At 36.4% G+C, this 72,089-nt stretch overlaps 1 protein-coding gene across 1 annotated transcript; it reads left to right on the top strand.

Annotated features, from left to right (window-relative positions):
* The first annotated feature begins 25,952 nt into the window (after nucleotides 1-25,952).
* LOC149246416 (cysteine-rich receptor-like protein kinase 43) lies at nucleotides 25,953-41,362 on the top strand. Its single transcript, XM_089457907.1, has 9 exons — nucleotides 25,953-26,452; nucleotides 26,580-26,655; nucleotides 26,773-27,303; nucleotides 29,477-29,613; nucleotides 29,728-29,935; nucleotides 30,031-30,265; nucleotides 32,149-32,284; nucleotides 32,480-32,692; nucleotides 41,057-41,362. The coding sequence occupies exons 1-9, from the start codon at nucleotides 26,342-26,344 to the stop codon at nucleotides 41,135-41,137; spliced, it is 1,728 nt and encodes a 575-aa protein (XP_089314033.1). The 5' UTR covers nucleotides 25,953-26,341; the 3' UTR covers nucleotides 41,138-41,362.
* Nucleotides 41,363-72,089: the final 30,727 nt, after the last annotated feature.

A 72,089-nucleotide genomic window follows, 5' to 3' on the forward strand; every position in this document is an offset into this window, starting at 1 on the left:
ATGTCTCTCATCAGTAGGTTCATTTTTTAGGGAGCTTGCCCCATGCGAAACTTTGCTTTGGAGCCTTTTGTATGCAGGCTAGGAACGACCAACTACTGTCCTAAGGGTTAATGAACTACCGAGGTTAGGTAGGATAGTTTCGTACAAAACGTTTCCTTTGCTTTGTTGTCGCCGCTGGTCCTGGCAAAGATGAATGGTGGATCAGACCAATCACCTAACTTAAGCAGTTGAAGTTAGTAAAAATTACGGGGTTAGAGTTACGCTGGTCACTTTTCACTTGCGTACAAAAGGTTTGCATGCCCCCAGGTATAAAGAAAAATAAAGTTTCCAGGTTACCATATGGAAGTTCTTGCATTAAAGCAAGGTTGTTTTGTCCACGTTGCAGACAAAACACTTCTTTGGCTCTGTCCATCGAAATAGACAAAGGTGAAAGGTGTGGATCCACTGCCAATCACATAACCTTCGACGAGGAAGTCCTATTCCAGACTGATCCCATATCCTAAACGGACGGGTGTGTCAGACTAGTCATATATCCTATGAGGAAACCTACCTTATATCTGGGGTTTTCCTGCCGGAGCAGACCAGGGCGCATGCCCCCTGGGTTCGTCACATTCACCGAATCACTCGCGATCATCAGGTGGACAAACTGGAGGTTGATGAGACATTCCTTGTGCAAAAAGACCATTTAGGGATGGCATTTGACTAGTAGCCGTGTTTGAACCGGGGAATGAAAGTTGGTCAATGAGCTGGACCATTCTGCCTTCATACGGGAAACACATCACCCGAAAGAGTGAGGAAACAATAGCTCCCATGCTATAAATGTAGTCACGCCCAAGGAGTAGATTGTAATCTAGAGGCCCTTGGACTACCATCACATTCAGATGAACAATTTTCCTTCTCAAAGTTATAGGCAAATTTGGAAGGATCCCTAACGGTTGACTGGTTCCTTTATTGAAGCCTGACAGATTTCGAATCTCAGGCAGAAGCGATGGCGAACCAAGTGCTTTCCAGGCAGTTGACGAAAGGATACTCACAGAAGCCCGTTCATCTATGATATTACCAGCCATGATCATTCTGTAATCTTGTACTCTGATTCAGAATGGTACATTAGATGGTAGGCGGGGTCTCGATAATAGATTCCAATCAAAGGAAACGACTAGATTGCCTAGAGGAGGGACCGAATAAACGTCCGGATGAATCTCTTGAACTGAGGAAATTCCCTCTTGTGGTAGAAGAATGGGCAGATTTCCCCCATGTTCATCGGATTCTGTGTTAACAAAAAGAATTTGAATGGTGTCGTTCTCATTCTCTTTGGAGACTGTATCATCTGAAGGTGGATCTTCTGAAGACAAAATTGGGTCGATTGCCGTCTCGACCTATTTACTTTGGTCCGGTGTGGATTCAGAGGGTTTATCTTCAATGATAGGCGTTTCGACCGATAACAGAGATGTTTCAGTTGGACTTGGCAAGAGTTTCTTGTATCCAGGAGGAAGTCGCTATGGTGAAGCAGGATGGTTATCCAAGACTCTTTTAGCTTCATCTAGGAAAGGGCAACGGTGGAGGGCATGATCTCCTTCACACAACCTACAAGGAAACTTAGATCTTCCTTTTTTCTCATTGACTTCATTTTCACTAGTTGACGGTGTACTCTCAACATGATCGACAGAGGTTGAAGACACCGGATTTTGCAAGCGGGGAGACTAGTATCTCAAGATCCGCGGGATGCAGGGACAATCTCGATGACAGTGGTCTCCTTTGCAAATGACACACGGAGATTTAGGTTTGGATGGTGCAGTGTGTGTATTTTTGCCAAACGATGCATGGTTGCCCCCTTTCGCCTTTGGCTTCTTCTTCTTCTTCTCCTTCCCTTTCTTCTTCTTCTCAGTTACTTGGTTTTTAGTGTTACTAGTTTCACCAAGCGAAGAAGAAGAAGGAGAGGGAGAAACAAACGAAGTGGAAGGTGGGGGAGCAACTTTAGTATCATCTGGTTGCTGATTTTATTGCTGAGGAATTACGGTGTTTTGAACGATAGAGGTCGAGAATAGCCATACTGGCAGACCAATTGTGAGTCCTGGAAGGGACAATGTAGCCATGTGTGGAGCACCAATATCTCCCCAACAGGAGAAAGGACTAGGATTCCCCCCAAGGGGAAATCCTTGATTGGTGGACTCCATTTTCTCAACCTAAGACCAACAAGGGAACAGTGATGTTATTCTGAATAAAATAAATTTTATGACGCTCTGACACAACTTGCTTTTTCAATTTTTAAGAGTTGAGAAAAAGCTAAAGATGACTCTAGTCACCTTCGATTTGTAATGAGCCTGAAGTGACAAGTGCTCAGATGGACCTTTTCTTTTTAAGGAGTCTGAAAGTAACAAAAGTGACTACTTTGGAAATCTAGACAGATGGATTACCAAACCAATCGCAAAACTGCAATATACACCTCGGTGGTAAATTATAGAGAAATTACCAAGGACTTTACGTACGACAGTCAATCTTCCTGAATGTTGTGTTCAGTGCATTGTGATCGATAGGGTGGCAGACATAGCTTCCTAAGGATAAAGGATATCAGCCTATTGTGGTCTCCCAATATATACTCGACGGTACGTGGGAGCACAAGTCCGTACTGGCACTTGTCGTATCAAAGAGGAGGAATCACCCAACCTACGATGAAAACGATAGTTACCAGGCTTTACGACGCCGGAATACATCTCTAGCATAGACTTCTAGATGTTGTGCGTTAGGTTCCAAAGCATTTTTATGTTAATAGAGGTTTACTTTATAGTTGATATTTCTTAAGAAGTTTGCCTTTCAAGGTTCACCATGTGATGTAGATGTACAACTCCTAAATATGCAATCTAAAATGATAAACAGTCGTTTATTTTCTTTTAGCAATGAAAATCCTAGCTACTAAGGAAAGAAAAATATGATTCTTTCAACATAGAGCAGAGAGCACACACTAAATGCACTTTTCCTAAATCAATTTCCGCATGCAGTCTAAATGCAAATGCACATGCATGTATTTTTTTTTTCAGTTCCCTTAATGTGAGAATGACAAAAAGAAAACTAAGTACAAATCTGAACTACTTTTCTTCGAAGTGACACTTTAACAATTTCTTTTCAAAAAACGAAAGGAAGACTAAGACGACACTTTCTCTTTCGAATGGAAAACTATTTTCGACACTTCAAAGAATTGATAATTCAAATCAAATATAATGGCAAAAGTGTAATCGACTATCTAAAAGAGGAAGACTTTACGACACTCTTTTTCTTGACTGAAAACGACAGTTGCGACACTTTCGAATCAAAAGACGATAGTTCGATTAAGCTACTGTTTGCAAAGGAGGACTATAAATGATGAAAAATACATAAAAAAAATTCACAATTCCTTATCAATGGAGGCTGAATAATGTGAAGGAAGAAGGTTTCAACAGTGATATACTGATCATAGACAGCAAAACTACTGAATAGAGCTGAAAACAATGAAGAAAAAACCAAAATCTGGAGGTAGAAATAGTCTCATTCAATCATCGCACCTGTCCTTAAGGAAAACAGGGATGCATCTCACCTGCAGCACACGGGAGGTGCGATGCATCCAGACTGCCAATGAGAGATAGTGCAATGGTCCAGGGACGCAACTGAGCTTGGTTTTCACCCATAGTTTGCAGCTAAGTCAGGGATTTAGGCTGAGCTGATGATAGACAGTGAACAAAAAGTATAGGGGCTGATCTAATGAGGTTATTGAGCTACCATCAGGGCACTTAGGATGTTTGCAAGTCAGATGTTTAGTTCATAAACCAACCCGGAGATTGACTGAATCAGCATTGATCTACTTTGCAGTTGCATAGCAATAGAAGTTCGAAGGCTAGCTGGCTTAACTTCAGGCTCCATCTGTAGTTTATACAGCAAACAACAATAACAAACAAACAAACTGTTCGTTCCCCAGCGGAGTCACCATTTTGTTTCTGGGAAAACTAGTGTCCATTCAGAGCTGCTAGTCCCACTAAGACGGGTAGATATCTTAGAAACAAACGATTCAAAGTAACTGGTGTTTTCCTTTTATGAGAGATAGATGAGAGAGAAGCAAAGAGTACCAACTTCAGTCTTTCGCTTGGCTCCTTACTTGTTTCCTCTCTCCTTTGATAGAGCTTCGCCACTCCTTTCTCACTTGTCCCGCTTCAAAGAACACCTGTAGAGTCAAAGCAACAGAATACCATCAAAGCATAGAGATATATAACCATAAACAATATAGAATCAGACGTACATTAACCATACAAATGCATACACAAATACAAGATTCAGAAATATACAAGTATATGGAGGAAAACTCAAATAGCTTTATTGATAGAAGTAGTAGAAGAGAGGATTACAACCCAGCTGTCTGATCCAGCGCCATCCTCCCAGCATGAAATCCCTCTTCACCTCATGAAAATCTAGATCACCCAACAATACAATGTCTCAAAGAGAAACCAACAACACTTCCTTACAAATTACAAAATTCCAGCCTTTGGATCTCTAGGATGAGGGATCCATATATAGATGTTTGCAGGGGAGTGAGTCAGCTTCTGGGATTTTGATTAGTGTCATTTCACTGATAGTTCTTGGTTCCACTTGGAGATTTCATGATCTCTTACTCATCCCTGGGCGAATTCAGAGAGGCAAGTGTCATATGAGCAATTTCTAGAAGATTCTCTTAGTGCCATTTGTCTACTCTCGCTCATCGCACCCTACAGAAGGGCTTTTCAGTATGCATTGCACCCTTTGTGTGTAGCAGGTGAGATGCATCACACCCTCAGCATGGAGCAGTCTGTATGGTCCAGTTTTGACTAGTTCTGAGCAGTTTTTCAGGGAGAACTTCTGGGAAATGATGTAATCAGTTGACCTTGATCCTTTAGGGTATGAAACAACACTTTTATGGGTTTGAGAGCCCTTGGTTTATTGACATATGTGATTGGGGTTGTAATGCCCAAATATGTCTATAACAGAGGGCTTCACATGGGATCGGAAAATCAAAAGGCGACGTCAAGGAAAGCAGCAGAGATGTGTGTGAGCAAGAAACTGGGAACTGTAGAACGTGGGCAGCAGGTACGAACCCTTGCACAACATAACCCTAGTGCAGTGAAACCATAACAGAGCTATATTTACTTGCATATTAAAGATTAGTAAAATTTGTCAAAATTTCTACACTTTAAAAATAAATTCCATCCTAAAGTGATTAAAAAAACGATAACCAAATTTATATCGTTTTCCATATATAAATTTACCATTTCCCCTACAACATCCCCTTATGTATATTTGTCTTTTCCCTGTAGTTATGTCTTTGTTATATTATTTATTTGTTTTAGGAGTTTGATATAAAAATCTAGTTACATCTCAAATTTCCATATTAAAATTCCAATTATAAATGGAGTTGCTTGGATTTGAAATTCTCACTATTTTTTTCAAATGTATTAAAGTATTTTTCGTAAAGTAGTCTGTCTGGATTTATAAGTATCTGTATGGATTTATGGGTTTTTATTCAATAAAAATCCATTGTGAATTTCCAGATATAAACAACCACTGTGAATTGCGAGGGGTTACCTATGTGACGTCAACCAAAATAGGGAGTGGGGGAGGGTCCACAATCATGGTTCCAACTCGAAGTTCTAGTTGATTAATTGAACAACATAGAATCCCTAGTATAATCCCATAACTCTTGTGAATTGCAAGGGGGATCCCTCTATAACATTAGTGAAAGGGTGGGTCTGCAATGGATATAGACTGTCAATTGAATCAACAATTTCTACTCATTAGAGCCTTTGGTCAATCGCACACTCTAAAGTACTCCTTATGGAATGGTAAAGAACTTACACAATGATACACACTTGATCCTTTCCTTGAGTCCTGACAAATTGCTCGTACAATGATCCTCACTTGAACTCTTCTTGTATGGGGATACTTGCAGCCCTGCCTTTGTGGTTGGGTTTCAATATGGCATGAATGCTTGGTGCACATGCTTAGATGTAGTTGATGTGATCTATATTCCAATTCTTGTGCTACAAAACTATAATCAAAACTAATTTTCAGCCACAATGCCTATGTTTGGGTTCCTACAAAAGAGAACTAAGATCCATCGAAATAAACCAATTGTAGAAATACATCTATAATCACAACGCAAACATGACACCTAGATAATCACTAGTATCTTAATAAGAACTTATTTTCAATTGTCATTCATTAAACATAATAACAATGAGGATTGCATAGTTTATTCACATTGTGCGGGAGCTCTCATGTTCCTCCTTGACCTCTGTGTGATCTATTCTCCCGTACTACCTCTTATTTTTTGCTCCTAAAAACCCCTCCTACCACCACACATATATTACACATGCATACTTTGAATATATTAGAAAATATTTAGATAGAAGAAAAAATAGTGTTTGGGCATCTATCCCAACACTACAGACACATCAACCTAACACTTATCGTTTTGACAAAGTACTAGCTCACAAAAACAAACTAACCACCTAGATTCTTCTAGAATATTGACACTTTCATTTACATCAAATTGCTTAATTTTGTACAAATTAGATTGGAGGGAATTGTTTTTCCCTTTCAAGATTACATGACCCCCTTAGGCCTAATCAAAATGGATTGTCTGGTGTTGATTCTCCTACATTAGACTCCCTAGGTGGAAATTTAATGACCTCCTGGTCATATGTTGTCATATTTGTTGTAGTATTATTGGATACCATACTTTGTGTTGTTCCTAGTCACGGGCTTGTTCCAATTATTATGTTGTTATCTTGAATGTTATAGGTTCTCATACCATGTTTTGTTGTGGTATTATCACTTTGTTTGATAAATCCTTTACATCTATCTCTATTCTTCTATTTTTTACCTCCTTCCCTTGGAGTATTATGACCTTTTCTTTGGTCATTATTGTTCCCATTCTACCACCATTATATAAAGGTTGTTTTTTAACCAAAACATAATATACCCAATTTGCTACTAATTTATTCTCTTCCATATGTTTTACAAAAATTATATCAACTATGATTTTAGTTTTACAACTCATGGGACCTTGGAAAATCATCGTTGTCACATATTCTTTTCACAAAAACTTCACTGTGATTATGCACCATTGATTGGGTGCTCCTTCACTGCTATTTTCCTGAACTGTCCTTTCTTGTTTGATAGATTGTATGTTTGCTTCAATGTAGGGGTTCACATCCTCTTTTAGGACCCTGTATACTTTGCACCAGTTTAGGTTGCCTTCAAATGGTTGTTCTATTTCTAAAGTCTTCCCTCTGCCCTTCTCTTTAACTGTCCTTCCTTAGATTGTTTCTTCCTTCAATATGCTAATGAAATAATCTTCTACCATATCTAATGCCTTCTTCCTCCTTTCCTTAAGGAGTTGGACTTTTATTCCTCCCTCTTTGAATATTTTCTTGCTTCATGTAAATTTGTAAAATATTTATTTCCCCATCAATTATGTAGCTGCATTGTTTCCTCTAGATTTCCTTTTCACCAATCAGGGTACTAGGGGAAAACCATGTTGGGCTTGAGAAATATGTCTCATTGATCTTTCTATATAGAATTGTTAGGCCATCTTTGTCAAATGGAAGAAGTCACACAATTAACATAACTCCACAAGAACAAACCTTAGCTAATGTACGAGCATATCCCTTATGGATAAAATCCTCAAGTGCCATAGAAATTGGTTTTCCACCAATCATGTGCAAGAGTCCATCTTCCATTAATTGTTGGGGTAAGGCACTTAATCCAAAATATAATATTTTCAGGTTTCCCTGTGAATTGAGGAGAATATTCCAAAGCTTTAAATCCATGTGGTAAACACCCTTACTATAAAAATAATCAACATCATCAATAAGTTGTTGGAAATATTTGTGTGCCTCAGTTTCATTGATCCGTTGTTGATGAAAAAAATTATCAAATAGTTCATCTCTAGTGACAAAATTCCAAATAACATAGGTCTTTTTCTGACTCATCAATACCTCCTGCTTCAGTATTATATTTGGTTTATTATCGTATGAATTTTCCTATGTAGGAACTTTCTCAATTGAAATTTTTGTGCCTCTTTGGAAAAACCATAATATGCACTCGATGCTTCTTTACCATGTTCATTATTTGGGTTTGAAATGTTGATGAAGGCTTCTTCTAGAATATGGACACTTTCATTTACATCAAATTGCTTAATTTTGTACAAATTAGATTGGAGGGAATTGTTTTTCCCTTTCAAGATTACATGACCCCCTTAGGCCTAATCAAAATGGATTGTCTGGTGTTGATTCTCCTACATTAGACTCCCTAGGTGGAAATTTAATGACCTCCTGGTCATATGTTGTCATATTTGTTGTAGTATTATTGGATACCATACTTTGTGTTGTTCCTAGTCACGGGCTTGTTCCAATTATTATGTTGTTATCTTGAATGTTATAGGTTCTCATACCATGTTTTGTTGTGGTATTATCACTTTGTTTGATAAATCCTTTACATCTATCTCTATTCTTCTATTTTTTACCTCCTTCCCTTGGAGTATTATGACCTTTTCTTTGGTCATTATTGTTCCCATTCTACCACCATTATATAAAGGTTGTTTTTTAACCAAAACATAATATACCCAATTTGCTACTAATTTATTCTCTTCCATATGTTTTACAAAAATTATATCAACTATGATTTTAGTTTTACAACTCATGGGACCTTGGAAAATCATCGTTGTCACATATTCTTTTCACAAAAACTTCACTGTGATTATGCACCATTGATTGGGTGCTCCTTCACTGCTATTTTCCTGAACTGTCCTTTCTTGTTTGATAGATTGTATGTTTGCTTCAATGTAGGGGTTCACATCCTCTTTTAGGAACCTGTATACTTTGCACCAGTTTAGGTTGCCTTCAAATGGTTGTTCTATTTCTAAAGTCTTCCCTCTGCCCTTCTCTTTAACTGTCCTTCCTTAGATTGTTTCTTCCTTCAATATGCTAATGAAATAATCTTCTACCATATCTAATGCCTCCTTTCCTTAAGGAGTTGGACTTTTATTCCTCCCTCTTTGAATATTTTCTTGCTTCATGTAAATTTGTAAAATATTTATTTCCCCATCAATTATGTAGCTGCATTGTTTCCTCTAGATTTCCTTTTCACCAATCAGGGTACTAGGGGAAAACCATGTTGGGCTTGAGAAATATGTCTCATTGATCTTTCTATATAGAATTGTTAGGCCATCTTTGTCAAATGGAAGAAGTCACACAATTAACATAACTCCACAAGAACAAACCTTAGCTAATGTACGAGCATATCCCTTATGGATAAAATCCTCAAGTGCCATAGAAATTGGTTTTCCACCAATCATGTGCAAGAGTCCATCTTCCATTAATTGTTGGGGTAAGGCACTTAATCCAAAATATAATATTTTCAGGTTTCCCTGTGAATTGAGGAGAATATTCCAAAGCTTTAAATCCATGTGGTAAACACCCTTACTATAAAAATAATCAACATCATCAATAAGTTGTTGGAAATATTTGTGTGCCTCAGTTTCATTGATCCGTTGTTGATGAAAAAAATTATCAAATAGTTCATCTCTAGTGACAAAATTCCAAATAACATAGGTCTTTTTCTGACTCATCAATACCTCCTGCTTCAGTATTATATTTGGTTTATTATCGTATGAATTTTCCTATGTAGGAACTTTCTCAATTGAAATTTTTGTGCCTCTTTGGAAAAACCATAATATGCACTCGATGCTTCTTTACCATGTTCATTATTTGGGTTTGAAATGTTGATGAAGGCTTCCTTAACCTTGTTTTCTTATTGAGCTTTGTTGTTGTCATAAAAGACAACCTTTTACTCCCCACCTGTCAACATACTTTCCTATTCATCAAGCAAAGTCTTATCTACTAAAGGTAAACCCATTACCTTAGCATATGCAACTTCCTTCATTGCATGTTCACTGGGAATAACATTCCCTTTCATTATCACAAATCTATTTCCCTTCATTTCATTCACTCAATCCTCCTTGGCTTTGTCGTAGAGACAATTCTACCTTATCTTCTTATTTTGTGACAACCTTTAATGAGTTTCCTCCTTCATTACTAACAAAATCTGCATTCACAAAAACCTTCTCAAATTTAAAATCGCAAGGTTCTCTAGTGTCATCCTCTATCATTAGCTTTTTCTATTGTTTTGCATTTTTCACATAATCCATGAGACATTCCATCAATCTCCTTTGCTCATCTTCACCATCATTTTCACCCAGAAATGCTCCTTGTTCTAGTTCACAGAGGCACACATTCACTCCCTCATACTCAATTTTCCTGAGTTCTTTATTTTTTAATGAGACACTCAAAATGTGCTTTAGCTTCTCTATTTGACCTTTTTCCTCCTTAACACCCAACCATGTCTATGGTCTCCTTCAATTTCTTGTAGCAACTACATCACTATGCTAAGCCTTTCCTTTAACTCAACAAATTCATTGTCAAATTCGTCTTGATTCATCCTTCCCCTTATGCCATGTGCTTTGGCGTCTTCTTTTCCTCTATTGTGGCATGCACTTGAACCTTTGTAAAGACCATCGATAGCAATTTTTATTCCTTATCTATGAACTTCCTATGGCTCACCATGAGTCGCAATCAAGCCCTGGTAACAAGTATTCTCCATTAACCTGTTACCCCAATACCTCACCAAGCCTTCCCTATAGCTTAGCCTTTTAGTATTCATGTAGTTCTCTCCTCTAGATCCTCCTAAGCACTCCTTTATCTTATGGGATTCTACACCTACTACCCACCTCTTGAGAAATTCACTTGTCCTCCTCCTTTCCAACTTCAGTTGGATCTTGTTAATGTTATTTTTCATGATCCTTAATAACATCACTTGTTCTCTATTATATCTCTTCTAATTGTAGTCAATGGCACCATATTTTCTTCCACTAATGCTGCCTGCAGTTGTCAACTTCTTCACTAGGTTAAAATAAAACCAAAATACCATGTTTCCTTGTCAAGTCTCCTCAACACTAAAATCCGCAATTCTTATTCATTTAGTGCTCTATTATGCTTGGGATGCTCTCCTCCAAATCTTCTTATTGCTTGGCTATGAATATCCTTAATCTGCGTTATTCCACTTCCTCTGGATTTTGGTTCTTTCCCCAATCCCCATTCTAAGGTTCTAATTCCTTTTTCTACTTGTAATGTTATAATACTACCAACAATCTTCGCTCCCTTAGTATGTGGTTACAGGAAATTAAAAATTCCTATAACTAATAACACAAAGCATTTCTTGTTATACTCAACTATAATTTATCACACAAACTACATTTCTAGTTGTTACTCATGCAAATATATGATAGGCTCATCATCCTATCACATGATAGACTCTAATACACTTAGATTCATTCTGAATTTGGACCTTGACTTCATTAAAGAAGAGGCTTGCGTACATGATTTAAGAACAAGTAACTAAATCTAAAAAATCCTACCTTTAAGTATTGAATTTATCATATGAGCAACATATACAGTTTAAATTACAGAGATTGAAATTGTGAGGTTGTTTATTCAAAAACTCAATCAAAATTTTCACCATTTTACTACATACTAAATCACCATTCTAACAAAGTTTGTTCAGTGGTTAACTTACTAGCCATCTCAGGATCTAAGTGTAGCAATTTTTACCCCTTTACCGATTTTAACCATGAGCTGGGCACATTCTTTGAATCCTCCACAAGTAGTCTCTTTAATCTCGCTCCTTGGCTCACTCTCTCCTCCACGAGGAATTTATTCAAATATTTTGGCTAGTTTCAATTTCTCTCTAGTCACTTCTCAATCCCCAAAGGGTTTTACTGCAAAAGAGAATTAATATCCATGGATAAACCATTGGCAAAGATACATTTGTAATAATAACCCAAACATGATACCAAGAGAATCACTTGTTCTTAATACGAACTCAGTTTCAATTCTCAGTCATTAAACATTAATAACATTGAGGATTACATAGTTTACCATTCACACTATGTAGGGGTTCTTGTGCTCCTCCTTGAGCTTTGTGTGCTCTATTCTCCCCTACTAACTCTTATTTTCTTTGCACTTAAAATCCCCTCCTACAACTACACATATATTACACTTGTATACTTTTTACAAATGAGAAAATATATTAACAGAACCAAATGTTCAGACATCTCTACCAACTCTACAGATACTTCAACCTAACACTTGTAATTTTGACAAAGGCCCATTTGGACAAAACACCAACTCACCAAAACAACCTAACCACCCAAATTATTCTAGAATTTGGACACTTGTGTTTACATCAAATTTCCTAATTTTGTAAATTAGATTGGAGGGAAATGTTTTTCTCTTTGGATATCACATGATCCCCTTAGGCCTAATCAAAATGGATGACATGGGAATGATGCTCCTGCATCAATTTTCTTGTCATCCTCCTCAACAACATCAAATATCATAGAATTCCATGGATAAACCCTCAACTAGCACATAATGAAAAATAAAATTTTGGATCAATGTTGCCAATATCAATTACTAAATCTATAAGGGACATACTATAATGCCAAGCTATATGAAAAGTAATAGATTTATGTTCTAGGGGTTTCCTAGTTCTATTAACAAGTGATGAAGCTTATTATGTGATAAAAATGACTTTAGATATGTGTGATGTAGGTAGAAAATTTAAAACATGCATTAATGATAAGGTTACCGAATCAAGATGTATATGAGAGTGTAGTTGACCACTTTGATTGTAATTTGGCTAAGGGATTTGCTCCTTATCTTAGTTCCTGGTGGATTTTCAACATTCCACACTCCTTAATTATTTGGTATGGGCAACCACATGGGACTTGTTGACAAAATGGATCCATATTCTTTGGCTTGTATTTTATTACATTTTGAGTATATGACATAAATTTATGCCCCTTATCATGGTTGGGAAATGGAAACTTGGCTGGAAATATCCCAAGGGAAGGATAATACCTATTTTAAATGACATTCCTTCTTAATTGAAGGGGTGACACATACATTGAAATTGTTATAGCGCCATGCTTTATGAATGTGGAATCATTGATCCAAGGGGATTTGGGTGTTCAACAAATTGGTCAAGGAAATAGGGTCTTACATTATCTCAATAGTATCTAAGGGGATAGCACTCTCCTAATCATTTCCTCCTTGTGTCTCTATGCATGCGAGCATTAATATAACTATAGACTTGCATTTAGTAGAGAGCCTCTTACCTATGTAGCCATACCAATCCTTAAATTGGTGTAACCAGGTAACCCCATGAATTATTTTCTAGCTTCCTAGCCTTATTTCCAATTTCCATCTCTCTAACCCTATTCATAATCCATTAAGTAACATTAATGAATGACCAATTGAACATATTGATTCAAAATCCATCAAGTAACATTAATCTATCAACAAACAACCAATTAAACATAACAATGGATTGATTGTAACATCAAATATAGGAACAATGGAAGACCTTCATTGTGATTTCCTATAGTAGTTGTACCTATATCATTATTTTATATCAATTCTATGTATTTTAGAAGAATGCTAGCTTCTTTATATTAATATTAGTTGCTTCATATTAATTCTATGTACTGTAGGAGAACATTGGTTATCTCGTGTACATATAAATTATTAAAACCACATCATTTTCCATCAACATTTCCTTATTATGTGTTGTTTTTGAAAAAAAGTGTTTCAATGGCAACTTTGAAGCTAATTGTCAAGTAAGGGTAGACCGAGTGGTTGAGGTGGACTGTTAACACCCTGAAATGACACGCTTAGCCTATATTGATTAGGCTCAAAAAGTATGCAACCCCAGGGAATTTTCACTCCGTCCATGGTCAAAACGGGACATCTCGCCTCTTACTCCCAATATGAAGTAATTCAATGACATAGCATATTTTTGTGAATGCACTTTATTTAGAAATGATCCCAAAAGCCTAATTCGTAAAACCTTTCATGTGAATACATAACTATTAGTCAAATGACATATGTGGCATAGGAGATCATGCAACCATCCTCGTGATTATCACATAAAATCGATTTCAATCAATATATAACATCACATGGATCTTTTTTGAAGACCAATCTTTCCTTTTTACTATTTTTTGAGTTTTTAGGTTGATAGTGCAGCTGCTAATGATCAAGCTCAAAAAGCACCCTTGAAATGATCTGTAAACTGTCATGGATATTCCACTAGACAGTTCGTCACAACGGATCTTATAATATTATATTAAAAATATGAGATTCTACTCTATTACAGTTTTATTTAATTTCTAGATCTGTTAAATTAACTGTAATTAGTGCATGCATGTAAAAGTAAATCAAGCAGAAAAGTAGAGAACGAAAAAATAATCCCACACACACATAATACACAAGATATGCTCTCTAGGAAACCCTTTCGAGAGAAAACTCAACTGAAAGGTGAGGCCGCTTCTCTCTCTTTCTCTATCTAGAAATATGGTTGTAGATACAAAGAAGTAATGTTTGTGGCCCGTGGGCTACTATAGTGCACATGTCCTCTCTGTGTTCTTAGCCTCCTATTTCTCGTGGCTATATTTTCTCAACTATGGGACAAAATACTCTCGAAAGAATGGAATGCCTCTTCCTCCTAATGGCCCAGTTATAACACAACTTGATAGCCTACTAGTGGTTAAGTTTGACTACATCAACTTTTAACTAGAGTTATAAAATTTACTCTTCTAGAGTCTTTTACATCACAAACATGTGGCTAGCCCCTTTTCCATGAATAATGGGGGCTGACGTGACATCTTCCCAAACTATAGGTGTGAAAACAGGAAGGTCAACTTCTGAGTGACATAAATTTTGCATACAAACTCCGATTGACGCAATTTTTGCGCTGTTGGAAAACTTTCTATGTGTAGAATAACATGAAAAGGTGATACATTTAAGAATAAAAGTTTTTCTCCCAAAAATCATCGTTTGATGCCTCAAAACGCTCCCAAAAGGTTTCAGACCCTGTTTCGCCAAACTGGGTCCCGCCAGTGAAAATGGTCTTGTGAACTGATTCCTCCACTTTTTCCACTCCAAATGCATCGAGATGGATGAAAAAAAATATAATGATCCAATTAAGATCATGACATTAAGGTACCATTTGCAGAGCTAATACAAGATATATTGAGACTGAGATTGGAAAGTCGAAAACATTTTGAAAATGAGAAGCATGGCTTAAAGAATTAGGTTGCGATTGGATGTGAAAGATATTTCCAAATTTCCTATTTTTTATTTTGAATAGTTGAACTCTTTGGTAGATCAGTGTCACCAGTATGGATCTATTCTCATATATATCCCAACTTGCAAGTTTGTTTAGTTTTTGCATTACATATGTTGTTTTCTCCTCGTACTTCTTATTAGTTGATATTTATTCTATGATATTTCTACATTCATTATACTAAATTTATTATCCCAACCAATTTGTTTTTTTATTTTTTAATAAAAAATAAATTAGTTAAATATTTGCTTTTACAATAACTGTTATAGTAGATTTTTCTTCCTAACATTTTGGGTAATTGCAAACTTTAATACCTAGTATATATATTTAACAGTTTGGGTGATTACAAACTTTAATACCAAATATATATTTACCAACTTTTTAAGTGTTCAGTTATAATGATAATTATGGGGTATGTATACATTAAATAAAATCAAATGTAAATATAAAAATTGAGAAGTTTGTAAGTAATGAATGTCTATAGTGTTATTCTAAAAGAAATAAAATTGTTCATTACAATCTATCTATTTTTAATTTTCTTTTTCCTTTTTGAGTTTGTTTATTTTCATGGCAAAGGCCCCATTATAACAGGGTCAATTTGCTATGTAAATAAAACATAAAAAATGTTTTTTTTTTATAACTATCTTCCTTGAATTGTTCAGGGGCTAGGGGAGATATGATGAAAAATATTGGGTGGTGGGAGATATTATGCAAGGGGTGATGAGGGATATTATGCAAAACAAATATTTTTCACACAATATCTCTCTCCACCTCATGTTTTTCATCATATATCTTGCACCCTCGAACTTGAGGTGGGGTGTGAGGAGATATTAATGTGAAACATGGTGTACAAGGATTTATTATACAAAACAAATATGCTTTGTATAATATTTTCCCCCACCCCAACCCATATGAGGGTAGGAGTAGGGTGAGATATTATCAAGATATTATATAAAACAAATATGTTTTGCACAATATCTCCCCCCATCCCATGTAGTGCATAATATCTTCCACCAACCCCACCCTCATATTCTGCCCTCATATTATGAGGGTTGGGTTGGGGGGAAGATATTATGTGAAACATATTTGTTTTGCATAATATTGCCCCCTACCTCCACCTTCACCCTCATCCTCATATTATGAGGATGGGGTGGTGGGAGACATTAAGCGAAACATATTTGTTTTGCATGATATCTTTGCCACCCAACCCATTATTAATGGGTAATTTTCATAGATGTTGTTCTTGTTAAATTGAATTAAGTGATAAGAATAATAAAGGGATCAAAGCATGGAAGTAAACATAAAGTTTTAGTAAATATTTTTAGTAATTTTGATTTATGCAATGAATTTCATAAATTAAATAAATGTTCATAAGAAAGTGTAAAACAACACATATGAGTTGATATATCATCACATCTATGGGAATATGCACATACATATTTTGATCATTCAAACAATCGAAATCAAGCATATGTAGAAATATATTTTTCTAAACCTAAGGGGAATTAGTGCAATGTGGGATATGGATTCTAGTAGAGTACCCCTTGGAGATGCGGAAATGCAACCAAAACACACTCTGCATTCATGAATCAACATGTGTTTGGGCACATAGACATGTATCTTTTGATTGCTCAAAGAATGGGAATCAAGTATATGCAAAAATAAATAAATAAATTCTACAGCTAAGGGAAATTAGTGTAAAATATGAAATTCGTTGTAGCTGAGAAACCCTTGGAGATGTGGATATGCAACAAAAATTCCAGAATCAACACAAACCTGTAACAAATCGGAGCAAGACAAGGAGACACCCATAAATGTACCACCCATTCTCAATGTCAAATCGGAAATTATTGATTAAATCTTAATTTACCTCTCTAAAGTTGAGTATCAAGTTGGTTGACACTGTAAATATGCATTCTCCCCTTTCTTTCTTGGATCTTCAAGCTATATATGTGTGCATCATCCTCTTTTTTCATATCTTCAAGCTCTATAAATATGCATCCTCCCTTTTGATTTAAATTTTCAAACTCTATATGTATCCGTCCTCCTTTTCTGTTCACATTTAAAAACTAAGAGAAGAGACATTTGGACAAGAAAATTGGTTTTGTAGAGAGATGCCCATACCACTCTTAAGAAGAAATGAAATACCACTTGTTAGAAAATTATATATTACAAAGCAATGGAACACATAAAATATTGCAGAAATATAAACACAGAAAACACATAAAACAAGAAAGACACATATATACGTGGTTCACCCAATTTGGGCTATGTCCAAAGAGAAACAACCAATCCTTCCTTTTATATTATCCAACAAAATGAAGAGATACAAGCTACAACAGATCCGCTGTAATTCCCTCTTCGCTCTCACACAATCTCATCTCTCTTTCTCGTTCGCAAAACACACCTACACATACACAATACAATTCCCTCATATATAGCAAGGGGTTGCCTTCTAGGGAAAAAAACCCTAAATTAAACATAATTTCTACTGTCAGATTTCCACCTAATTAACGATCGAGATTGACTACAAAATTACAACATTTTACAAGGCAATTTTACATTTATTTTTAGCTCAGGGGGCGTTGCCCTCGATCCCTCGCTGTCGCCCCCCCTAGACCCCCTTGGCAGCGCACATTTACAGGCGGCGTTGCCGCCACATTACGAATTGGTGTCCAACGCAGCGATACCTCTGAATAAAGAAGATAATCAGGCTCCACACCCAACACCACTCCTCAAAATGCTATTTTAAAATAGTTAATGGTATACTATATATGTTTTTAATAATTCAATATTTATTAAATATATAATGAGCTAAATAATGCATAAAGTTGTATCTTAAAACTAGATTAGATCCATCTTAATTTTAGATCTACCAAGCCTAGAGAGTGACTAAATCTCTTCTCACTTTAAAAGAAGTTTGCACCTTAGATTTGATCTCATCCATGTCTTGGTTGATCTCTCTCATATCTTGGTAGATCTCACTAGGACTACATCTTCATCATGTCTAACTTCTCACTCGGGGATAGCACAAGATTTGACCCCAAAACTTCCTCTCCCATGTCTTGGTTGATCTCTCTCATATCTTGGTAGATCTCACTATGACTACATCTTCATCATGTCTAACTTCTCACCCGGGGATAGCACAAGATTTGACCCCAAAACTTCCTCTCCCATGTCTTGGTTGATCTCTCTCATATCTTGGTAGATCTCACTAGGACTACATCTTCATCATGTCTAACTTCTCACCCGGGGATAGCCCAAGATTTGACCCCAAAACTTCCTCTCCCATGTCTTGGTTGATCTCTCTCATATCTTGGTAGATCTCACTAGGACTACATCTTCATCATGTCTAACTTCTCACCCGGGGATAGCACAATATTTGACCCCAAAACTTCCTGTAAGATTTAATTTCCACGGCCATTGTCAATTAAGCTACCCCAAACATAAAAACATTTATATTTATAATTAAATTACTTAATTTCATAAATACAAGTGAACAAACATTTATATTTATAATTAAATTAGTTAATTCTTTTTCATAAATATATTTTCACGCCTAAATTAATAAAATAATATAATCAATCATACATTTCCAATCATAATATAACACCATACATTTTTCAAATTAATAAAAAATAGTTTTAAAAATTTCCCAACTTTTGAAGAGAGGAGAAAGTATTATAAAGTTTGTGGACTTTCTGACCAAGACAACTCAGATGAAAAAACATCTTGATACTTTGCTTCGCGTCCACGAAAGAAAGAGTGCACACCATTACAGATGGAGGATGGATGAGATGCTTTGCCACGTGGAGATATTAATCATGTGAGTTAACTGAACGAGATGTTGGGGATTTTTCTATGGGGAAAATACCAAAACCAAGATTCAAACTAAACACAGAGACAATGCTCTGTTCTTTGACTCCAGGATCTTTTGTGCACAGGAAGACTTAAAAAAAATTTCACAGAGAAACAGAGTAATTCACCACCATTAAAACATTCTATTCATTAAAAACTGATACAAGCTTAATCCTCTTTTACTGAGAGGGATTTACCACTGTAAAATCATTTTCATATTCACTGTTGTGAAGAACAACTTACTGCTGTAACAAAAGTTTACATGAGTTTACTGCTGTAAAACAAAATTTACACAGGCTTACAAAATTCGCTCCACCATCTTCTTTATGCACTGCTGTGCAAAACCACACATGGTTTTTCGCTATGGCCAACACAAAAAAAAATTACATCACTGGTTCCATTTCGCTGCTGCGAACACACACACATAAATTCCTCCCGTGTGCCATACACAACAAAGATGCAGAGCACACTATATTTTTCTGCTCCATCGTTCCTCTTTCAAAATAGTCAAATGCATGAGCACTTTTCATTTTTTGAAAACAAAATAAAAAAAAACAATTACTTTTACGTGCCGTAAAATATTTTTAACACCCATGCCTTTCTTTAAATGCACCATACCTCCGATACATATAAAAACATTAAAATTTAAATCACCTACCAATACTTCTACGGGCACATTAACTACATTATTATTGGCGGTCAACACAAAATTGAATTCACTCCACGCAAGGCTTTTAATATAGGCTCGTATGCATCTTCAATCAATCAACGGACGAAAATACGGGAGCAGATCCTACGGTGGAGAAAGATATCGGAAGCCCTCACTTGAGTGAACGATAGCTCCCGATATGTCAGAGTTGCTTACGTCAGGCGAGAGCCACGTGCCAGCACCAAAACGCATCGGAGGCCAATATACGGAAACAACTTTTCGTGGGAAGGCGGTGCGATATGCCCTGGGCGGTTTGTGGTTTCATGCTGGTGGTTTTGGGTGAGAACGCACGGCTGCGTTGAAATTATAACTTCAACACTCCCCTTTAATTTCAACAGCTGGGCATTCGGTCATACCGAGACACTTTCTCAAAAATTCAAAGCTTTTCTGATCAAGTGGCTTTGTCAAGATGTCTGCAACCTGTTCCTGGGTCCTGCAATGTTCGAGGACAATTTCTCCATTGTTCACTAATTCTCTGATGTAGTGAAACCTGGTATCAATGTGTTTCGTTCTCTTATGAAACACTGAATTCTTTGACAATGCAATAGCTGAGCTATTGTCACAAAAAATCACTGTCGCTTTTGCCTGCTCTTGGCCTAAGCTTCTCAACATTCTTCTCATCCACACTGCTTGATATGCTGCTGCTGTAGCTGCCACATATTCAGCCTCTGCTGTAGACAATGCTACAATGGACTGCTTCTTAGAAGCCCATGAGATGGCTCCTGAACCCATATTAAAAACATAACCGGAAGTGCTCTTCCGATCATCTACACTTCCAGCCCAATCGCTATCAGTGTATCCAACCAAATCTGAATGTTCTGAGGCATTATATAAAATTCCAAACATTTTGGTACCTTTGACATACCTTAAAATTCTTTTCGCTGCCTGCCAATGTGCCTCCTTTGGCCTCTCCATAAATCTGGAAATCAAACTAATAGCATACATTAAATCAGGCCTAGTTGCTGTTAAATACATAAGGCTGCCCACAATGCTTTTGTACAGGCTAGGATCAAAATCCTTGCTGCTGTCCTCTCTGCTGAGTTTTAATCCCATCACTGTGGGAGTGATTGCTGCCTTGCATTCTTGCATGTTAAATCTGCCCAGAACTTGATTTACATATCTTGCTTGAGATATAAAAATTCCTTTTTCATTTTGATCTACTTCTATGCCTAAGAAGTATCTCAACAAACCCATGTCAGTCATTTCAAATTCATCCTTCATGACTGATTTAAAATTCTCAATAAGATAAATATCATTTCCAGTGAAAATAACATCATCTACATACAAGACAACAATTAAAATTTTACCATCCTTTTCCTTGATGTAGACTGTGGGTTCTCCTTCACATTTGTCAAATTCATTCTCCAATAGATATGAATCTATCCTGCTGTACCATGCTCTTGGCGCTTGCTTCAGCCCATAAAGAGCTTTCTTCAATTTGCACACTTTGTGCTCTTCACCTTTCTTCTCATATCCGAGAGGCTGTTCCACATAGACCTCTTCCATTAACACTCCATTTAGGAATGCTGATTTCACGTCCATTTGGTAGACTTTCCATTTGTTTTGAGCCTCTATGGACAGCACTGCTCTCACGGTTTCCATTCTTGCAACCGGTGCGAAAGTCTCCTCATAATCTCTCCCATACTGCTGCTTGTACCCTTTGACAACCAGCCTTGCTTTATGCCTTTCAATCTTGCCTTCAGCATTGCTCTTGGTCTTGTAGACCTATTTCACACCAATAATTTCTTTGCCTTTTGGTAGATCAACCAAATCCCATGTTTTGTTTCTCTCTATGGCATTCATCTCCTCATCCATAGCTTCTATCCATTTCCTATCTTTAATTGCATCTTCGAAATGAATAGGATCATCAACATGACAAAACAAGGCAAATAAGGAATTCATTCCTTCTTCATAAATTTCACTTAGACTTCTAAACTTCTTACCTCGTTCACTTGGTGTGCAAGTGCTTGAAGATGCACTTGAATTTCCTCCTTGTGGTGTGCTTGGAGAAGCACTCTCATTGATCCTCAATGGTGTCCCCTGCTGTCCTTGTGTTGGCGCTGCTATTTGGGGATGCATTTCAGCCACCTCCTCTTCATCTTCATCATGAGACAAACAGTTCTTGACATTCACTGTTTTCTCTATGCTTCCATCCCAAGCTTCCTCTTCAATGAATTGAACATCTCTGCTTACAAAGAACTTCTTGGTAGATGGGATGTACAGCCTGTAGGCTTTGGATTCATCACTGTATCCAATGAAGATGCATTTCTCCCCTTTGTTGTCCAACTTCCTCCTTAGCTGATCTGGTATGTGTGCATAGGCCACACATCCAAAAACTCTCATGTGGGTGACTCCTTGCTTTCTCCCACTCCATGCCTCTTCGACACTTTGTTCAAGACTGCTTTTGTAGGACACCTGTTCAATATATAAACTGCACAATGTACAGCTTCAGCCCAATACTCATTTGGCAAATGCTTTGCCTTCAACATGCTCCTTGCCATTTCCATGATGGTTCTGTTCTTCCTTTCAGCAACTCCATTTTGCTGTGGGGTGTACCGAGTTGTGAACTGTTTATGTATTCCATTTTCTCTACAAAACTTTAGGAATTCATTTGAGATATACTCACCTCCTCTATCAGTTCTCAATACTTTTATGTGCAGCCCGCTTTGGTTCTCCACAAGTGCTTTGAAATTTTGGAATTTCTCAAACACTTCACTTTTGTTTTTGAGGAAATATATCCAAGTCTTTCTTGTAAAGTCATCAATGAATGTTAGGAAATATTGGCTGCCTGCTAATGATGGAGCTTGCATTGGTCCACACAAATCTGAGTGGATAATCTCTAAGGGTGCCTTTGCCCTTATGCTCTTCCCTGATGGAAAACTTTCTCTGTGTTGTTTTCCCAATATACAACCTTCACAAAGGCTGTCCGGCTTCTCTATCAATGGTAATCCCTTTACCATTCCTTTTCTGCTCAATAAGTTTAGACCTCCAAAATTTAGATGACCGAATCTCAAGTGCCATAACCAGTTCTCATCCTTTGGCACACTTTGGAAGGCCTCTTGGGTGACCGCTGCCATTTCCCTTTTGTTCTTCATGTCTGCCCTGATCCGGAGAGGGAACATCCTGTTCCTTGTCATCTTCACTTCAGCAATGCATCTTTTGCTGGGTGGTATGTCCATGATGGTGCACACATCATTTACAAAGTAAACATTGTAACCCTTTTGGATAAGCTGTCCAACACTCAATAGGTTACATCTCATTCCGAGGACATAGTAGACATCTGCTATGGTTTTCCTTTCTCCTTGTTTTGTAAATATTTTTACTTCCCCTTTTCCCATAACAGACACTTTACTATCAGTTTCTAGTGTGACCTCTAATTTCAAATTCTGATTTAAGGCTGAAAAGAGGGCTATATTCCCTGTCATATGGTTGCTGCAACCTGAGTCTAAAAACCATATGTCCTCACTATGTGTTTCAGCCATGTTACAAGCTAACAGGACATTTTCTTGACTGTTGTTTTCTCTTGTAACATTTGCATTTTGTCTGCTGTTCTTATCATGTTGTTTCTTTCTACAATCACTAGCATAATGTCCATACTTTTTGCAATAATAGCATTGAACATTAGATTTATCATACCTTTGTCCTTGAGCCTGATACTGATCTCTTTGTTGGCTGCTGCCTTGACCTTGGTTCTGATTTGTATTGCTGCCTCTTCCTTGTGCATTTGATGGGCTGTTCCTTCCACCTCTGTTCTGGCTTCTGCCTCTTCCTCTTCTGTTTCCTCTTCCTTGACCTCTTCCTCTTCCAAAGGACATCTGGGTCTTGAAGGCTTGCTCAAGAGATGAGTTTTCATTCCTACTCAACCTCTGCTCATGTGTTATCAGTGATGCATGTAGCTCATCAACTGAATAGTTTGAGAGATCCTTTGTCTCTTCAATGGTGGTGACTATGGCATCGAACCTTGAGGGTAAGACCCTCAATATTTTCTCCACTATTCTTCTATCTTCAATTGTTTCTCCATGAGTTCTCATTTGTGTGATTACTCCAATCACATGAGTGAAGAATGATTCAATGTTGTCTGACTCCTTCATTTTCAAGTTTTCAAAATCCTTTCTCAGCAATTGTAGTTTTGCTATCTTCACTCTCTCCATGCCTTGATAGGCTGTCTTAAGGGTTTGCCATGCTTCATTTGATGTTTTAGCTGCTGCTATCCTTGGAAATATACTCTGGTCTACTGCTAGATGCAACAATAAAATGGCCTTTGCATCCTTCTTCCTATTGCTCTTCAGCTGATCTCTCTCTCCCTGAGTTAGTGCAATGAACTCATTTTCATCTGCTACTTCTTCAAAACCATCTTCAACTGTTTCCCATAAATCTTGAGAGGCAAACAGGGCTCTCATAGTTATTGACCAGTAGTCATAGTTCTTCCCATTAAACTGTGGGAGCTGGGTGTTAAACAAACCCATACCAGTGCTTGTGCTGACCATTCCTTGTATTCTGATCTATGCCTCTAAATCCTTGACTGTGTGTTTAAAATAGCTGACTGTTTCTTCAGCAACACAAAAAAAACTTTTGGAATACCTGACTCCTTTGCTGTCTGAGTCTTCTGTCTGCCTGAGAAGTTTTGCTGCAGCAACAACCTTCTCCCTTCAGCTTCTTTAACTTCTTTTAAAGAGCCTGGTCCTGCTCTGATACCACTGTTGGGGATTTTTCTATGGGGAAAATACCAAAACCAAGATTCAAACTAAACACAGAGACAATGCTGTGTTCTTTGACTCCAGGATCTTTTGTGCACAGGAAGACTTAAAAAAAAATTTCACAGAGAAACAGAGTAATTCACCACCATTAAAACATTCTATTCATTAAAAACTGATACAAGCTTAATCCTCTTTTACTGAGAGGGATTTACCACTGTAAAATCATTTTCATATTCACTGCTGTGAAGAACAACTTACTGCTGTAACAAAAGTTTACATGAGTTTACTGCTGTAAAACAAAATTTACACAGGCTTACAAAATTCGCTCCACCATCTTCTTTATGCACTGCTGTGCAAAACCACACATGTTTTTTCGCTATGGCCAACACAAAAAAAATTACATCACTGGTTCCATTTCGCTGCTGCGAACACACACACATAAATTCCTCCCGTGTGCCATACACAACAAAGATGCAGAGCACACTATATTTTTCTGCTCCATCGTTCCTCTTTCAAAATAGTCAAATGCATGAGCACTTTTCATTTTTTGAAAACAAAATAAAAAAAAACAATTACTTTTACGTGCCGTAAAATATTTTTAACACCCATGCCTTTTTTTAAATGCACCATACCTCCGATACATATAAAAACATTAAAATTTAAATCACCTACCAATACTTCTACGGGCACATTAACTACATTATTATTGGCGGTCAACACAAAATTGAATTCACTCCACGCAAGGCTTTTAATATAGGCTCGTATGCATCTTCAATCAATCAACGGACGAAAATACGGGAGCAAATCCTACGGTGGAGAAAGATATCGGAAGCCCTCACTTGAGTGAACGATAGCTCCCGATATGTCAAAGTTGCTGATGTCAGGCGAGAGCCACGTGCCTGCACCAAAACGCATCGGAGGCCAATATACGGAAACAACTTTTCGTGAGAAGCCGGTGCGATATGCCCTGGGCGGTTTGTGGTTTTGGTGGTTTTGGGTGAGAACGCACGGCTGCGTTGAAATTATAACTTCAACACGAGAAGGCATCCACGAAATGAACGAATGCTTTTCAGTGGAACCAATGACCGACCCTTTACAACGAATGCTTTTCGGTGGAACAAATGACTGACCCTGATTGAGACTCTGTAGAAAATTATAATTTTAAATTATTATACATTTAAATTATTAAATTTGTATAATGTATACATTAAAAATAATAATTTAAATGACAAAAATCTAATCAGAATCCAATCACTGAAATATGACAGAAATGGCCAAAAACTCACCTAAAACCATCCAATTTTAAAATATTTAAAAGTTAAATATAATTAAATTAAAAAATAAAAAATAATAAAGTTTACTTTATAAATTTATTTTAGTTTACAACGATGTGTTAAAGTCAAGGAATTTCCAAAGAATGAAGACCAAACAACATTTTCTTTTTTTGTTTTAGCAGCACACCGGAAGCTTCCTCATGCCTAGTGAACTCACTTATTGGTGCCTGACCCTCATGGATTCAAAGCAGAATTGAACTCGCTTAGTTTGGCACAGGGCTTCAACCCACTGGACTACTCATCGAACTAATAATCTCAGACTGATTGTCATATTTCTCTACCTTGTTATTCAAAACAAAAGAAGAACCAAAAAAAGAACTGAGACTCTCTCTGCATTGTTATTTTCTCTTACATAGTAGTTTTTTTCAGTGGAGGTGGATTCCCCTGTGACTCCAAGTACTTAAAAGGGCTTGCGCCAAGCAGCGGCAGTGGTTTGGGGCTCGGCAATATCAGTGTGCAAAGCTTTCCGGGCATATCTGTTGAGTTTTATTCAGAATCTCATGGGTAATTCTGGCTCCCATCCACGAGGTACGATTCCCAGTCAAATTGGGAATCTCTCAGAGTCCGGAGGAGTCGCAGAATACGAAGATTTCAACCGTCCTACAATCCAGGTGTTCTGAAAAAAAAAAAAAAATTATTCCGTAGTGAATACATTTCATGCTCGTAGATCTGGGCTTCATAGGGATTTTTTTGAGAGTTAATGACGTTTTATCCAATCGTCGTATTTCCTTTTTGCAGACTTGGATTCTGAAGATTCACTGTTCGTGCGAGGGATGCCAGGAAAATGTCAAGAGAGTTCTGCGGAACATCGATGGTAAGAATCGTTGCGATCCCGCATGTTTGCACATAATTAGTTTTGTTTTCTTTAGTGCAGGTCGCGTCTTCGAATCTTGTTATGGATATTTACTAACCATATGGCTCGTTGTTGCAGCTGTGCACACCGTCAATATCGATCCTGGCGAGCAGAAGGCGACTGTTACAGGAACACTGGTGTCTGCTGATGTCTTGTTGAAGAAGTTGCAGAAGAAATGTGGGAAGCATACAGAGTTGTGGCCAGTGACTCAGAATAATCAGAAGAAAGAGTCCAAGACACAGAATCAACACAAACAGCAGAATTCAGGCAAAGATGTTGGTGGTGATAAGAAAGAACATACAGCGATGGCTCAGAGAGAAATGCAGAGGAACGAGGCCAAGACACAAAATCAATACAGAGAGCAGAATTCAGGCAAAGATGTCGGTGGTGATAAGAAAGAACATACAGCGTTGGCTCAGAGAGAAATGCAGAGGAAGAAGCCCAGGGATCCGAAGCAACAGACAGAGCAAAATCCGGGTAACGATGGAGCTGGTAATGCGGGTAACGATGGAGGTGGTAAGTCGAATGACAATGCTGCAGTGGTTCAGAGCAAAATGCAGAACAAGACGCTGAAGACACAGAAGGAGCAGAATTCGGGCCGACACGAAGGTAAAAAACCCTTCCACACATCTGAAAAGGAGTTACTAACTAATAAGGAAAAAGAGTCTAGTACACAGCATTCATCCTACCATTATAATGGAGAATTTTTTTTCAGAGAATCTTGTTAATAGGATGATGATACCATTAATATGGTTTACGGGATTTTAGATAGGTAAAATATTAATTGGGATTTTTTAATGATTGAATTATTTTTGTTTTAAAAGAATTATTACAATAATTAATAATGTTGGTAGTGTGATAAATATTTTGAAATTTAAGATAAATGTCAATAAAAATTGGACAATATAATCAAAAATGTTTTTCATATTTAACTTTTTATTATTTAATATGATACAACTAAAAGATTCTTTTCCTCCTATGACATTTTCAAAATTGATTTCGAATTTTATTTTGAAACCAATAGCAATTTTTTTATTTTCAATATTTTCTTTCTAGAACAAATAAATAATTTTAATTTTCAAAATTAAAATTAATCACCTCCCTAAACATCCCATTCCACAACCATTACAATCAATCTACTCATTGACCCTGATTACAAATTCAAACCAGTAATAATCTATCTTTTCCCTACTCCCTGCGGTGAAATTACCAAAAGCCATTACTCTAAATTGGCACACAAAACCAAACGGTGGCGTTCAACCCAGTTACAATACCTTCTGTCTTGTCTGCGCAGCAGTTCTGGGCGTATGGCTCCTCTGAGCAATACAATCCCTCCCAGTTACACAGAGAAGCTGGTCTCTTTATATACAAAGATCGAAACTGGTTACTAAGCTAAATTCCTCTAACATAAATGCATTATGCCACTCAGTTTAGGCTAGTTGAAATGACATTATACCCTTATGTTTAGGGATAATTGGAATGACAACACCAGCATCCTAAATTCCTTCGGAAATACATTGAACCTCTAAATTTATGGCTATTTGGATTGACAGCTCTAACATGGAAGCTTCGCCGATGTTGGGTATTGGAGACTGGCCACAATCTGCATCATATTCTTGGCCTCGCTGATATTGGTCTTCACGTCTCTTGGCATCAAAATCGGCCTTCTGTTTCTTATAATGAGCAGATCCAACTCTCAACAGATTTGGGAATATCTTGAAATCCAAAATTTCAGATTTGAGAATATCTTCAAATTTGATGGTCAAGAGAAGGGGGAAATCAACATAAATTCACAGTATTTTGTTTTACAGTTAGGTTTAGATAATATGTTTTTAGTAACTATAAATCTCTATTTTACTGGGTATTAATTTTTCATTAACATTTTTTATACGTATATATATTTTTTATTAACTAATTTTTATACTAATATAAAAACCTTTTACCCCTATTATATGATCAATATATCATGTCTTTTTTTTTCAATATATAGCCCCCAATATGAATGCATTTGGTATGCTCCTCTAGTGCTGCCTTGTGAGTGTCGCCTCTAGTTACACCCAGATTTAAATGATATGCCTCAGTAACCATATCTGGACATTCATTAGAATGATATTGTAAAACTTTTAGTAAATGAAACAATTTTTAATAGAATATTAATGTTTTGTTATTTAAAATGTATTTTTGAATATATATATATATAAATAAATATAAATTTAACACCTTACAAAATCTTGAATTAGCCACTAAACTTATCCTCTTAACAAATCTCCATCATATTTGAGACAAATTCAAATGAAAAATATACCCTAAAACTCTTAAATTAGGTAGACAACGGCCAGTAGAGTTAATACACTGTTACATGGGCGTACGCGGAGTTTATTATATCACCCCAGTGTGTGGAATGGATTTCATTTATCTGGGACATAAAAATATAAACGATGAATCATGACAGCTACAATACAGTAGATATTCAGGTTAGTATAATAGATACTCTGTTCGTTTTGGAGAACAGAACTTTGCAGTGTTCTAAAAGAGATTTACCAAATGATTACAGATTCCAGTTAGAGCAGTTGAATGAATGATAATTTATACAATAAATTTTTGAACAAAATAAAAGCACACTGTTATATCAAAAATGTTTTCACCTAAATTGAAACGTCTTTGAAATAACTAAAACTCATAACAAAAAAATGTTTCTTACTTCATAAAGCGTATAATGTCTTCACAAACCTTCTGCCCCCATCTTTTTTGATGTAATTGTATATTTCATTGTATCGAACAGATAATGGGCAAGTGGTCGAAGACGCATTATTCACTATTTGTCCAATAGTGTTTACGATGGAAGCACTGGTAGCTGCTACTAACAATTTTCACATTGATAACAAGATTGGAGAGGGAGGATTTGGACCCGTATACAAGGTAACACAGGCTAGCACAAGGCTTCTACTGGTTTATGTAGAAAACGGGCATATAATATAATTAAGGTTTATTTTACAAAATCTTTCGTACTGAGCATTTGTCTGAATCTCTCAGGGAACTACCCAAGACGGACAACAAATAGCTGTGAAGAAGCTGTCGTCAAAATCTAGTCAAGGAAGGAAGGAATTTATGAATGAAAAGCTGCTTGCAAAAATTCAGCATCGGAATTTAGTGAATCTACTCGGCTGCTGTGCACAGGGATCAGAAAAGTTCCTTGTTTACGAGTACTTACCGAATAAGAGCCTTGATAAATGGCTATCCGGTGAGTCACTTGCACTTAATATAACAAGATAAAAATCAGTAATGTATCAATCTAGATAGTTCGGTGTTGAATTGGTCTCTTATGCATGGATACAGATCCGGAGAAACGCAAAGAACTTGATTGGCGCATACGCTATAAGATTATCCTGGGAATAGCTCGTGGGCTATGCTATCTTCACGAGGATTCTCAACCGCGAATTATTCATCGAGATATTAAAACCAGTAATATTTTGTTGGACAAGAATCTAATTCCTAAGATAGCAGACTTCGGCACTGCTAAAGTTTTCCCTGAAGATAGGACTGCTGTCAGCACAGGGATTGTTGGAACCCCGTAAGTTTTTAATACAATTCTCAAGAGAACACACAGGCACAAGCTAATAACAATTAGAATGCATGCATCTGGAAAATGTTCGCATTTTAGACTACCTATACATATAAGGTAAATAGTTAATGGCTAATAAATGCTAATAGGACCAGTATCTAATTCTGAGTACCTTTTAGAATGCTAAGTGTGAATCTATGTGAATTCATTTATAGAGTTCACGACACAGACCCCCTTTGTGAGTCTGTGTCACTGATGTCATGACCCTTTCATAGTTGATTTTTGCTCAAAAGGAACCATCCCAAGACCTTGCCTACGTAATTCTGAGTGCCTTTTAGCATTCTAAGTGTGAATTTATGTGAATTCATTTATAGATTTCATGACACAGACCCCCTTTGTGAGTTTGTGTCACTGATGTCATGGCCCTTTCATAGTTGATTTTTTCTCAAAAGCAACCCTTATGAGACTTTGCCTATTGTATATCGACTGCTACCTGTTTGACCTTTACCTCACTTGCATGACTTTGTTTACTGTCAGTGCAATACCATGCAGGTATGTGACATGATCTTGCATGCAGAACTCTAATTCGCCTATATTTTCACGAGTCTTTGATTGCTGGTTCATTATTATAACTTTTGTCACGCAATTTTTTTAGTTGTAAGTGACAAAAATCGAAAAGAAAAAGTGGAATGGAGATTGTTCTTTTCAATAGTCCAAAACAGTGAAATAAGATTACATTAGAGATATCAGTAATAAATGACTAGTAAGACTGGACTGAACTCAACTTAATTAGATTAAACTAAAATAAACTGTGACAAAACAGTGAAATAAGATTACATTAGAGATATCAGTAATAAATGACTAGTAAGACTGGACTGAACTCAACTTAATTAGATTAAACTAAAACAAACTGTGACACTTGTTAGAGTTAGATATAGAAAACAAAAGTGAAATGGGAGAGTGGTGATCAATGATTGCATAACTTTAATTCGATTTTTTCCATGATTCTTTGATTGCTGGTACACTATTCTGACATTTTGTTATGCTGTGCAATCTTTTCTGGGCCATTAGTGTTAAACCAGATAAGTAAGCTATTTGTTAAGACTCTTTGAGGACTTTCAGGTACTTATTTTTTAATCAAATTTGTCCATAATTTAGTCTGGATTTGTTGGAATCACAAATTTGAGTTGTGAACTCTCCAGAATTGTAGTTCCTATGGGTTGTTAAAGATGCTGAATTCATATATGTAGTCAAAAACAAAATTTAAACAATAAAAATGAAAAAGACAAGTTTGACTTGTATTTGTCAACTTGTCCTAACTTTGAACCACACTAGTTGGTTCGAAACCTAGACAAATGATAGATCTTGTGATTCGAAAAAATCTCTCATAAACCTGATATGAATCACAGAAGCCTCCACTCAACACAAAAAATAATAATTAAACATTACTTAATAAAAATTAAAAAGAAAAATAATAATTAATAATTTTCGTATTATATATTAAAAAAAATGATAATTAATAGTTATAAAAACATAATAATGAAAAAAATGATTAATAATAATTTTTTTATAATATTATAAAAAAAATGATAATTAATATTTTTTTATGATTCAATAGAGATTAAATGACCGATGATATTTAAAGATTAAATTTTCTCATTATTCACCTCTCTCCAATTTCAATATATATCCTTCATCCCATTCCAATATATATGCTTATGGGCGTAATTACTTTTTCATTGTTGTTAAATTTTTGAATTTACATTCTTGATTCGTTTTTAACTTCTAAGATCAAGCACTATATTTTCTTCTGCAAATAAATTTCACATAATCATCGCTGAACTCCTAAAAGTTCCCTCACATATCTCTTCCATTGGAATTTGAATATGCAGAGGGTATATGGCACCAGAGTATGTTATGGAAGGGCAGTTATCCGCAAATACAGATGTCTATAGCTTTGGCATTGTTCTCCTGGAACTTCTCACTGGAAGAAAGATATCATCTGAACCGAGGGAGCTTTTAGGATGGGTGAGATGCTCTGATACTGTTGTTGTATTTCCCTCGGGGGATATCTTTAGCCGAAGCATGAGATAACGGATTTCACTGATCTATTTTGATACGAATTCCTCATCTGTTGACCTGTATACTTATTATATCAATAAACTAAATTAAAGCTAAAATTATCCATCTCTCTTTCATGTATATATTTTATGAAAAATGCAGGTGTGGAGCTCATACAAACCAGACAAACCAGACAATGTTTTGCGGACGATTGACCCAACAATAATTGAAACACGTGATAAGGAGAAAGCGTCGAGATGCATTCAGGTTGGTCTTTTGTGTACACAAGAGGATTCATTGCGCCGTCCACCAATGTCAGAAGTTACTGCGATGCTTTCAACTTCTCTGATACTACCAGTTCCAACAAATCCACCGGTATCACATTCTCCATCTAATCTATCATTTATGACTCTTTTGGTTACAAATATGAAATTTGATGCTTTATATTTATGTTAGATCTAAGATTTTTATGATTTATAATGTATAGAAGTCTTTCGGATTAAGCACATAGTTAACATTGGTGAGTTTTGAACCAATTAATGTGGTTTATCCTTGTCATGAAGATAGACCACATTAGTTAGTTCTAAAAGTTGACCAAATCTTAACTATGTAATTAATCCAAAAGACTTCTATCTGAGTTATATTTATGTTTAAGAAAACAGAGAGCAGAGATAATTTTCCTGATACACTGATGGAGATGGATGGAGATGAGTTTTATTTATAGGAGTATGTTTTTTTCCGTAAGGAAAGGAGTATGTTGTTTATCAGTATGGAATTATGTCATAGGGTTTTTTGAACTTTAATCTTGAGGTTCGAATTTTGGTAAACTTTAATTTCTTTTGAAATTAGCTATCCACTAAGTTTATAGATCAAAACTCATAACTTCATACCACAACTCAAACTTGTAATTTATGTTGAAATCTAATTTCAACGCCGATGTACCAAGCGAGAAACCGTTCACCGGAATTTTCTCGGAGCAATTTGCCGATGAAGGAATAATCCGGCAAGGAGCTCCGATATAATATGGAGCTGACACGTGGTTCACCACTGACGTAATGCAATGTAGTTTTCTCGGGCGATAAAGTTCGGTGACAAACGACCTTCCGATATTGTTGTCCACCGTCCGATTCGCCCGAATGCTTTCCGCCGTCGATCTCCTGAAGGTACATGGGCCTGCAGCAAATCAATGCATTGCGTGGAGTAAAAGACTTATGGTTTGACCCCCGAATGAAAGAATTTAATGAATTTATGTATTGTTCGTAGTTTTTAGGTAGATGCTTTTAATAATGTTATGGGCACGTTTCAATATTTTTATATAGCACGTAAGTTTTGTATGTAAAAGGAATGGCACATTTAAAGATAGGTATGGTCGTTTTTATGTAATGTAATATTTAAAAGAGGGAGGTCGTATATTTGTTTTTGAGTGTGTTGACTTTTTTTTTGTATGTATGGCACACGGGAGAAAAACATAAGTTCTTTTTACAGCAGCGTAAAAGATGATGATGGTGCAGTAAAAGGTGAAACACACAGCAGTGTGTAAAAAGACAAGAACAAGGTTGTAATGTGTTGTGTGGCCATTTTGTAAAACTGAGGAGTAGCGAAAAACCATGTGTGGTTTTGCACAACAGTGCATAAAGAAAATGGTGGAGCGTATTTGTATGCATATGTAAATTTTATTACAGCAGTAAAGTGTTTTTCACTGCAGTGAATGTAAAAGGGGATTTACAGCAGTAAACCCAGCTCAGTGAATTCTCAGGTGAAAACACAGTGAATGTTTTTTTTGTTGAATGTTTTTCTTGTGGTGAATCCCTCTCAGTAACAGAGGATGAATATGTATGAGGCAATATATTTTTGAATAGAAATGCTTTGTGTCAGTTTAATGGTGTCATCTGAGTCATTTTGTTTCTAAGAGGTTCTCTGTCAAAAGATCCTGGACAGAGTAAACAGAGCATTGGCTCTGTGGTAAACATATTGTTTGTTTTTGGTATTTTGCATCAAAAATACCCAACAGTGGTATCAGAGCAGGCTTAGGCTCTTTAAAGAAGTTAAAGAAGCTGAAGGGAGAAGGTTGTTGCTGCAGCAAAACTTCTCAGGCAGACAGAAGACTCAGACATCAAAGGATTCAATCAGTCAGTTGTTTTTAAAATACACAGTCAAGGAATGGCTAGCACAAGCACTGGTATGGGTATGTTTAACACCCAGCTCCCACAGTTTAATGGGAAGAACTATGACTACTGGTCAATAACTATGAAAGCCTTGTTTGCTTCCCAAGACTTATGGGAAATAGTTGAGGAAGGTTTTGAAGAACCAGCAGATGAAACTGAGTTCAATGCATTAACTCAGGGAGAGAAGGATCTGCTGAAGAGCAATAAGAAAAAGGATTCAAAAGCCTGTATGTTGTTGTATTTAGCAGTAGACCAGAGTGTGTTTCCAAGGTTAGCAGCAGCTAAGACATCCAATGAAGCATGGGAAACCCTCAAGACAACCTATCAAGACATGGAGAGAGTGAAGACAGCAAAACTACAATTGCTGAGGAAGGATTTTGAGAACTTGAACATGAAGGAGTCAGATAACATTAACTCATTCTTCACTCATGTGATTGGTGTAATCACACAAATGAGAACTCATGGAGAAACCATTGAAGATAGAAGGATTGTGGAGAAAATATTGAGGGTCTTACCCTCAAAGTTTGATGCCATAGTCACCACCATTGAAGAGACAAAGGATCTCTCAAACTATTCAGTTGATGAGCTACATGCATCACTGATAACACATGAGCAGAGGTTGAGTAGGAATGAAAACTCATCTCTTGAGCAAGCCTTCAAGACCCAGATGTCCTTTGGAAGAGGAAGAGGTCAAGGAAGAGGAAACAAAAGAGGAAGAGGCAGAAGCCAGAACAGAGGTGGAAGGAACAGCCCATCAAATTCACAAGGAAGAGGCAGCAATCCAAATCAGAACCAAGGTCAAGGCAGCAGCCAACAAAGAGATCAGTATCATGCTCAAGGACAAAGGTATGATAAATCTAATGTTCAATGCTATTATTGCAAAAAGTATGGACATTATGCTAGTGATTGTAGAAAGAAACAGCATGATATGAACAACAGACAAAATACAAATGTTACAAGAGAAAACAACAGTCAAGAAAATGTCCTGTTAGCTTGTAACATGGCTGAAACACATAGTGAGGACATATGGTTTTTAGACTCAGGTTGCAGCAACCATATGACAGGGAATATAGCCCTCTTTTCAGCCTTAAATTAGAATTTGAAGTCAGAGGTCACACTAGGAACTGATAGTAAAGTGTCTGTTATGGGAAAAGGAGAGGTAAAAATATTTACAAAACAAGGAGAAAGGAAAACCATAGCAGATGTCTACTATGTCCCCGGAATGAGATGTAACCTCTTGAGTGTTGGACAACTTGTCCAAAAGGGTTACAATGTTTACTTTGTAAGCGATGTGTGCACCATCATGGATATACCACCCAGCAAAAGATGCATTGCTGAAGTGAAGATGACAAGGAACAGGATGTTCCCTCTAAGGATCCAGGCAGACTTGAAGAACAAGAAGGAAATGGTAGCAGTCACCCAAGAGGCCTTCCAAAGCGTGCCAAAGGATGAGAACTGGTTATGGCACTTGAGATTCGGGCATCTAAATTTTGGAGGTCTAAACTTGTTAAGCAGAAAAGGAATGGTAAAGGGATTACCATTGATAGAGAAGCCGGACAGCCTTTGTGAAGGTTGTATATTGGGCAAACAACATAGATAAAGTTTTCCATCAGGGAAAAGCATAAGGGCAAAGACACCCTTAGAGATTATCCACTCAGATTTGTGTGGACCAATGCAAGCTCCATCATTAGCTGGCAGCCTATATTTCTTGACATTCATTGATGATTTTACAAGAAAGACTTGGATATATTTCCTCAAGAACAAAAGTGAAGTCTTTGAGAAATTCCAAAACTTCAAAGCACTTGTGGAGAACCAAAGCGGGCTGCACATAAAAGTATTGAGAACTGATAGAGGAGGTGAGTATATCTCAAATGAATTCCTAAAATTTTGTAGAGAAAATGGAATTCACAAACAATTTACAACAAGGTACACTCCACAACAAAATGGAGTTGCTGAAAGGAAAAACAGAACCATCATGGAGATGGCAAGGAGCATGTTGAAGGCAAAGCATTTGCCAAATGAGTATTGGGCTGAAGCTGTACATTGTGCAGTTTATATATTGAACAGGTGTCCTACAAAAGCAGTCATGAACAAAGTGCCAGAAGAGGCATGGAGTGGGAGAAAGCAAGGAGTCACCCACATGAGAGTTTTTGGGTGTGTGGCCTATGCACACATTCCGGATCAGCTAAGGAGGAAGTTGGACAACAAAGGGGAGAAATGCATCTTCATTGGATACAGTGATGAATCCAAAGCCTACAGGCTGTACATTCCATCTACCAAGAAGTTCTTTGTCAGCAGGGATGTTCAATTCATTGAAGAGGAAGCTTGGGATGGAAGCATAGAGAAAACAGTGAATGTTAAAAACTGTTTCTCTCATGATGAAGATGAAGAGGAGGTGGCTGAAATGCATCCCCAAACAGCAGCGCCAACACAAGGACAACAAGGGACACCATTGAGGATAAATGAAAGTGCTTCTCCAAGCACACCACAAGGAGGAAATTCAAGTGCATCTTCAATCATTTGCACACCAAGTGAAAGAGGTAAGAAATTTAGAAATCTAAGTGACATTTATGATGAAGGAATGAATTCCTTATTTGCCTTGTATTTTCATGTTGATGATCCTATTCATTTCGAAGATGCAATTAAAGATAGGAAATGGATAGAAGCTATGGATGAGGAGATGAATGCCATAGAGAGAAACAAAACATGGGATTTGGTTGAGTTACCAAAAGGCAAAGAAGTCATTGGTGTGAAATGGGTCTATAAGACCAAGAGCAATGCTGAAGGCAAGATAGAAAGGCACAAGGCAAGGCTGGTTGTCAAAGGGTACAAGCAGCAGTATGGGAGAGATTATGAGGAGACTTTCGCACCGGTTGCAAGAATGGAAACAGTGAGAGCAGTGCTGTCTATAGCAGCACAAAATAAATGGAAAGTCTACCAAATGGACGTGAAGTCAGCATTCCTAAATGGATTGTTAAAAGAAGAGGTGTACATTGAATAGCCTCTCGGCTATGAGAAGAAAGGTGAAGAGCACAAAGTGTGCAAATTGAAGAAGGCTCTTTATGGGCTGAAGCAAGCGCCAAGAGCATGGTACAGCAGGATAGATTCATATCTATTAGATAATGAATTTGACGAATGTGAAGGAGAACCCACAGTCTACATCAAGGAAAAGGATGGTAAAATTTTAATTGTTGTCTTGTATGTAGATGATGTTATTTTCACTGGAAATGATATTTATCTTATTGAGAATTTTAAATCAGTCATGAAGGATGAATTTGAAATGACTGACATGGGTTTGTTGAGATACTTCTTAGGCATAGAAGTAGAGCAAAATGAAAAAGGAATTTTTATATCTCAAGCAAGATATGTAAATCAAGTTTTGGGCAGATTTAAGATGGAAGAATGCAAGGCAGCAATCACTCCCACAGTGATGGGATTAAAACTCAGCAGAGAGGACAGCAGCAAGGATTTTGATCCTAGCTTGTATAAAAGCATTGTGGGCAGCCTTATGTATTTAACAGCAACTAGGCCTGATTTAATGTATGCTGTTAGTTTGATTTCCAGATTTATGGAGAGGCCGAAGGAGGCACATTGGCAGGCAGCAAAGAGAATTTTGAGGTATGTCAAAGGCACCAAAATGTTTGGAATTTTATATCATGCCTCAGAACATTCAGATTTGGTTGGATACACTGACAGTGATTGGGCTGGAAGTGTAGATGATCGGAAAAGCACTTCCGGTTATGTTTTTAATATGGGTTCAGGAGCCATCTCATGGGCTTCTAAGAAGCAGTCCATTGTAGCATTGTCTACAGTAGAGGCTGAATATGTGGCAGCTACAGCAGCAGCATGTCAAGCAGTGTGGATGAGAAGAATGTTGAAAAGCTTAGGCCAAGAGCAGGCAAAAGCGACAGTGATTTTTTGTGACAATAGCTCAGCTATTGCATTGTCAAAGAATTCAGTGTTTCATAAGAGAACGAAACACATTGATACAAGGTTTCACTACATCAGAGAATTGGTGAACAATGGAGAAATTGTCCTAGAACATTGCAGGACTCAAGAACAGGTAGCAGACATCTTGACAAAGCCATTGGATCAGAAGAGCTTTGAATTTCTGAGGAAGTGTCTAGGTATGACCGAATGCCCAGCTGTTGAAATTAAAGGGGAGTGTTGAAATCTAATTTCAACGCCGATGTACCAAGCCAGAAACCGTTCACCGGAATTTTCTCGGAGCAATTTGCCGACGAAGGAATAATCCGGCAAGGAGCTCCGATATAATATGGAGCTGACACGTGGTTCACCACTGACATAATGCAACGTAGTTTTCTCGGGCGATAAAGTTCGGTGACAAATGACCTTCCGATATTGTTGTCCACCGTCCGATTCGCCCGAATGCTTTTCGCCGTCGATCTCCTGAAGGTACATGGGCCTGCAGCAAATCAATGCATTGCGTGGAGTAAAAGACTTATGGTTTGACCGCCGAATGAAAGAATTTAATGAATTTATGTATTGTTCGTAGTTTTTAGGTAGATGCTTTTAATAATGTTATGGGCACGTTTCAATATTTTTATATAGCACGTAAGTTTTGTATGTAAAAGGAATGGCACATTTAAAGATAGGTATGGTCGTTTTTATGTAATGTAATATTTAAAAGAGGGAGGTCGTATATTTGTTTTTGAGTGTGTTGACTTTTTTATGTGTATGGCACACGGGAGAAAAACATAAGTTTTTTTTACAGCAGCGTAAAAGATGATGATGGTGCAGTAAAAGGTGAAACACACAGCAATGTGTAAAAAGACAAGAACAAGGTTGTAATGTGTTGTGTGGACATTTTGTAAAACTGAGGAGTAGCGAAAAACCATGTGTGGTTTTGCACAACAGTGCATAAAGAAAATGGTGGAGCGTATTTGTATGCATATGTAAATTTTATTATAGCAGTAAAGTGTTTTTCACTGCAGTGAATGTAAAAGGGGATTTACAGCAGTAAACCCAGCAATTCTCAGGTGAAAACAAAGTGAATGTTTTTTTTGTTGAATGTTTTTCTTGTGGTGAATCCCTCTCAGTAACAGAGGATGAATATGTATGAGGCAATATATTTTTGAATAGAAATGCTTTGTTTCAGTTTAATGGTGTCATCTGAGTCATTTTGTTTCTAAGAGGTTTTCTGTCAAAAGATCCTGGACAGAGTAAATGGTAAACATATTGTTTGTTTTTGGTATTTTTCATATCTGTGATAACATTTTTTATATTTACAGATATTGATTTTTTACTATTTTATTCTATAATTCATTATATATAGAAAAAAAACTTTTATCTACAACTAAGTAAAAAATTTAGACTCTAACCAGATGACATTGTGAAAGTGTATTGGATTGTTTTGTGTTTCCCACAACCGTCAAAATGGTGATAACGCTGCGTTTTAACGAATTATCAGTTTCGAGCTTTTGGCGAAGAGGGTTGGGCAAAAGGGAAAACTTAAAAAGGGTAAATAAAACTAATAACTGTGAAAATTTAGTAATTCCGCATATCTATATCAGGTTTAGTTAAGAGTTTTGGGTTTTCGGAGTAAAGCATGGGGCAGTTATAAATTTAGGGATATATATATATATAGAATTTGTAGCAAAGTTGGGTAGGGATTTTGTTTTCAAAAAACTAATATTCTAATTAGTAGATGATTTTGCCCGGAAAACAATTGAAATTTCAGTATGATTTTTTTGATAAAATAAGGTTGAAATTTTTGGAATTATAGCTGTTAAATTTTAAGATTTTTGGTGATTACAGATTTTTGATGGTGCTGAATCTATTTTTACTATAAAAACAATTCAAACACTAATAAATTTTTTGAAAAAAAATACCACTATAAAACAAAATTGTCACATTATTAGTAAATTTAGCACTGCCAAAAATCACTGGCTATTTTTTATTCTTCCCAAAAATATCTGACAGTAATAATGCTTAAATCTTGTTTATTCAGCACCATCAACACCAAAAATTTTGAAACTTGAATAGTTCCATAATTTCCATTGTTTTTCTGGCAAAAACTACCCTGGGTTAGAATACAGCTTTATAAAATATTTTAAGGTTCTAGCTGGTGTCCTCATAAATGAGGTTAATGAAGAACCAAAACGGCGGGAAGTTGTGAATGTCTACCACACGTAGGAGAAACTCTAGGCTTCAATGTAAACCCTGTTCTCTCAGAGCCTTGCAGGTGAAATACAGCTTGAAATAGCCGAAATAGTGGTGGTGACGAGTGGTCCAAAATTATTTGAAACTACATTAAATATGTGTTCATCGTTGACATAAGTGGCCTATAAGTATAAATATCCAAGCACAGATTTAGGGAGCATAAATTTATGATCACTAAGCAACTTTAGAACTCATCTGTTGAGCTTTTACATCTGCATTTAAATGCTTTTTCTCCTTTGAATGAAGAATGCTTTTTCTGTTCCGCTGTTGTCTTTGATTCTACAAGGAGAACTCTGTGCGTTCATGCTTGGATGGTTTATACGCATACAATCGTTTGAATGTTTTGAACGGTGATATGATTTTTTTCACCTCTAAATATTTGTAAATCCAGGGCTCTAATGTGCGAAGGAGAAAAGTGAAAGGCTCTAATGTGCGAAGGACAAAAGTGAACCCTGTGGATGGAGGCATGTGACAGCAAGGTGGTGGAAAATGGCGAGCCTAGAATGTGAAAATTGATGCCCTGTAATTGAAATAAGACTGAAAGATCCAGGAGTGAAGAGTATAAATGCAATTACATAAAACTGAACACTTCTGTTTCAGGCTATTTTAGATGTTTACGAAGCCCTCTATTTATTATTTGTTGATAGTGATTTTATTGAACGGGCACGTTATAGAAAATCTGAACAGTTTCGTGAAATGGTTACATTTTAACGGTCGATTTCGTGCGTTTATTTGCATAAAGCATTTTTTGCTTAGGTTTAAAATGTCTATCCAAGAAGAAGAGATTTTGGAACATACATATGATTTTAATTTAAATGCAAAATGGTGGTATATTAAGTTATTTGGGTTAATTAGTTTAGATAAAATGAGAAAAGGTTTGCATGGGAAAAGAAAAATGTTGCTCCATATATCTAGGAGGTTAGATATGGAGGGTGGCATTTACGGTTAGCCTATTCTTTACATAATTCTTTACATGTTTGTTACTAGTTTAAAGTGTTAGTTAATATAGAGAATGGTTCTTTACATAATTCTTTACATGTTTGTTACTAGTTTAAAGTGTTAGTTAATATAGAGAATGGTATGTTTGGTATTAGCGTTTAGCTCATGGCATGTTTGTTACTAGTTTAAAGTGTTTAGTTAATATAGAGAATGGTATGTTTGGTATTAGCGTTTAGCCAATATAGAGAATGGCATGTTTGTTACTAGTTTAAAGTGTTAGCCAAGGTAGAGAATGGTATGTTTGGTATTAGTTTAAAGTGCTATTTTATTTTTTTCTCTCCCAGTGCATTAGTTATTGTAACATTATAGATCTCCTTAATAATCGTAAAGTTGTTTTTTTTTTGTTCCAAAAGTTTAGCCAATATAGAGAATGACATGTTTGTTACTAGTTTAAAGTGTTTAGTCAATATAGAAAATGGTATGTTTGGTATTAGGGTTTAGCCAATATAGAGAATGACATGTTTGTTACTAGTTTAAAGTGTTTAGCCAATGTAGAGAATGATATGTTTGGTATTAGTTTGAAGTGCTATTTTTAATTTTTTCTGTTCCAGTGCATTAGTTATTGTAACTTCATAGATAATCTCCTTAATAATCATAAAGTTGTTTTTTTTATTCCAAAAGTTGTTTATAGCTTTCATATCATCCAAAATTATTTTGGTTATTAATAAAGCAAGTTTGTTTTATAAGGTCTCTCCTTAGTTAAACTTGTACCTGTGTTCATGGAATATTAAAAAAAATCTCTAATCGCTCTAAATATTGATAAAAGCTTCCCAAAATCTTTTTGTTGGACCCTTTCCTAATACATGTCTCTAATAAAAATAACTCTTATTTTGAAGGTATATTCCCTATTTTCACTGGATACCCATTTTTATAGTCTTTGATAATATATTGATTCTATTTTTCACAATTTAAGAGCCCCATTTATAAATGAATGTGATAAGATATTGGTCAACAAGGTGAAGCACTTGTGGCTTTTAAAATTTATTGTAAAGTTTTTTTGAAGGGGGACCCTAATGAACTCCAACCCTCTCCACTTCACATGGTCAATGAAACTTTAGTGACGTCTATTGCTATAACTAAGGACACAATAGAGCAAGCAACATTATAAAGAGATAATGGTTTGATAGGAAAATTCATTGTTCTTTGGTCTAAGCTTACGAACCTCTGTTAGTGGATTTTCTAGTGCTTTTATGCTCTTAGAAACTAAAAATTAAGGAAGAAGCTTAGAATATATCCTTGTGTTAAAGGCTTCATCATAGTAATATTTGACCTAACAAAGGATAGAGATAGGGTCATCAACTTTAGTCATTGGTTTTGGGGAAAAATTGAACTTTGTATGAAGCCTTGGACTCGAACATATGATCCCTCTTAAGACTCACTCTTTTCAACATCTATATGGGTAAAGATTATCTAACATTCCTATATATGTCTAGGATTACTATTCCCTAAGTTATATTGGAAACACTCTAGGAATTTTTTGTCTTAGAAGTGAAATAATAGAGCATTGACATATCAAAAATATGTGGACATGGATTTTACTAAGGACTTTTTGGAAAAAAAAAGCAAGTTATTTGTCAAAAACTATATAACGACTCAAAATATGGTTATCGAATTGATGAGAACTATGACCTCAAAACGAGATTTGTAACTCTAAAATCCCTTACGTTTGGGTCAAAAGTAGCAACATCAACATTTGAATGAAAAAATGGTGCTTCTAATAACACCGCCTTTTGTAACCATACTCCTACGAACTTCGTATTATCACCAACAAAGACATTAAAACCAACCGCTAAATAAAAATTATATGCCAATAAAATCACATTTTTTCTTTTTGAGGTCAAAATTACATCTTTGAAAGGATAACAACAACTTGCACTATTACATCAAAAACTTAAAATCAACCTAGAATCAAACAGTGGCACTTCAAACAATTTTTCACATATTTGTCCATCATCAAAATTGCAACACTTTTGAGACCCACATACTTGATAACCAATACTTTTACAACAAAATATTAAAATCAACCCTTGAAATGGAAAATTACACTACCAATAACACCTCCCTCTATTTTTTGAGCTTAAAATTACAACAAATTTTAAACCATAACATAGAAGCCTTAATTTTGTAAACAAAATCATAAAAAGAAAAAAGGGAAAAAGAACATAAAATACATTTCAAATATTAAAATAATAAAAAGATATATATATATATATATATATATATATATATATATATATATATATATATATATATATATGACATATTTCTTTCCTTCATTAAATTTCTTTTATAAAATACAAAATAAATATAAAAACAATTATAATTTTAAAAGAAATATTAAATATTAATTATTTGATTAAAAAATGTCTAGGGGCAATTTAATTGGCGATCACCATGATATGAAGTATCGTGTAAACTAAGATATCCAAGATTCAAATCCCCCTAGAGTAGTCAATGAAGAGGGGGACTGTCAAAGGCCTCATAGCTATATTTGTAGTGGTCGGCAATGTCACATGGTTTGGGTTCGAGTTCAGGTTCGACAATGATTAGGTTTAGTTTGAGTTTGAGATTTTTGATGAGGTTCAGATGAGGTTGGCATTAGGTTTGTATATATATATATATATATATATATATATATATATATATATATATATATATATATATATATAATGAATTATAGGATAAAATAGTAAAAGATCAACATCAATAAAAATAAAAAATGTTATCACAGACATGGAAACTGTCAGGATAAATTACAAGCTTGAGTTGTGACATGAGGCTATGAGTTTTGATCTATGGACTTGGAAAATGGTTATGAGATTCGTCGAACCTCAAAAATTTTTCAAGGTTCGCCAAAATTCAAACCTCAAGGTTAAAGTTCGATGAACCTTGTGACATAGGTGGTCGGAATCGACGTCACGTTATGTGAGTATTAACCTGACCCAATTGTTAATTTCTAAGATTAAAAAATTACTAAATAATTAAAAAATCAAGATACAAATTAAAAAAAGACGATTGAACGTAGCCTTTCCACCCTTGAACGCACCCATTTCATACCACTCAACTAAATTTGAATCTAACATGAACTAAAGTTTATACCAATCAAATTCAACATTTTAATGCATCATAAACATATATTGACTTTTTTAACGTGTTCCCACACACACAGAACATGGGTGAGACTACTACAATTCGATTCCAAACACCAAAACTCCAGAGGCTGGAGTTGGTGATGGGACTTGCTTTAGTATTGCTTGTATCCTCCTACACTATGGGAAAATGAGTGACGCCTCCAAAAGTATGGGGAATGAATTTAAATAAAAGAAACATATATATGATTTTATTTTGTGGCCATATTTTTTCCCAATAAGTACAATAATAATGATTATTATGAAACAAATATCTATTTAAAAATAGTTGTTATATATATATATATATATATATATATATATATATATATATGTTATAAAGAAATAATATTGTCTAATTAATAGACATTTAAGGTAAATTTTGTTTGAAATTATATAAATACTGTTTAGAATTGTAAGTTTGATTTGTGTAATCTACGAAATTTGAGTACTCTAACAAATTTTTAAAGCTTTGAATCTATTTACATATTCTAAAGTACATTATTCATAATTTTTAAAGCTTTTATTCTATTTACATATTCTAAAATACATTTTGAATAATAAGAAATCATAATTTCACCTGAAATTACATTGCCATATTTTAATGGGAAAAAAAACTAAAATGTTTATTAATTAAACTATATGCAAAACAATAATTATGAAGGAATAATTCTCATTAAAAAGTAAGGCGTTGGTGAAAGGGTAATGTCAACCATCACACACAACGATTTAAGGCCGAAAACATAAAAAAAGGTGTCATAAGTAGCACCACGTTGTGATTTGAGTTGTAATTTTAAGGTTTGGATCATAGTGGCATTCGTTGTCAAGGTCACTATATTAAACATTTTACAATTTTAACCTTGAAATAAAAAAGTGGGTGTGATTAGAAGCACTATTTTTTTATTCATAGATCAATTTTAAGGTATTTGTTCACAATGGTACCAATTGTCAAGGTCACAATTTCAAACAACCTTGCAAAAAAACGAGTTGTTACTAGTAGCATTACTTTTTGTCTTGGGTCAATTTAAGGTTTTTAGTTTTTAAACGTTATAGATGATAGTGCAAAATTTGGAAATTTTATGTTTGATAAAAAAATGGTGCTACCATTAGCACCATTTTTTAAAATAGAGGTAAAAACATCCATCAAATCAACCTCTTAAAAACAAGAACTCTAGAGAGTTCATGTTAAGTTGGTAACTATGTTTCAAAAGTTGGATTATGAACAAGTAACATTTAGATGCAAAGCATGATTTGAAATAGGGCACACCATTACTGATTGCGTCAATCTCTCAAACACTAAGTGTTCAAGGAAATGTTATTGAAATACCACCTAGTGGTTGGAATAATAGAGGCATACGATTTGATTGGCAAGGACTCTCGATTGACCACACTAACCCTAGTCTATCAAGTAATCACATAGGTACCTCCTTTGCTAATGGCTCTTGCTTATGAAGAAGAAAGATCTTAAGTGAACTCCATTTAAGGAAGAAGAATTTTTTTTCCTCCATCTACGACACTCTAGGTGCAAACTCTTAAAGAAAAAGATGAAGACAAACCTACTCTAATCACTCCTCAATATAAGATGAGTTACGCTAACTAGTAGCAGAAGAATAAATAACATTGGAGACTACAAAACCCCCATCCAAATCCAATGAAGGAAGAGATGAAAGAGGTCACTTAAAAGAAACAAGATCACATAGAAGCTACGACTCCACTATAATCTCAAAAGGAGGACTTTATAGAAGAAGGAAAGAAGAAAAAATGCAAGCACCTCCACTGATGGTGACATACCAAAGTCATAATTGAAACCAAAATCTCTTTTAGCATTGTATTGGTTTTGTATTTAGTGATTTTCTTAATTTGTTTGTGTATATCCATGTAAGCTAAGATGTGGTGGTTTTTACTACTAAATTGGAAGATGCAGAGTAGAAATATAAAATTAACCCAAACTAACAATGAAGTGATAGGTTACAACATCCATAGGAAATAAAGGAACTAAAATACCACAAAATATTATACCTTTATTGATGAGTGCAATTTTCACTTGCTTCTTTAAGGGGGAAACCTCTAATAAGTATAGCTCTGATTATAGTATACTTCAAAAGACATCATATTACATTTTTTATATTTCTTTATATAGTATTATCCACCTCTTAGGAATACTCTAGACAAGGAAATTTTTAGTAGGCGAAACCTTATAAAAATCCCCTTTACAATTATTTCTTTCACTACTACATGGGCCTTATTTACTATAGATGGTCTCCATACATAGAAAACTATCTATCTTCATAGGGGTTTGGGTTTGAACCTTAACATGCCACCCATTATAAAGTGTAATTTTCATCAAGGATCGAGATGAGAGAAACATTGAAGGATCGCTTTAGTTCCTTTGGCATCCTTAGATGGTGTATCATTCCACTGTGTCAAGATATTTTAGATAGTGCACTAGTATAGATGGCACTCTCTTTTCTCAAGGATGGCATCTAGTGGCAACCAAATGAAACATTTTTCATCTAGTTTTCAAATGTTAGTTTGAATCCGAAAATTAGTTTTGACACATTCCTTAATTAGTATACGTGAAATATTGGACCAATTTTATAGTTTCATGGAATTCTAATTTGTAATTCATTAGCCCAATACATTTGAGGACCTTATAGGTCCATAAAACTCAAGAGAAAGCTTGTGGTGGATATTTTCTTTGAGGGAGGTCTTCTTATAAAGTTGCAAATGAAAGAAAACTTGATCCCCTACTTCAAAATGATGTTTGGAAGGAACAATGCTGATAAAACTGTGATTTCATCCTATTTGAGTCATGATCAAATTATCCTTGAGAGTGCAAAGAATATTGGCCAAAGATATGACAATTTTGTCTACCTCCTACATTGTAGATACTTTGTGTAAGAAAGAATGGGGTATTTTGGCCATAGACAACCTTAAAGGGGGTCATTTAAGTGGAACTATAATAACTTGTATTGTACCATCATTGTACTAAAGATAACTATTGAACCCATTGGGATTGTTTTCTTAAAGTAAATCACCTCAAATATTCTTCAAAGAAATTGTTTATAGCTTCAGGTTTGCCAACAATGTAGGGGTGATAGGCCTAAGATTTAATTGAGGGCTCTAGAGTTGGAAACAAATTCTTCCTAGAAATTGGTAGTGAAAGGCGGGCCATGGTACTTCACAATATATTGTAGCATACCATGGAGCTTAAAGATATTTTATGTGAATACTTGAGCAATATTGGAGGCCTTCAAGAGGTGTTGTATAGAAAAAAAATGAGAATCTTTTGCAAGGTGATCAACCGTAGCCATGATGGCTTATTTATTTCCATATATGGGTAAATCCCATAATGAAGTCCATAGATATGTCAATCCACACACATGGTAGAATGGGTAAATGTTGTAGTTTTCTTATAGGTTTCATTGTCTCTCCTTATATTTTTGTCTAAGGTTTCATTTTTCCACAATGGTGCATATGTTCTTTGTCATTCCTTCCTAAGAAAATGAATGTTTAATTCTTTCATATGTTCAATGAAATTTTGAAGGACTTGTTGTTGGAGAGTCATGGAGTTCAAATAATACAATTTATTTAAATTTTTTTTGCTTGCTAAAAAAACATGCCCTCTATATCAAAGTTCTTTTTTTTTTCGAAGTGCATTGTTCACATGCATAGGGTTCCATTTTAATTTGTATCATGTAGGAAATATTTCGATCTATTAACCGTTCTTTGTAGATGTCATTTAACTAGTCTATGACTATAAAGGAGAGTGAAAAGAGTGACCCATACTCTTCATACTTTTAAGCAAGAACATATGCTAGCATATTCTCCTTTCCCCTCTTATAAATAATCTCATAATTATATTCCAGCATTTTAGTGAACCATTTTTATTGCTTAGGGGATGAAATCCTTCTCTCTAGGAAGTATTTTATGTTGGCTATGTGTTATATTCTTTGCATGACTACCTCAACATGAAATTCGTTGCATTAGGCACAATGGAGGGCTCACAAGGGGGTGGAAATCCCCTTTCCCATAAATTCAAAGGCAATTCTCTAAAAAAACAAATTTGGTAGTTTTTTGTGTCCAGTTTTAGTGGTTTTCGAAACATGATTTTTACTTTGGCGATTTTGTGGCACTGGTGGTTTCATCCCATGGTTTTGAAATTCTTGTTAAGGAAATACAATTGTATTCTAATCTAGGGTAAATGGATTGGAAGTTCATGGATGCCACAGGATATACATATTGTAAATAAAAAATATACTAAAAATTATTTTTGGTTTTCCTAGTTTGAGTTTCTATGGTAAAATCTCTATGTTAATAAGTGTGTGCACTTGTTGGAAACTAGAAATTTTTGTAAAACTTTTGCTAAGTAGGTGACCACACAGAAGGATAGTGGAGTGTGGAAGAGAATCATATCGTTCACAACAAAGGTAGTAGGCATATGAGGAAGAGACACAACACAGGGAGGTACCACATAGGGGAGAATATGGCAACATTTAGAGAGAGAAGGATGAGTGTGAATAAGATCAAGTAGTTAGGATTTTGTAGCTTATGGTGAGAGAGGAGAGGGATGTCATGACTAGGGAGGCTAGATATATTTATAGGTAGAGAAAGGTCGGCGTAGTGGAGTAAACAGGTAGAAGATATTTTCAGTGGACGATTAAGGTGACCTATGCCAAGTAAGGGGTAATGTTAGAAAATATCCTAATGGCCAGTTAGCTGAGAGGACAATTGCATGAGTGGAAGAACATTCCAAGAATATTTGAAGATTCATTGAGGATAGATAAAAGGAGATGCTCGAGACAGATCGTAGGTTAGAAGGTTTGTCAAGAGACAAGATGACTAGACAGCATGATGATGAATGCTCAGACTATAGCTACTGAAGATGAGAGTCTTTCTATGCACACATCTTCATTTTTTTTTCAGTAGTCTTAAGTGTCAGTGTATGAGTTTTTAGTTGCTCAACAACCCCACATGTAAAGGAAATCATTTATAGTAAGGGTGTATGCTTATGTGATATATTTTCTTTCCTTTTTGTACTATGATCAAGGATTGATGGTTGGTGAGCTGAATTACATAATATTTGCATTGTAGCGCTTGGTGCCTTTACTTATTTATAGTGAAGTACTAGAATGGATTGTTGGGTTGTCCCTGATATCTTGTTTAATGCATGTATGTGTTTCTTTGGTTACGTTGTGTTGGTTCAATATATGTATAATGTCATATTATATCTCTAAGTATGTTTGAATGGCTCAAATGATCATGCTAGTTGAAGGTTTGGTAACAAATGAATACTTTATAGTGTCTGATGATGTTACTGTCGTCCCCAATGTCGAGAAGTGTAAGTTAGGTAAGCCTTTAGTGTACTTTCACTTATTACTTGCATGTTAACTAGTGAACATAAGAGTTTAGATTTCCTGTGTCGTGAGCAGTTCCATGATGATGGTTAAATGTGTAACTAGTAGGTGTTTGAGTTGCACGTTGTAGGTTTAAGTTTAGTGCCTTAGGATCTTAACAATCCTGTCAAGTTTGCGAAACCTGGTTCTGATAATCACCCATTAGCATCTCGGGTGACACCTCACCTACTCCGTCGGTGTTGCCCAAAGGGTCGATGTTGAGCGGATTTTTTGGCCAATTGTGCAAGAAATCATGGGTTCATTAGAATCCCACGCGCCAACAACACCATTGCATATTTTATCTTTTATTAAGAATATATTTGCATAAATGAATTATATAGGTTTATAACCTGTAATTTGTATTAGAGAAATTTTTGTCAAAGAGGAAACTTTCGTGGCTAAGGTGTTTTTCTCATGCCTATGGTAAACCTTGTTACAATGGGAGATCTATGAAAATTAATTTTTTTGGGAAAGGAAATAGAAAGTAGTTCAAAGATAGAGATCCAAAAGTTAAATGGTAGAGTTTTGACTTGTGGAAGCTCAAAACAAAATATTTGTTGGTGGAAAAACATGAATTGTTCATTGTTGATTTAGGTATTACATCGATGGGGATGTTGACAGAAGATTTGACTGTGTTGGATTGAAAGGAAAAGAACACAATATGAGTGTGTCTCTCAAATTCAATATTAATGAATATTTTAGGAAAAGATACAATGAATGGATTGTGGAACAAGTTGGGGTCTTTCAATTGGTCTATGCAATATTCCTATAGAAAAAAATGTATAAAGTGAGGATGAAGAATGGAGACTTGGTGATAGAGCATCTGAACACCTTCAACTCTAGTCAAGTCAACTATTATTGATTGATATTAAGATTTCATATGAAGATAAGTATATTAGTTTGCTACGTTCTTTACTAGAATTGTGGGTTGGTCTAGTTGTTTCTATAGGTGGTAATGTAACTACTTTAGGTATTGAAAAACTAATCTTATCCTTGTTATTGGAGTAGAAGAGATACAAAAACATGGAAAGTGATAACATAGATTCCTTGATTGACACTCCCAAAAAAAAAAAATTTATTTCCTCAAGTGGGAGATCTAAATATAGAGGACTATCTAAATCTCCAGGAAAATTCATAAAGGTATGTTGGAGATGTCGAAAAGAAGCACATTACAAGAAAGAATGATCCAAGATTATTAAGAAAGGGAAGGGATTTTATGATGCTCTTTCTAGAGAAGAAAAAATATCCTAAGATGAAGGAAGGGATGTGTACTCAACTTCTTTAAGTACACATGTAGATAATGAGGATTGGTTCATCAAATTAGGTGTATCTTTTCATATGACTCCTCACAAGGAGTGGTTTTGCGAGTATAAAAGATATGATCACGATGATCTATTATTAGGTGATGACTCAACAGTCATAATCATAGGATTAGGAAAAATCAAGTTGAAGCTCATGGGTGGAAGGATTAGAACACTCCCTAGTATTTTGCACATCTTATGATTGGCCAAAAATCTAGTTTATCGTAGAAAATGGGGAAATTAGTGACTAGGTGACTAAAAGCAGTAGTCAAGGCAACTTTTCCAAGTGAAATACTACTAAAAATGAGCAATATTAAGTGACCCAACTAAAAACAACTAACATGAATGACTAATTTAGTGTCGGGTTGAAATATATGACTAGCTAGTAATAATACAACTAAAAATGACTAATATGAATGACTAGTTTAGTATAGGAACAAAAAATACGACTACCTAACAAGTACTACAATAATACACATTAGTTGTTTGTGTTAGTCATTTTAATGTTACTTCAACAATCTAAACTTACAAGTGGTAACGAATTCAAAAGTTGTTATGTATTGGTTGAAATGTTATACTTACTTAAACACTTATTTATTTGTTCAGTATATGATTAGATTTGTGGAGCTAATTAGAATCTTCAAGGTTATATCCTTTGACCACATTCACAGAGAATTAAATTCAAAGGCTAAAAAATAATGCAAATGGGAGTGGGCCAACATCTCCTTTTGCAACGAAACATAACCACCTATACATGTTTTAAAAACCTTTCCAACTTATTTAGTGGGTTTCACATCTATTTTGGATTTCTTCTTTTTCTTGCAAAGTGGTAGTGCCAAGGAGAGGGTATTAACTTCGATCAAGGAATATTTACGTAGTACCACTACCAAGTTTCCTTTGTGCAACCTATCAAATGTCTTAAGTTTCCTTCACAATTTCTCATGGTGCTTAACTTACTTGTCTACACATCTAAGTGAGACTACGACCCCCCAACCTCTCTAACTATTCAACCTCTTCAAGCTTGTTAGAGTCTTCTTGGACATGCACTCATGCCTCAAGCAGAACATGAAACTAGCATCCCAAATTTGCATGCTTGTTCCCTCTTTTAATACCTTGTTGAAACCACATTATCACAATGTTTAAAATAAAATGTTCGCATATTAATGCAAAGCACCTACTTTGCTTATGAAAGCCTAAACTATCTGAGTGACTACAAGAGGACTCCATTTTGTCAGGATAAAAACATATGATCTCACAACCCCATTCACGTAACAATTCGAATATATTTAACCTAAAGAAGGATATGTACCTTACTCCTTCCAAATTTGACATATGACTTTTAGGAAACTAACACTTGTTTCTAACTATTAAATGCACCTACTATATACTCTATTTTGTTTGCACCCACCTAATATACAAGAAAACCCAAATGTTTTCAATACAACCAAGTTAAGAGCACTTGCTTCCTTTCTACATCTACAAAATTTAATAAAAAAATCATTGCATAGAAACCTTAACATTAAAATTAAATTATTATTAAGAAAGAATGTTATGTTTGATATTAGTTTAAAGTGATATTTTTATTTTTTTCTCTTCCAATGCATTAGTTATTGTAACTTTATAGATCATCTCCTTAATAATAGTAAAGTTGTTTTTTTTATTCCAAAAGTTGTTTATAGCTTTCATATCATCCAAGATTATTTTGGTTATCAATAAAGCAAGTTTGTTTTATAAGGTCTCTACTTAGTTAAACTTACACTTGTGTTCATGGAATATTAAGAAATATCTCTAATCGCACTAAATATTGATAAAAGCTTCCCAAAATATTTTTTTTGGACCCATTCCTAATACATGTTGTTGGACACCTAATCCTAATGGGTTAGTGTGGAAGCCGAATAGACCAAAGCAGTCCAAGAGACCTTGGGATCTGAAACCCAAGAGTCACATAATGTACTATAAATGTAAATCATTTGTCAATAAAAATTGTATTGCATGTTTTATCTTTCACATTGTCTTTGCTGTCCATGTGTGTTTGACATGGTATCAGAGCAGGCGATTGCTGGTCCTGCCCCAATTTGAGCCACTTGTTTTGTGGTCTCTATGTATATGTCATTTGTGCAGACCTTCCAGTTTTGCCCATTACCTATAAAGCTCCATTAATTCATTGTTTGCCAGAAATCTGCTGCCTCTCCTACCTGACCTCTGGCGCACTGTATACGCTGCACCTGACTCTGGCTATTTTAAGACTCTCTGTCTGACCCTTGAAATCATACCTGCACTCTCTCTCTTCTGCGTTACTTGTGCCCTCTGTCCTTTACAATCCTGACCCTTGAAATTATGCCTGCGCTCTTTGGCTGTCGTCACTGTTTATAAACGTTCTGTAAAAGAAGTGTTGTCTTGACAATTTAAATTTCTTTGGCTATCGTGAGTGTTTATAAACGTTTTGAAAAGCGTTGTCCTGACAATTTAAATTCCTAACTGTGCATTGTTGAGTTTGTGAAAGTCATGACTGTTGCGTTAATGGTATATTGACTATGTGTGGAAATACCTTGAAGACCATGTGCGATGGCCGTGTTCAAATGTTGCTGGTGGTGTTCAATTACTCTTGCATTAATGATTGAATTTGGTGGGCCTGCTATATAATTCTGGTGCATTGATAATTCAAAGGCCTGCCATGTTTTAATACATGCGTTTTTAGCTCTTGTTATAGTTACGTTATTAAAACTCCACGCTGCAAAATCCACTGCACTCCCCAGTCTGGCACTACCACCATCCAATCCGTTGCCCAATCCATGCCTCTGTTACACTGCTCAGCTCCCAGTCCACCGGTTGTTCATGGCTCCGTAACATAGTACGCTCCAAATACTATAACATCCAAATATTGTATGCTGGTGCACATTCCATACCACGCCTTTTTTTGTGATACGCTGCCATTGTTTGAATCCACTCCCGATTATTAGCACTGTATATCAGCTCTCGGTTGGCATTATCCAAACCACCAAATCCTGGCTTTCAAATGTTGTACTACCAAAATCAATGAGCTTAATTGCGCTTGACTTTGGCAGTCGTTTATAATGTGTTTCATCCTGGGGATGTTTCTTGTAATCTGGAACCTTTAAATAGTCCAAAGAAACAAGAAGTATATTCTCTGGCTTTAGATCTGTGTGTATCAGACGTAATTCATGCATATATGCTACAGATTTCAAAAGTTGCCGACCAAACTCCCGGACTAGATCAACAGGAAATGGGCGATATTTGTTTTTGCGTAGAAAATCGAATAAGCTTGGTCCAAGCTTCTCACATACAATACAAATGTGGTTCCGAGACAATTTTCTCAGCTGAAGCATGCATTGAGTACTGAAGCCCATACGTCATCAGTTTCTGCAAGATATAAAGCCCATACGTCGTCGGTTCGAATCACAAGAAAATTTTCCTCTTTTGTAAGTCGTTAATTCGAATCTCCGCATTGCTCCTCATTTCTCCAAACGGGATCGGATTCGAAAAGCAAAACGTGTCAAGCAATTCACTGCGTGATTGCACCGTGAACAACAATATTTCATTATCACGTTTCTGAGAGGGAAATACAACTGAAGGCATGCTCAGAACACTGCAACAGCAATTGAATCGACATTACCATTGCATTATTTTCCAATCTAAGAGTGATTAAAACGTCAGAAAAGAAAGGCAAAGACCCCATTGGATTACGCACTGGAGTCGAGCATTTGCTGGGATTCATAATTGCTGGGAGAGAAACCAAGCGTCAAAGACATCCAGCTTGCGCTGTATCTTCATTTGCGCATCAACACTCCATAGCTGGAAACGAACAATGCACTAGCAATTGCAAAGGGAGGCTTCGAAATCTACAGGATGATCAATACTTCATGGCGTCAGGCTCATATAAATTGGTAACACATGAAGTCATGTATTAATGGTGCTAATGGTGTATTAATGGTGTTTATGTATTGTTGTATTCTGTTTATGATATTTAGTGACTTGATAGCATCCAAAAAGCTTACCGCAGGTAAGAATGGTTTGCCACTTAACAGACAAAAAGCTGGCAAGACTGCATAGTAGAACGTCACCACTGACCAGATTCCCCATAGGTTGAAATAAACATACATCATCCTCTGGCGTACCAGAATTTTTCTGTGAATGCCCAGGAATGGGCAAAATTTACTTACAAATATTTCAAGCAGCCCAGAGGCCCATCTCTTTTGCTGGATAAGCCTATCTATACTATTATCACTGTGGTGTTTTCTCTGTAATGATGGAGCTTCTTTGATGTTATAACACTTATCTACAGCCACTGTTCTTCCTAACATTTGCTGGCATATTCTACTTCAGATCTCTGTTATTATTTGAGTTGATATATCAGAGGTATATGTAATCCATTCCTGTAGTTGAAGTTCGAATTTCAAAGAAGGAAGAAGTCATTTAGTTGTGCATCCATACAAAGCGTATCTTGGTATACCTGAGCATTTTAAGGGTGAAACATATCTATTGTATCTGTGTTGGAAGGACTTTGAGCCTCTCATTCTTGCTGGACACAATTATGTTAGTGATTGGCTAAATTCTTAGCTGGAATTAGTTGAGTGCCTTTTGAATACCTTCGGTGAAGTTTTTTACATCATTGGGGTCATTTCCAATAAAAAAAAAGGGGTTGAGATTCTTGGATTTATTATTGAAGGAAGAGGTCGAGCTACCCTTGTGTATATTCGTGGAGTTTGAGCCGTGTCTCCATTGCTGGTATTCGCGGATTTTTTATTCTTTTTGCATTCCTGAGCTTCCAGAAGGGATATAGAGGCAAGTTTTATAAAGTTTGAAGGAATTAGCTACAAAGTCTAGTCAGATGTGAAATTTCTACAGAATTTAACGAACAGAATCTCTGAAAGACTGGTATTGGACAATGTATTTTTCAAACTGATATTCTTAATTTTTGAAATCTTCAATAGCTAGGGTTTGTCTAGACTTGCTGAGTGTTCATTTCTTTGTTGAGACAATGGCTAGATTTGATGATGTATTAGAGTTACTGAATACACTAATACACTCTACTATTGGTGGGAAGGTAAATGCTAGCAAAGACACTCTTTTTGACATTCAGACCTGCCTGCATGATGCACAGGAAAAGATCGATTTTTTGCAGCTTGAATCACAGCTACAGCAAGAAGAGCTACATCAAAATAGACACCATTCTGAACCTATTTTTGTTCAGAACATTGAGACAACCACCCATCAGCATCATGCTAATAGTGTTACAGTTCATTCAAATAAAGCAGCAGTTGTATATGCAGATGCAGAAACTCAGTCTGCACTTCCCAAGCCCATCATGAGACCTTGGGAACAACTTGTCCACAACAAGCACAAAACTGGTCTTGGATATGACAAGGACTTGTCCTTTCATATTCCAAACTATGCCAAGCCCATTCAGTTTCAAAGTGCTGGATTCATTCATAACAGTTCACTTGCTCCTCATGACAGTTCACCTTCAGCTGTTCCAGACTCTGCCCCTCTTCCACAGCAACAACAACAACAACAACAACAACAGATCATAAAATGCCAACACTGTGACCGAGTTGGCCATCTGAAAGATCACTGTTTTGATCTTCATCCATGTAAGCACTGTCATAAAACCAGCCATTCTTCACACAGATGCTTCAGAAACAAACGTCCTGCAAGAATAAAGATTCATCTTGGATGGATCGCTTCTTGGCAATGGGCATCAACAGCCAAGAAGATATTCCAAACGCATGTCAGAACTTGTTCTAGAGTATTGAACAGTCTTGCAGTTGAGTTTTCTCCATATTCTCACCTTGTAACTGACAGGGGGGGAAATGATGGTCATCTACAAGCTTCAAAGTCACATCAAGCGAGCCTGAGCCACAACCTGCCACACCAGTTTCAGAGTTGTAGCCAGCGACAAAGATGCCCCTGAATATGCCTTCAGTTGGCAATCTGGGACACTTCCTCTAGCAGAAGACTTCAGCTTCTTGCCAGTTTCGGAAGCATTCCAGGAACAAAATTGAGAACACTTCCTCTAGCAGAAGACTCCAGCTTCTTGCCAGTTTTGGAAGAGTTCCAGGAATTGCATTAAGCATTCCAGAGTTGTTGGTTATCCTTAAACCATCACAGGTTGAGACTTCCCTTTTCAGGTTGAAGTTTTACCTTTTATGCGGGGTGAGACCTCCCTTTTATGGTTGAAGGCTTCCCTCTTTAAAATAATAGGATCACTTCCTCTAGCAGAAAACTTTAGTTTCTTGCCAGTTTTGGAAGAGTTCCGGGAACTGCACTAAGCGTTCCAGTGTTGGTGGTCATCCTTAAACCACCGCCCTTTATACCAACATTTCATAGAGCACATTCAGCCTAGTGCTGCCATGCATTTTTTGCACATTTTGTATTACAGCTCTTTTCTTGGACTCATACATAACCCTTCGGATTAAGGGGGGGAATGTTGGACACCTAATCCTAATGGGTTAGTGTGGAAGTCGAATAGACCAAAGCAGTCCAAGAGACCTTGGGATCTGAAACCCAAGAGTCACATAATGTACTATAAATGTAAATCATTTGTCAATAAAAATTGTATTGCATGTTTTATCTTTCTCATTGTCTTTGCTGTCCATGTGTGTTTGACACATGTCTCTAATAAAAATAACTCTTATTTTGAATGTATATTCCCTATTTTCATTGGATACCCATTTTTATAGCCTTTGATAATATATTGATTCTATTTTTCACAATTAAAAAACCCCCTTTATAAATGAATGTGATAAGATATTGGTCAACAAGGTGAAGCCCCCTTGGCCTTTAAAATTTATTATAAAGTTGTTTTGAAGGGGGGACCTAATGAACTCCAACCCTCTCCACTTCACATGGCCACTGAAACTTTAGTCCTATCTATTGCTATAACTAAGGACCAATAGAGCAAGCAACATTATAAAGAGATATTGGTTTCATATGCAAATTCATTGGTCTTTGGTCTAAGCTTACAAACCTTCGTTAGTGGATTTTTTAGTGATTTTATGCTCTTAGAAACTAAATATTAAGGAATAATATTAGAATCTATCCTTCTGTTAAAGGCTTCGTCATAGTAATATTTGACCTAACAAAGGATAAAGATAGGGTCATCAACTTTAGTAATTGGTTTTGGGGAAAATTTGAACTCCGTATGAAGCCTTGGACTCCAACATATGATCCCTCTTAGGACTCACTCTTTTCAACATATATATGGATAAAGATTATCTAACATTCCTTTATATTTATAGGATTATTATTCGCTAAGTTATATTGGAAACGCTCTAGGAATTTTTTGTTTTAGAAGTGAAATAATAGAGCATTGACATATCACAAATATGTGGACATGGATTTTACTAAGGACCTTTTGGAAAAATAAAGCAATTTATTTGTCAAAAACTATATAAAGACTCAAAATATGGTTATCGACTTGATGAGAACTATGACCTCAAAACGAGATTTGTAAGTCTAAAATCCCTTAAGTTTGGGTCAAAAGTAGCCACTTCAACATTCGAATGAAATAATGGTGCTTCTAATAACACCAACTTTTGCAACCATACTCCTATGAACTTCGTTATATCACCAACGAAGACATTAAAACCAACTGCTAAATAAAAATTTTACACCAATAAAATCACATTTTTCTTTCTGAGGTCAAAATTACATATTTGATAGGATAACCTTAAAAACATGCACCGTTATGTCAAAAAGCTTAAATTCAACCCTAGAATCAAACAATGGCACTCGAAACAGTTTTTCAAATATTTGTCCATCATCAAAATTTCAACATTTTTGAGATCCACATACTTGATAACCAATACTTTTACAACAAAATATTAAAAAATCAACCATTGAAATGGAAAATTGCACCACCAATAACACCTCCCTCTATTTTTTGAACTTAAAATTACAAAAAAATTTAAACCATAACATAGAGGCCTTAATTTTGTAAACAAAATCATAAAAAGAAAAAGGGGAAAAAGAACATTAAATACATTTCATATATATATATATATATATATATATATATATATATATATATATATATATATCCCTTTGCTTCGTGAAATTTCTTTTTTAAAAAACAAAATAAATATAAAAATTATAATTAAAAAAAATAATTTAAATATTAATTATTTGATTAAAAAATGTCGAGGGGAATTTTAATTGGTGATCACCATGATATGAATTATTGTGTAAACTACAATATCCAAGATTCAAATCCCCCTAGAGTAGTCTACGAAGAGGGGGATTGTCAAAGGCCCCATAGCTATATTTGTAGTGGTTGGTAATGTCAAATGGTTTGGGTTCGAGTTCAGGTTCGGCAATGATTAGGTTCACTCTGAGTTTGAATTTTTTGATGAGGTTTAGATGAGGTTGGAATTAGGTTCATCTATATATATAATGAATTATAGGATTAAATAGTAAAAGATCACCATCAATAAAAATAAAAATTGTTACACAGACATGGAAACTGCAAGGATAAATTACAAGCTTGAGTTGTGACATGAGGCTATGATTTTTGATCTATGGACTTGGTCAATGGTTATGACGTTCGATGAGGTTTGTCGAACCTTCAATTTTTTTCAAGGTTCGCCAAAATTAAAACCTCAAAGTTAAGGTTCGACGAACCTTGTGACATAGGTGGTCGAAATCGACCTCATGTCTCGTGAATATGAACCTGATCCAATTGTTAATTTCTGAAATAAACAAATTACTCAATAATTAAAAATCAAAATACAAATGAAAAAAAGACAATTGAACATAGCCTTTCCACCATCGAACACCCCCATTTCATCCCACTCAACTAAATTTAAATATAACATGAGCTAAAGTTTATATCAATCAAATTCAACATTTTAATGCATCCGTTATGAAACCAGCTCACAAAGATAGAAAAGATATATCAACGCCTTAGAAATAATCCTCATTGAGGGGGCAACCTCCTTTACATTACACACATGAACAATTATTGGATGATACAAATGACAATACCTCCTTTCTATATATAGGAGTCTAAGGGGCCATATTATAATCAGAGCAGACATAACAATAATAATGTAAGGGCACAATAATAACAATAGTGGACTTCTATGAAATATTCTTTATTTTGAACGGCGAGGGTTTCGGAGCGGATGCGAGACGAGGGTTTCGCAGGCAAGGGTTCAGCCAAAGGAAGAAAGACCGGTGGTTAAGGGTGGTTCCAGCGCAACAGGACAAACCTTGGGTGCGGACCTCAAAACACAGAAATCTGCAGAAGAGAAAGATGAAAAACTAAGAAGCGCGGGATAACTAAAGGGTAAGTTCTGACTGAAAAGAAATGGGAACGGAGCAGGGGAGGGGAGAGATCCCCTCCTACAAGGCAGTGATAACAGGGGAAGCGAGAAAGGAGCGGCAGAAGGAAGGAGATAGAACAAATGAAGGAGAAACTTCAGCAGCGGGAGCGCAAAGGAGAACGGGAGTAACAAGTAAATGTCTGCCGAGGGCGACGAACAAACCCAGGTTTGTAATTCTGCCTAATAGATTAGTGAAATATAGAAGCTACATGCGAGATTATGCTTTGATCTATAAGTTCGTAGGATATTGGCCAGCAAAGAAAGATCTACTTAGATGGATCCAGCAGAGGTGGAAACCAAAAGGACATGTGGAAGTAAAGTTGGGAGCGAAAGGATTTTTTACAGTAATATTCTCCAATCTAGAAGATAGGGAAAGGATCTTTGAGGAAGGACCCTACTTCATGAACAATGCATGACTATTTATGAGGGAGTGGGTAGACTGCTACAACCCAGAGAAAGAAAGAATGTTAGCTGCCCCGATATGGATCAGACTCTTCGGCCTACCAACAGAATTTTAGGACCCAGATATCCTAAAGGGCATAGGAAATGCAATAGGATCGTTTGTGAAAGTGACAGAGTTGACAAAGAGGGGAAGATATACAACATATGCTAGAATATGCGCGTACATGAACATCACAGAGCCACTTCCAGACACAATAGAACTGGAATACCATGACGAGATCTGGCACCAACCAATTGACTACAAACATATCCCATTCCGGTGCAGAAGATGCCATGAATATGGCCATTTATATCGAGAATGTCCCATTACGCTAGCAGAAAAGGAAAGGGAAGCGGAAAATGAGAGGAGAAATGCAACAAGGAAAACAGGAGAAGAGGAAGAGGATTTCAGAGAAGTGCAAAGGAAGAAAAAGAGAGGAAATAGCAAGACACAGACGGGCAAGCAAAAAGGAACCCATAGTACAGAATCCCAAAATAAGTTTCAAATCCTGCAGGAGGAAGAAGCAGAAACAGAGGCAAACGAGGAGGAGGAATCAGAAGGAATGGAAGTAATAAAAGAAAATGTAGACAAAGAGATAGATCAAATGAATAAGAATCAAGAGAGGGCAGAAAGCCCAAGAGAAAACCAAGAGGATCAGAGATAAATGGAAATAGACCCATAGAAAACAAAAGGAGAAGAAGAAGAACAAGTAATGGCAAAGCTTCTGCAGGAATGGAAGAGGCTCGATGAATGATTTATCCCAGAGGATCAGAAACAGATGTACAAAGAAGCTTTCCAAAGATATAAAGAGAAGAAAGGAATAATGGAAGATAATGAAGATGGGAAAATGGCGAAGCAAGAAACACAAAATCTAGGAATGAGCAGCATTGGCAAGGGAGGTAAAAAAAGAGGTAGAAGAACAATGAGTGAAACAATTCAAGAAGTTGGAGAGATGCTAGTTAACTCAGGAAGAGTGATACCTCTCCCAGAGGTATTCCAATCCCCTCCAAAACTGTTATGACGATCATTACAAGTTGGAACATAAGAGGCCTCAACAGCAGAGGCAAGTAGAGGTATTTGAATGACAGACTGAAAAAAGAAAAACCTAGCATAATGATAGTGCAAGAAACAAAAATAAGTACTGAGAAAATGAGAGACATCCTGAATAGAAACAAGAACAGATACGAAATGATGGGACAGGATGCGATCGGGAGCGCAAGAGGTCTGGTAGTAATTTGGAACCCTGAAGAAGTTCAAATGAGTAATTGGATAAGCTTCCCAAGAATACTAACAGGGACAGCAAGGATAATAGGAACTATGGAGGAGGTTATTATAACAAGGGTGTACGGGCCACATATCCAAGGAGAAAAGGAAAACTTTCTGCAAAATTTAAAAGCATTGAGAAGTCTAATCCCTGGAAAACAATGGATCGTAGGAGGGGACTTCAATCTGATTAAAACCTCAGAGGAAAAAAGAGGAGGGCTAAGGAGAATGGATAAAACAATGGAACAGTTCGGAGACTTGATAAGGGAGCAGAGACTGATAGATATTCAAACCATAAATGGAAACCACACTTGGAATAACCGCAGAGGGGGAGCTAACCAAATTGCATCCCGACTTGACAGATTCTTAATCTCCGAACAAATAATGATGAAGGATGTATTCATAGAAGCCACAATTCTCTCGGTAACAGGATCGGACCATTGGCCGATTAAAATGGAAATAGATCTAAAGCAAAGACCACCCAACAAACCCTTTAGATTCGAAGCCTTTTGGCTAAGAAATGAAGGACTGGTAGAGAAACTTGAAGAATGGTGGAGGATGAGTGACCAAAGAGGCAGAAATAAGATGCACACCTTTCAACTCAAACTGAAGGAGATGAAGGATAAACTAAAAAAATGGAATAAAGAAGAATTTGGTAATATTCTAGAAGAAAAAAAGCGCCTGGAGCAGAGAATGGAAGAGCTGCAGCAGATAGATATCCTAGAAGGCATACAGGAAGAAAGAACAAAGGAAGAAGGAATTATACTAAACCAGCTAGAAGAAAGAAGGAAACAAGAAGAGATTTTATGGAGACAGAAGTCAAGGGTTCAATGGCTTAGAGAAGGGGAAAAAAATACTAAGTTCTTCCATAAAGCGATGGTACAGCATAGACAAAGAAATCGAATCTTCTCAATAAAAGATCAAGAAGGTCAGAGAGTCCTCCAGCATGAAGAAATCGAAAAAGTGTTGGTCAATCATTTCAAAAACTTATTAAAGGAAACTCAGGATAATAGATCAGAAGCCATAACAAAGATAAGCAGGGAGATCCCAAAACTGGTAACCAGAGATCAGAATCTGGCCTTAATGAGGAAAGTTACGATGGAAGAAGTGGAGGATATAGTCAAGAACATGAAAAAGAACAAAGCTCCCGGGCCGGACGGGTATACGGTAGAATTCTTCCAAGCAGGGTGGCATTTTCTTGCTGAAGAAGTTTTAGAAGTGGTGGAGGAAGCTAGAATCAATCAAAGAATATGGCCAGGAATAAACTCAACCCTGCTGACCCTTATTCCTAAAACTAATCAAGCGGATCAAGCTGAAGGCTTTCGCCCTATAGCTTTATGTAACGTTATCTATAAGATAGTGGCATCAGTGGTGGCACAAAGGCTGAAATCGATTCTACCAAGCATAATTTCCCCAGAGCAAACTGGGTTTGTAGAAGGAAGACAGATCTTGGATGGGTTAGTGGTGGCCCAGGAAGTAATCCACACTCTAAAAACGAAGAAAGAAAAAGGAATGCTGATAAAATTAGACCTATCAAAAGCCTATGATAGGTTAAGCTGGAAGTATCTAGAAACCATCCTTAAAGCCTTTGGATTCTGTGACAGATGGGTGAAATGGGTCTTGAGCATGATCTCCACTCCGAATTTCTCTATTTTGCTAAATGGGGCGCCATCAGTGACATTCAACGCTACAAGAGGACTATGACAAGGGGATCCCTTATCCCCCTTTCTCTTTATAATAGCAGCAGAAGGATTAGGTAGATACTTCAAAAAAGAATTAAGAGAAAGGAAAATCCAGGGCCTGAGACTTTGGGCAATCAAACTACAGTCACCCACCAACAGTTCGTGGATGACATCATGATATATTGCAAAGCCTCCATGAAGGAGGTGAGAAGGATAAAGAAAATTTTAGAGGTATTCATGGAAGGCTCAGGTATGGAGGTTAACAATGAGAAATCAAGAACATTTTTCTTTAACACAGTGGAGCCCATTAAAAACCATTTAACCAGGATCCTGGGTTATAGGAAAGGGGATCTCCCAACTAAGTATTTAGGAACCATGCTAGATTCCTCATCTCTCAAAATAGGAAACTGGAAGAACATCCTGGAAAAGATCATGAAAAGACTGGAAAATTGGACGTTTCGCACTCTGAACTTGGCAGCACGGGTTGTCTTGCTTAAATCCACCATTCAGGCGATCCCGATATATCCCTTATCAGTGATGGCAGCACCAAAAGGAATATGCAATAAGCTGGTAGAGATTTACAGAAAATTTCTTTGGGGAGGACCCAAGCAACAAAAGAAATGGGCCCTCTGTTCATGGGACAGCCTAACCAAACCAAAAGAAAAAGGAGGTCTTGGCCTAAGAGACCCATGGACCCTAAATCAAGTGCTAGCAGCCAAGTTAAGATGGAGATGGATGCAAGGGGGGAAGGACCTGTGGAAAGAAATCTGGACAACAAAATATAATATGCCATCCACCCCGGAAGAAATACTAAGGAAACAAGAGGCTCCCCGGGGATCAGACATATGGAACCTAACCATTCAAAGCAGGGAATTAATCGATGGGCATATTTTTTGGGAAATCAGAGGAGGCCAGAATGCGAGATTTTGGGAGGAAGCTTGGCAACAAAGGGAGAAAATGCTGGACCTACAAGGAATGCAAGAAATCTACAGAACAGGTATGGACAGAGACCTTATTAGGGTTAAATATTATTGGATAGAAGAAAGAGGAAATGAAGAATGGAGGGAATGGAAATCTATGGATGAATGGAATAGGAATGCAACAGAGGATCAAAAAACTATATTTGACAAGGAATTAGATTCCAGGAAAATAAAAAAGAGAGGAGGCAGGGACATCCTTCGATGGGGAAAAGAAACGAAAGGAGCGTTCACCATAAAGGAAGCCTATAAAGTAAAGATACAACAAGAGCAGGGGGAGGAAGAGCAGAAGTGGAAGAAGATATGGAGAAATAAATGGTGGCCGAAGATCAAAATGTTCGTATGGCTGGTAGGAAGGAAACGCATTTTAACTTGGGATCGAATACAAAAAAGAGGTTTCTCAGGTCCATCAAGATGTTTCCTTTGTTATTTAGATGAGGAAGACCAGGAACACCTTCCCAATGGATGCAGCGCGGCCCAATTCCAATGGGAAAAGACTAGAAACTTATTTTCGACCACTGAACGAAACCCACAGGATATAATTCAAACCCTATGTGATTGGGGAGAAGGAAAGTTTAAAAGCAAGGTAGTAAGAAGAGCTTGGAGCATGACAGCAGGCTTCAACGTATGGAATCTTTGGAAAGAGAGAAATGGTCGAATCTTTAAGGGGAAATCGTCAGATCCGGAAGAAGTCTGGAAAAGAACCCTAGGACAAATCAGAGAATCAATCCTAGCGGAAAATTGGGCAGAAGAAGATTGGAAGACCTCTGAGGCAGAAACAGAAATCCTAAAAAGGCTGAATTTGGAACAAGGGATGATCTACCATCAAAAAGCAAAGCAGCACCAACCTATAGCAGGCCAAAGTCATGCAATTTATCGTAAGCCACCGGAAGGGTTTATCAAGCTCAATTTCGACGGGGCAGCAAAGGGGAACCCAGGCCCAGCAGGATTTGGAGGAGTCTTCAGAAATAGACAAGGAGAGGTAGAATGGATCTATGCAGAACACGGAGGAACAATGAGTAATAACGAAGCGGAATTTATGGCAGTGTATCAGGGTCTCAAAATTGCCATAAGGAATGGATATAGGAAGATAGAAATCGAAGGAGATTCAGCCCTGGTCATTAGTACCATAAGGAAATTAATCCAAGGGAAACAGTGGGAGAAGGTAGTTAAAAGCTGGAGAACAGCGAGTATAGTCCAAGAAATCGAGGAAACCTTGAAAGGGATCGAATACAAGATCACTTCCCATGTCAGAAGAGAAGGAAATAAACCCGCGGACTGCTTGGCTAATTGGGGAAGTAAAGAATCATTGGCGAAAGTGGATGACAGCTGGACTAATCAAGCAGCGATGACAAGATGGGACGGCTTAAAGCAGCTCATAGACAACGATAACCATGAAACAACATAATGGTAATCAAAAATTCGCGTGGAGCGGGAGAAGGAGAATAAGGCAGGTTCATGCGACAGCGAAGACAGGACAGAAGGACGACGGCCTTAAATCCCTGACATCAACATTTAATGATAATTCAGAGCAGCAGGGACGCGGCCCAAAACAAAAACCGGAAATCACCGAAAGAACCATCATTCAAGGCGTAAGGGAGCTAAGAAGTGGAGAGCAAACCCATCATAAGCGAAAAGGTGGCGAGAATTCTATAAGGCGGAACAGGAGAAGAATGACAGGCAACAAGAATTCGAAGAAGGTGGCGAGAGAAGGGGAGACCTGGCAGAGGAACCATAATCGACGCCTCAATCGCACCAAAATGGCTGAGAGAAGGGATAAGACAATTCAGGCAGAGAGGGAGGCAGTAGGCGACAGGCATTTCGAACGGGGCTGCGTAAAAATCGAAATAGAAAGCTCAGATGAAATGGAGCATAGCCAGGGGGAAGGTTTCAGGAGCAAACACTTCGAAATAGGGCAGAGCAGCAAAGGAACTAAGCGAGGCAGAAAGGGCGGAAGATGGAAGACACATGAACAGAGAGGTAGAGGTAGACCCCGACAACCAACAATCAACAAGGAGGGTAATCAGGCGCAGAGAAGACGGAAAAGGGGGAAGAAATCAATCAGCATGGCGGTGCATGAAGCTGAACAGGTTTACAAGTTGGAGACAAATCCAGACATAAGGAAAATTATTGATGTCATGGAGGACCGAGTATTAGAGGAACCGTCTGACTCGGATATGGATGAATGGACCTCGCAGCTGCCGGACCCAGTCAACACGAGAGGCAGACTAACCCTTTACCTCCGCGCCCTTCACACTTACTGGGTGCTGAAGCACCTCTTGGAAAAGTCCATGGAGCAAGTCGCGGCTGAGATGGTGGAAATGGCATAGGAAACGGCGGCAGCGAAAAAGGAGGTGGCGAACGTGGAAGGGCTGCTTCGTCAATAGAACGAGCAACTCAAGGAAATCCAAGAGATGCTGAAGGAGCTGGGGAAGACCAACGACAGAAATACACCTGGAAGAGGAAATGCGGCGAATTGAGAGGCCTGTTAACTGTCTTCTTTTTGAATTTAGAATGATACAGCTCTGGTTTTTGAAAATTAGTCTGTATGCCATAGCTGTAGTAGTAAAATTGGGTCTGTTAGTAGTACTTGGAATGAACAGATTTTTGGAAAAACCTGGCGAGATAGGGCTTAATGTCGTGAAATTTTTTTTGACATTTAACAGCAAGGAAAACTTTATTGACTGTCTGATGAATAGGAGCCAACAGATCCGGTTTCCCAGTTGGGCGGATTGAGGTTCCTATGTTTGTACTTTTAAATTTGATGTAGATAATAGAAATGCCGTAGCTTACAAAATAAAATAAAAAATAGTGGACTTCTATGGGGCACAATAATAACAATATGGGGACTACATGGGCACAAAAATACAATAAGGGGGTTGCACTAATAACAATAAGGGGTTACACTAGTAGTATAAGGACCTAACATGCCCCTCTCCTTCGAAAAGTGTTGTCCTCAATGATTGAGTAGTTCTGGATGCTTCTGTATAAAATTATTGTCCTCCCATCTAGAATCTTGAGCGGGTAAGTTCTTCCACTTGATGAGATACTCTGAAATTGATTGATTTCGTAGTTGTTCGGTTCTTGTTTCTGTGATTTCTCCAGGTTCCAATATGATTTTTCCTTCCTCGTCAAGTTCTGGCAATATTGTTTGAACTGGGATCTTTTCATTATGTAAGGTCACCATTTCTTAAGTGCATGTAGTCTTGCCAACATTTCCTTCTCATAAATAGCTTTGTGTAAATGCTTTCCTTTGATTGGACGAATTTCGAAAGCAATGGGTCTTTCTTCTTCCATTAAAACATCACCAATTCCATTTCCTGATGTGTCATATTCCACAATAAAGGTTTTTGGTGAAGTTTGGCGTAGCTAAGATCGGTGCTTGGCACATTTCCTCTTTAAGATGTTTAAAGGCCTTCGTTGCTTCTGAAGTCCATGAAAATGCATCTTTCTTCAATAATGTTGTTTTCGGAATGTCTTCAGTCTTCATTCTTATTTGATGATATCCTGAATGAAGATCCAACTTGGTGAAGTAAATTAATCCAATAATTCATCAATGACAAGAATGAGAAATTTATCTTTAATAGTGAGTTTGTTGAGCTCTCTATAATCCAGACACATGCACCATGACCCATCCTTCTTGTGCATCAATACTACTGGAGTAGAGAAAGAACTTTGACTAGGTTGAATTATACCAGCCTCTAGCATTTCTGCAACCATACGTTTAATTTCACTCTTTTGGGCATAGGGATATCTGTAAGGCCTGATATTTGGAGGAACACTTCCTGGAATCGAATGAATAGAATGATCATGATCACGAATGGGTGGGAGGCCTTTAGGAGTCTCCAATACATTGGAATGATTGTTCAAGACTTTTTGGAGATCTAGAGAAGTAGATGATTTTGATGTGGGAACCTCTGGCGAACATAATTGTGAAATTACGCCTCGTTTTTCTTTCTTGATGCGATATTTCACTTCTTGAACCTTTTTCTTCTTGGTATGTACTTCTATCTTGAGAGTTTGAGGAGTGGTAATTCTTGCCAATGGTTTACAAGATATGGTTGGATTCATTTCTTCTTTCTCTGGGGTTGGTTCTTGGTGTATATCCTCTTCTTTTGATGTTTCTTGATCCTTTTCTTACTCCTCTTCATAATCTATGTAAAATAATTTCTTCTCAGCACACTTATGACCTTTAGTGCATTTGCTATCACAATTGTAACAAAGCCCTTTTTCTCTTTCTTCTTCCAATTATTGTGGTGTAAACCTTGTAGGTTGTGGAAGGCTAGGAGAAAAAACACTTCCATAGTTATAGTCATGAGTGGTGGGATTCCTTGTTTCCATAATTTCGCTTTCAATTTTTCTTTCCCACCTGAATGCCTTCTCCAATGAATTAGGTTCCCAAAGACAAACCTCATGTTGAATGTTATCCTTTAAAGTACCTATGAAGACATCAATCCTTTGCCTCTCTGGAATATCATTTACCCTTATATTCAATTTTCGAAAGTCCTCAATGTGCTATGTCATTGAACCCTTTTGTTTGAGATTTATCAATTGGCTAAAGAGGGTGTTTCTCATAATGTGCTATCATTTCCTCTGTGAAAATTGACCAAGTGACAAGTGGTTTACGACAACAAAGCCCTTCATACCATAAAAATTGATTCAGTTCTAAATATAAAGATGCAATACGTACCTTTTGTAACAAGTGCACCTCATGTAGATCGAAATATTGCTCCATCTGTAGTATCCAATTTATCGGATCCTTGCCATCAAACTTCCTCATATCTCCTTTTCTTGATTTTAGGAGATCAATCTTGAAACGAATGTAACTCTGTAATTTCGGATCTCCCAGTTCTGAAATTGCGACCTGTTGTAGCACTCTGTGTCCTCTTTCCAATTCCACCAGTCTACTCGAAATTTGATTCTCCAAGAAAAAGTTATGCACAATCTCCCAAGGTGACCTGATTATATACCTTTTTATAAGATCGAACTTGTACGAAATTCCACGTGTCTCTAGTTCGACCTTCAGATCTAAAAAGGATACAAAGAAAATTACAATCCGTTCTCTTTCTGTAACTTCTTATGAAATTGAAATCTGATGCTCAGAGAGACAATTATTACGATTTTCCCCAGGTCACCTATTTGGGATGTAATTCAGGAGCCTGTAGACACCCTAAATGTCTTAGACTGTATCTCTGAAAATATAGCGAAAAAAGATCTGAAATTAGGGCCCAACCTTCACCAAGTTTCCGGCTCAAACGGGTTTTAATTTCAGAGTCTGAAACTTCGTAGAAAAACCATTATAGCAAAAATGTTACGATGACCTATTTGAGATGGAATTATGGATCTTACCAAAACCCTAACTTCCTAAGACCATATATCCCAAAATATAGCGAGACAAGATCTAAAATTTTTACCCAAGGTTCATCGAGACTTTACCTCAAATGGGTTTTGTTTTTAGCTTCTGAAATGTCTCCAAAAACACGTTATAGTCAAAATTCCACAATGACCTATTTGGAGTAGTGAAACCCTTGAATCCAAAGCTCTGATACCAAATGTTATGAAACCAGCTCACAAAAAGATAGAAAATATAGATCAACACCTTAGAAATAAGCCTCTTCGAGAGGGCAACCTCCTTTACATTACACAAAAGAACAATTCTTGGATGATACAAATGAAAATACCTCCTTTCTACATATAGGAGTCTAATGGTTTATGATATAATTAGAGCCGTCAGAACAATAATAATGTAAGGGCACAATAATAACAATAGTGGGCTTCTATGGGGCACAATAATAATACTATGGGGACTAAATGGGCACAACAATATAATAAAGGCGTTGCACTAATAACAATAAGGGGTTAAACTAGTACTATAGGGACCTAACATCATCACACACATATATTGACTTTTTTAACGCGTGCCCACACACATAGAGGTATGGGGAATGAATTTAAATAAATAAAACATCTATATGATTTTATTTTGTGGCCATATTATTTTTCCAATGAGTACAATAATAATGATTATTATGAAATAAATATCTATTTAAAAATAATGTTTATATTTCTTTTTTATAATTTTATAAAGAAATAATATAGTCTAATTAATAAACATATAAAGTTTGTTTGAAATTTAGTAAATATTTTTTAAAATTGTAAGTTTGATTTGTGTAATTTATGAAATTTGAGTACTTCAATGAATTTTTGAATCTTAGAATTTATTTACATATTCTAAAACACATTTTGAATAATAAGAAATTACAATTTCACGTGAAATTACATTGCCATATTTTAAAGGGAAAAAAAACACAAAAACATTTATTAATTAAACTATATGAAAAACAATAATTATGAACGAATAATTCTCATAAAAAAGTAAGGCATTGGTGAAAGGGTAATGTCAACCATGACACAAAACAATTTAAGGCTGAAAACATTAAAAAGAAAAAGGTGTCACAAGTAGCATCACATTGTGATTTGAGTCGTAATTTTAAAGTTTGGATCATAGTGGCATTGGTTGTCAAGGTCACTATATTAAACATGTTACAATTTTAACCTTGAAATAAAAAAGTGGGTGCGATTAGGAGTGCCATTTTTTTATTCATAGATCAATTTTAAGGTATTTGTTCACAATGGTACCAATTGTCAAGGCCACAATTTCAAACAACCTTGCAAAAAAACGAGTTGTTACTAGTTGCATTGCTTTTTGTCTTGGGGCGTCGATTTAAGGTTTTTAATTTTTCAACATTATAGATGATAGTTGCAAAATTTGGAAATTTATGTTTGATAAAAATGGTGCTACCATTAGCACCATTTTTTAAAATAGAGGTAAAAACATCCATCAAATGCAATGTCTTAAAAACAATAACTCTAGAGAGTTCTTGTTAAGTTG

This window comes from Pinus tabuliformis, chromosome 7 (genome assembly GCF_031772625.1).
Source record: "Pinus tabuliformis cultivar Carrire ecotype Pingquan chromosome 7, CPIR1, whole genome shotgun sequence".
Lineage (NCBI taxonomy): Eukaryota > Viridiplantae > Streptophyta > Pinopsida > Pinales > Pinaceae > Pinus > Pinus tabuliformis.

Bases quoted from the DNA above. Each gene is read 5' to 3' on its own strand.
- LOC149246416 (XM_089457907.1), top strand. From the start codon at position 26,342: ATGGGTAATTCTGGCTCCCATCCACGAGGTACGATTCCCAGTCAAATT. The intron at 26,453-26,579 runs GTGTTCTGAAAA...TCCTTTTTGCAG, and splicing joins TCAACCGTCCTACAATCCAG to ACTTGGATTCTGAAGATTCA. The intron at 30,266-32,148 runs GTAAGTTTTTAA...TTGAATATGCAG, and splicing joins ACAGGGATTGTTGGAACCCC to AGGGTATATGGCACCAGAGT.